The sequence below is a fragment of the Mytilus edulis genome, chromosome 3, assembly GCF_963676685.1.
Source record: "Mytilus edulis chromosome 3, xbMytEdul2.2, whole genome shotgun sequence".
NCBI classification, from domain to species: Eukaryota; Metazoa; Mollusca; class Bivalvia; order Mytilida; family Mytilidae; genus Mytilus; species Mytilus edulis.
In genome coordinates, this window is record NC_092346.1 from 100,538,714 (window position 1) to 100,610,802 (window position 72,089).

The following is a 72,089-nucleotide window of genomic DNA, read 5'->3' on the forward strand; positions in this document are numbered from 1 at the left end:
AGGGGGATGAATTAGTCCGGTATATAACGAAGTTGAAATAAACTGTTGCCCGCTGGCTAAACTAAGAAATTATCCACGCGGGCCATAATATGAGAGGTAGAGGAAGGGATTGCCTCTATAAAATGACCATGAGCACGTATGACCTAGACCCGTACGAGTTAGTCAGCAAAGTGTAAGGTTGGTACCCTAGTATATAATAAAGTCGAACTAAACTATTGCTGGATGGCTAAGAGATTCTCCGCGTGGGCCATGATACCAGAGGTAGAGGTTGTCATTGCCTCTAAAATGGCCTAAATCACTTATTCCCTAGAGAAGTACGCGGTATCATCAAAAGGTTTAAAAGGGAGTTGGAACCTCTGTTTACAAAGAAGTCGAAATAAATTATTGCCGGCTTGCTTAAGTACGAGATTCTCCAAGTTGGCCATTAATCCTAGGTTAAATGTGTGCATTGCCTTTTAAATGGCTGATAAAACTAACGCCCTAGACCTGTACGAGTTTGTCAGCAAAAGGTTAAAGGGGGGATGCGATGCCTCTTTTTACAACGAAAATATAAATTAAGCCGACTGGCCTAACTAAGAGATTCTATACGCGGGGTATTATATCAGAGGATGAGGTAGGCATTACCTCTAACATAGCCATAACACGTATGTCCCAGACCCGTGTAAGTTAATCAGCAAAGGGTAAGGGGGGTACCTAAGTATATCACAAAGTCGAAATAAACTATTGCTGGCTGGCTAAACGAAGAGATTCTCCACATGGGCCATGATACCAGAGGTAGAAGTGGCCATAGCCTCAAAAATGGCCACTTATGCCATAGACCAGTACCAGTGCTTCAGCAAAGTGTTAAAAGGGGGAGGTGGTATCTATGTTTACAACAAAGTCGAAATGAATTATTGCCGGCTGGCCAAACAAAGAAATTCTCAACATAGGCCATTATAACAAAGGTAGTGGTGGACATTGCATCTAAAATGGCCCATACTTCTTATTCTATTGATCTGTACGAGTTTGTCAGCAAAGGGTAAGGAGGGTACCCTGGTCAGTATATAACAAAGTCGAAATAAACTATTGCCGGATGGCCAAAAATAAAAGATGATCCACGTTTATCATGATACCAGAGGTAGAGGTGGGCCTTGCCTTTAAAATGGTTTATAGCACTTATGCCAGCAAAAGGAAAGGAGGGTATTCTAGTATATCGCAAAGTCGTTATGAAATATTGCCGACTGTTCAAACTACGAGATTCACCACATGGGCCATGCTACCAGAGGTATAGGTGGTCATTGCCTTTAAAATAGCCTATAGCACTTATATGGCATATACCCGTACGAGTTTGTCAGTAAAGAGCTAAAATGAGGAGGTGGTACCTCTGTTCACATTAAAGTCAAAATAACTGTAGCCGGTAGGCCAAACTCCGGGATTCTCTACGTGGATCATTATACCAGAGGTAGAGGTTTATTTCGACTTCGTTGTAAACAAAGGTAACACCTTTTATTTTTAACCCCTTGCAGGCAAAATCGTACAGGTCTTTGGAATTAGTGTTATATGCCATTTTAAAGGCAATTACCATATCTATCTCTGGTAAAATGGCCTACTTGGAGAACCTCTTAGTTTGGCAAGCCGGCAATACTTTATTTCGACTTTGTTGTAAACAGAGGTACCATCTCCCCCTTTTGATTCATTATTGTCAAACTCGTACGGGTCTAGGGCATAAGTGCTATAAAAAATTTGTATGACAATGCCCTCCTCTATCTCTGGTAAAATGGCCTACGTGGAGAATCTTTTAGTTTGGCCAGCCGGCAATTATTAAAGTGTTTTTCGACTTCGTTGCAAACAGAGGTACCACCTTACCCTTTTAATTCATTGTTGTCAAACTCGTACGGGTCTTGGGCCTAAGTGATCTGTGCCTTTTTTAAGGCAATGCCTACTTCTACCTCTGGCATCATACCCCACGTGGAGAATATCTTGGCCAGCCGGCAATTGTTTATTTCGACTTTATACCCAGGTACTTCCCTAACCCTTTGCTGACTTACTCGCTGGCTTATCCCTTATTGTAAGTAAGTAAGTTCAATAAATATAAGACTATATGCCAGGTCTTTCTGACAACCAATTACAAACAAATTGGGGTTTATCTAATGAGGCTTTTCCCAGGATGCAATTGCTCGTAGACTGTATACAGTTGACCAAATAATCCACAAATTCCGCAAAAGGATCTTTTAATTATAGGCCATGTCCATTTAGACATTAAGCAACAAAAGCCCAGCATGACCGATGCATTTGTCTTTAACATCTCCGATATTGATTCCGCGTGGCCTTCCAATTGACATGAGTGTCCATTGGTGTTCATTGTTAAACCTTTGGAGCTATATCAGTTTGTGTGGAAATTAAGAGCACGATGACCTTCCCTTGGTGATAACAACATGACCAACAACCATATCGTGTGTTACAAAAAGCCGTCAGCGATAGTCACACCGACAATTTGCTACCTTCGTGGACAAAAGCCTGGCTTTTCGCTGGATCCTAATTAACATCTAGTGTTGTCACTACCATTTGCTGTAGAGATTTAGTTGCACAACATAACAGAAACATTCTTTGTAAATACTCTATGTTGATAGTTTGACATTTGGATGGTTCATATACCAATTGTAGCCGAAAAATGATAATGAAACATTTCTGTTTAATATCGATCTATTGTTGGAATTGTAAATTTTCATATTCAATTTTTGTTTGTTTAAAGATGACCATTTTAAATAAAGATTTTAATTTTTAAAAAAACAAGTGTTAGACTTGTGCTTTTATTGCCACTCAGTTCATATAACCTGTCATTTTAGTCGAGCCTGTAACTTTTGTTGCAGAAAGCTCGACATATGAATAGTGATCCGGCGGCGGCGGCGGCGGCGGCGGCGGCGGCGGCGGCGGCGGCGGCGGCGGCGGCGGCGGCGGCGGCGGCGGCGTAAGTTAACTTCTGAAAAGCTTAATATTTTAGAAGGAGGAAGAATTGGATGCTTCATACTCTGTATATAGATGCCTCATGTTACGAAGTTTCTGTCAGTCACATGTCCAATGTCCTTGACCTCATTTTCATGGTTCAGTGATCACTTGAAAAAAAAGTTCAGAATTTTTGTAATGTTGAATTCTCTCTTATTATAAGTAATAGGATAACTATATTTGGTATGTGCGTACCTTGCAAGGTACTCATGCCCGTCAGACAGTTTTCACTTGACCTCGACTTCATTTCGTGGATCAGTGAACAAAGGTTAGAATAAGTTTTGGTGGTCAAGTCCGCATCTCAGATACTATAAGCAACAGGGCTAGTATATTCGGTGTATGGAAGGACTGTAAGGTGTACATGTCCAACTGGCAGATGTCATCTGACCTTGACCTCATTTTCACGGTTCAGTGGTTATAGTTAAATGTTTCTTTCTTGGTCTGTTTTTCTCATACTTTATGCAATGAGTCTACAATATTTGTTGTATGGAATGATTGTAAGGTGTACATGTCTAGCGGGAAGATATCATCTGACCTTGACCTCATTTTCATGGTTCAGTGGTCAAAGTTCAGTTTTTGAGTTTTGGTCTTTTTATCTAATATTATATGCCAAAGGTCACTATATTTGGTGCATGAAAATATCTTATGATCTATATATAAGTCTCCCAGGTTTTATTTGACCATGACCTCAATTTCACGGTTCATTGCACAGTGTTAAGTTTTTGTGTTTTGGTCTGTTTTTCTTAAACTATAAGTAATAGGTCAAGTATATTTGTTGTATCGAAGAATTGTTAGCTGTTTATGTCTGCCTGGTATGGTTCGTCTGACCTTTACCTCATTTTTTTCATAATTCATTTGGTCTTTGTTTAGCTATCTTGGTTAATGTTAAGTTTATGTGGCAGTTGTAATAAATCTTTATACTTAGGGCTATCAACATAATATTAATGATGAGTAAAGTAGGCGAGACATTTCAGTGTGTGCACTCTTGTTTAAATGTGCTTATTTATCCGAGTCCTGGACTGCATTCCAGTGGCTTTCATTCGTTTACTTTTGTGTAAATTTTATACAGATCAGTATTTTTTCAAATGTTTTACCAATATTTTAGCTGCATGTAACATCTTGAACACTCAGAACAGCAAAACAAAATTTAGATTTCAGAAATAAATAGCCTTTAGTCATCGACGAATAGCCGATGATTTCAAGAGTTGTTTCCGTCAAAGGATGATTCCTTTTTTTTGTGCAATACTTGCTCTTTCGGAGGCTCGAGGGTAATTTCAGCAAAAATTTTATCATTTTTGTTTTCATTACAAATTTTATTTATTACACTATTAGTTATAACTTTATGAATTGGCTCAAAAATCAACCCAAAAAATCGAATGATTTTGGCCTCAGATTTATTTTTCAAATGTTTATATCACTGTAAAAGCTCCAAATTGTCTCCCTTTAGTGCAATAATGACATTTTGTTTTGGCATTAGAATTAAAATGTCTTTTTCAACTCATCGGTGACCTATAGATATTTTTCAAATATGCTTTACGTAAACTAAACAGTTGTAAAATTAAATCGACTTCTGTTATTTAGTTCTTTTTTTATTTCGATATATATATCTCTCTATTTCTCCTATTAGTTCAACTTAAAAAAAAAAGTACCTTAACAAAAATGGTTGCTTCTTTCGAGGGCAGATTGTGAGCTTAAGTGAACGATAACCCCATATTTTTATTTGATTTTTCTATTTAGTATATGATAAAAGTTCATCTATAGAAAAACAAGCAAAATCCTACATGTATATTTAAAAAATAATGGATTAATACCCTCCAGTCCCCTTAACGACAAAAAAAATAAATAGAACATTACGTTTAAGTATCACCTACAGTATTTTACAACCTCCATTGGTGATACATTATATGTATTTCTGCTGTTGTTTTATATAAGTTATTGTCCTGAATAAACATCTTTATGCGTTTTTGCGTTTTTGCGTTTCAGTTTTTATTGTGAAATTTCTTCAATCAGCCAAGACAAACTTTAAATTTCGCCTTAACGATGTTTTCGCGAGAAATCCATGTATTATTATCGAATTACTACATTTAATCATTGTCTAGTGCCCTAAAATGATATTTTCCGAGACGCTGGGTTTGAAATGGGATACCCTATTTAATTTCAACAATATTTGCAATCTTTTCAAAAAGATGCAGATGGGAATTTTCGTTCCTTATGAAAGTGTTCGCAAGGAGTTAAATTATAAACTCCTTATAGGATCATCAAAAAGCAACTATTAAGGACCCCCTTGGAATAAAGATCTTCCAAGACAACATGTTCGAGAGTTTGAGTTTAATACATGACTTTTTAAAACTTAATGGACGGAGCAGGATTATCTTACTCTTCCAGTTAACCATACATCATCACATTTGCATTGGTTCTTGTTGCTCAGATTTTAAATTTCAATGATTTCGTCCGAGACCACAATTGTCGTCCCTTGATTTTCGTTATTAGTCCCTAGTGATAACAGTGGGTTACTTGCCAATAATTTTTATACCCCTTCCAAATTTATTTCTCCTTGTTTAATGCCTCACATTGTAAGTAGGAGGGGGGGGGGGGGGATGAAGTTACACTGTAAAAAAATTTGGGTCCAGAATTTTACAGGAAAGTAGTGATTTGGTCCAGCTGAAAAAGGTTAAAAATTAGCACTTCGGAAGCTGTCAAAAGATTTCAAGACACCCTAAACACAAAATTGTCCATATTTTGAGTTAGACGCGATGAAGTTTTCTATAATTTTGATAAAATTTGTCCCAAAATTAGTACAGCACACTGTAAAAGTTTCATTGAGAAAGCGCAGGTGGGATTTTTTAAATTTTCATTTATGTTCTAAAAGAAATGCACTACGAATTAATTGTGTTCTCGGACCATTTGTTTTGTGGACTGTTGTGTATCTTGTTGTTTTTCATTCAGCTGCGGCTTTGTTGGTTTGTTTCAACCCTTTTTAGTGTGATTATCCTTTGGTACACTTTGCCTCTCTCTTATATATGATATCGCAATAATTATATATATGTAAGCGTTCATATACATTTATATAAAATAGATATAATAATTAGATGAGTGAAAAAAAGAAAATGAAGTAAAAATTGTACGTGTGAGGAGTTGGCATTCTTATAAAAAGAAGATGTGGTATTATTGCAAATGAGACAACTATCCACAAAAGACCAAAATGACACAGACATTAACAGCATTAGGTCACCGTACGGCCTTCAACAATGAGGAAAGCCCATACAGCATAGTCACCTATAAAAGGCCCCGATAAGAAAATGTAAAACAATTCAAACGAGAAAACTAACGGCCTTATTTATGTCAAAAAAATAAATGAAAAAACAAATATGTAACACATAAACAAACGACAACCACTGAATATACAGGCTCCTGACTTGGTACAGGCACATACATAAATAATGTGGCGAGGTTAAAGTCTTTTACACTAGAAATATTTTAGATCTTTTTATATAGACTAATTCTTATTCATTCTGGTCGTAAGTTAGTCTGTCATCCTCAAACGTGTGAGCAATGGTGTACGTACACCAATTTGTAGAATACATGGGATATTCAAAGACTTAAACGAACTTTAAGTCTCAGAGGCATGACTTTTTATTAGTTGTTAGTGGCTTTGAAATAGCTGTCAGATAACTGCGAGTACTCTCAGATCTGTTCATTGTGACTTTTTGTGTCGGGATGTATAAGTACCCGGCCACGTCCACTTGTATTTGTGTCTATCTGATGAGTTAAGCCTTTTTCAACTGATTTTTATAGTTCGTTCTTATGTTGTACTGTTATACCACTGTCCCAGGTTAGGGGGAGGGTTGGGATCCTGCTAATATGTTTAACTCCGGCACATTATTTAAATCTGTGACTGTCCCAAGTCAGGAGCCTGTAATTCAGTGGTTGTCGTTTGTTTATGTGTTACATATTTGTTTTTCGTTCATTTTTTTACTTAAATAAGGCCGTTAGTTTTCTCGTTTGAATTGTTTTACATTGTCTTATCGGGGCCTTTATAGCTGACTATGCGGTATGGGCTTTGCTCATTGTTGAAGGTCGTACGGTGACCTATAGTTGTTAATGTTTGTGTCATTTTGGTCTTTTGTGGATAGTTGTCTCATTGGCAATCATACCACATCTTCTTTTTTATATGCTCGAAACTTTAGAATAATCCTTGAGTGATGGTTTCGTTATTGAAATTCTAAATTGATGTTTAACCGCGCTAAATATTATATATGATAATCATACGAATAAGTCAGGAACGGAGTTTCAATCTGTAATTCAATAGTTGTTGTTTGTTTCTGTATTTGTTTGTCGTATAGTGTTTTGTAAATCAATGGTTTTCTCGTTTGAATAGTTTTATCATTATGTTAAATGGTGTCGGCGTTTGCTACATGTGGAAGTGCACACATTTACGACATGTTATTGCTTAAACGCACAGTTTCTTTTTCCCGCTAATAATATATAGTCACCATTTGCACTTATATGCGAATGGCCGATTGACAGTCGCTCCAAAATATTTTGCAACATTTCAGTTAAAAAAAAACTTTTTTAAGTCTGGTAATATTTTCGTCATATTTCCAACAACTTTATTTTTCTTAAACATTACAAATATTACAAATATAACAAACAAACAAACTTCATTTTTGGAACACTATCACAAAGTTTACGTAATACATGTGTAGCTATTTATTTAGATAAACTGTATTAATCCATACATTTCGGAATTATTTAGCAACTATATCCAAATGACGAGGAAGTTCGAGGTTATTCAAGTAATAAGATTAAGGAAACTTTGGTTAACACAACAGCATTTTCAACAAAGTAGTTTATTTTTGTTTGACAAATTCGAAAAGAGGGGGAAAAGTAATAAAATGGTTACTTAAGCATTTACTTAATTTCTATCACGAAATAAATGCGTTTAATATTTTAGATACAGATACAATATAGTGCATTCGTAAATGTAAAACACTTTTTAATAGAAAATTTAAAAGAGATACATCAACAGTGTTTATTTTAGAATTGCTCAAGTCTGTAGGGCTTATTCCCGATTGTCCCACTTTTTTTTAAATTAAGAGCTCATATTGTCCCACATGAAAAGTTCTAACTGGTCCACATTATTTTATGAGGCGAAATGTTCTTATCCCTTGTTAGATTGTCTCTATGGTTTTGTTTCAGATATATAAGCCAAAATCTACATTTTATGCGATGCTCTTCTTTTAGACATTGCGGCTATCTTAATTATTGGGCGGGGGCATCGGATACTTTTTTGAAACTAAATACCCTAAGGATGATTTTGGCCATGTTTGCTTTAATTTTGCCAGTAGTTTCAGAAGAGAAGATTTTTGTAAAAATTAATGACGACGACGAATAATAAGAAAATGAGAAAAGCTCACTTAGTCCTATGGTCCAGGTGAGCTAAAAAGCAAAACGGACAAAAAGCAAAATTGTCGGACAAAAAGCAAAATTATCGGACAAAAAGCAAAACGGACAAAAAGCAACGGACAAAAAGCAAACGTATCGGACAAAAAGCAAAATTATCGGACAAAAAGCAAAACGGACAAAAAGCAACGGACAAAAAGCAAAAGTATCGGACAAAAAGCAATATAATCGGACAAAAAGCAAAAGCGGACAAAAAGCAAATCGAGGACAAAAAGCACCGTATCAATCGACAAATATTGCATTTTTTTCAACAAAGAAATCTACATAAAATACTTATTTCTATTCTGTACAGTTGAATATTTGGTTTAAAATCTCTTATTTAATACTGATAAAAACGACGTATCATAATAACCTTATAAGACGGCATTATAAACTTATTAGTGATGGAAGTACATATAAATCTTTCGTCGCCACAAACCACACCGGAATAAGTATAACAGTTTTCACCTCAAACCACAATGTCTTTCTGAGTCATAATCTTCAGGTAATCAGTGTGTTTTCTCTTTGTTTTCTACATAGAAAGCGGCTGTTACAGGTAGTTCAAACTAATGTAGAGCACCAAGACAAGATTACAGTACGTGTCACTCGGTGCAGTACAACTTGAATATGCGGCAGAAAGATATATGACATAATAGATTCATAGGAATATATTTTAGACACGTCTTTGAATTAATAGCACTTAGTAATGTACTTGAACCAGAAACATGTTTTCATCACAGACTTTTATTAACCTTCCCAGGAAAAAATCATATGCTTACACAGATTTCTCGAAATAAAGTTGCCTGTAAGTTTTTTTTTTAAAGTACAGCAACTATATAGTACTGAAAAAGAACCTGAATAATATTATTCTGACGTAAACTAAGTTGCTGTCACTAAGTACTTCTAGACTGATTTATGGTAAACAATAAAATTGAGAATGGAAATGGGGAATGTGTCAAAGAGACAACAACCCGACCAAATGAAAAACAACAGCAGAGGGTCACCAACAGGTCTTCAATGTAGCGAGAAATTCCCGCACCCGGAGGCGTCCTTCAGCTGGCCCCTAAACAAATATATACTAGTCCAGTGATAATTAACGCCATACTAATTTCCAAATTGTACACAAGAAACTAAAATTAAAATAATACAAGACTAACAAAGGCCAGAGGCTCCTGACTTGGGACAGGCGCAAAAATGCGGCGGGGTTAAACATGTTTGTGAGATCTCAACCCTGCATTCTGTGAGCATTGCCGGGCAATACATATAACATGTTAAAGGGGAACTAGCTACGAGATATATGAATAAACAGCTGCGCAATGAGCGCATGATACGCCCGACGTCTTATGTGGAAGTCTTATGCAATAATCATAAATAGTTTATGAGAAAGTTTTAAGCAATAACCATATATTGTTTTAGAGACACGGCAGGACATGTGAAACCCCCCACCCTGTTTTTTTTATACAAAAACTAAATATTACCAAAATAAAATTTTGAATCAAAACCAAAAAGTATACAGATCTTTAGATTAATATATCAAAGAAGTGTGTAAAGTTTTAAGCAATAATCATAACTTATTTTTGAGATACGGCGCGACATGTAAAAAACCCTCCCCTGTTTTACAAAATACTTAATAACTCAAAAATAAAATTTTAAATAATCACCAAAAAGTATACAGATCTTTAGATTAATAGAACAAAGAAGTGTGTAAAGTTTTAAGCAATAATCATAAATCGTTTTTGAGATACGGCACAACATGTAAAAAAAACCTTCCCCTTTTTTACAAAATACTAATAACTCAAACATGAAATTTTGAATCATCACCAAAAAGTATACAGATATTGAGATTAATATAACAAAGACATGTGTAAAGTTTTAAGCAATAATCATAAATAGTTTTTGAGATATGGCGCGACATGTAAAAAAACCTCCCTCTTTTTAACAAAATACTCAATAACTCAAAAATGAAATTTTGAATCATCACCAAAAAGTATACAGATATTAAGATTAATATAACTAAGAAGTGTTTAAAGTTTTAAGTCATAATCAAGAATCGTTTTTGAGATACAGTGCGACATGTGAAAAAAACAAACCCCTGTTTTAGTTATAAAGTGCCGTAACTCAAAAAGTTTAAATCTTATTTTCACCAAAAAGTATACAGATCATTTGACCATCATAAGAAACAACTATATTAAGTTTCATGAAATTTGGATAAGTCGTTCTCAAGTTACGGTGCGACATGTTTACGCCGGACAGACGGACAGACGGACAGACAGACGGACGGACAGACAGACAGACAGACAGACAGACGGACGGACGGACACCGGACATTTGTATACCATAATACGTCCCGTCAAAATTTTGACGGGCGTATAAAAACCTAATATATTTTTGTTTGGCTCAATCAGTAATGAAATACAAATAGTGAAATAAAAATTCCTTTTTAGTAGTCAATAAGGATAAATTTTGTCAAAATAAGCAAAAAAAACATTGATTAGGAATTATTCACTTGCAAGTGAATAATTCGACCTCATTGAATCCGTATTCATGTGAACTTTAATTTAACCCCTTAGCTTGAAATTTATAAAACTTGCAATGCATGTGTAAAGTAAATTAAAGGAAGAGAATGTCAACATTGAAAGTGAATCAAACGTAAATCATTTGTTTGACTGTATTGATCCACAAATAAACATTCTTATACAGGTAAAAACGATGATAATTTTTTTTTTTATCTGTAATATTAAATTAAATAGACCTAGAATTATTCAACAGCACGTGTTTGCTTAATCTATTTATATCTATATTTATGTTTACATCGCTTATATGGTCATCGGATGACTATAGAGGTCAACTCGAAGAATCAAAGTACTGAAGTACTGAACATCGGATGACCGCAGGTTCTTGTGGATGGTCAAAAGCGCATGTCACAGAAACAGATCACATCTCTATACCTGAAACTTGGGTTAATTTACAGAGATATTTTTTTCTGATAGAAGTTCATGCTTGGATGATGAATAAATGACAGGAAATTCAACCTCACCGTAATAACTATTATATTGTAGTGCAAGAAATCAGTATACCTTGGACTATTATACTTATATAATAATAGTCGTAGAGAATACACTGGTTTGTTGTTATATATATTATTAATATTACGATTGCATGCATATATAATTTTCATCTATTTGTATATGATAATTCTATTCTACTATTATTATAGTGCAGTGCAAGTGCATGGTGGACACTCTTCTGTAAAAAAATCAAAGCCTTAAAGGCTGTAAAAGCAATTGCTGCCATATTAATGTTTTGGGGACTTTTATTTTTCATCTACATGTATAAGAATTAAACCTGACAGGACATGGTTGTCTAGTGAACAGCAAGAAGGTTTTGACTTTATATCAATAAAAGACTTTTAAAAGCAGGAAATCATTTTTAATATGTTTTATATTTCACAAGGAGACAACAAGTTTACCAGGCTAAAGTTGGGGGTAATTATGGATTATCCCCTGGTAGTGTTTGTAACTGGGCAATAATTACTTTTATTTATTTAATTTTAACAATTTTTATAATTAATTTAAATTAACCATTCAGTTAAAACATTTCACCTATCGAGACGCTAATGTTGAAAAATGGGACAGAAATAAAATAACTTACAAGACATAAACATGTAAAAAATAAATATATATTTCAGCTTTCATAGTGTTACTTTGACATCATTTCTTAAAACTAAGTCCCACACATAATTGTTCATTTGATATGTGTCATCCTCATGCGATACGAGAAGTTTTCATGTCGCTAAATAGTCTTCTTGTCGCTTAATTTATTCTTCTTGTCCGTTCTTGACGCTTCTTGTCGCTAAAATTCTTCTTGTCGTTATTAGTGAGACCGCTATTTTTAGATTACAGGTGGTCATTTACACTACACGTATAACCTGTGTAGTGATTTTTATTTTACGATAAATTTATGAATGAACGATAATTTTATGAATGAACAAGAGCACCTGACCTCTTTCTGAAACACCAATTAAACATATAAAATCGTATTTATTAAGATATAATTCAGTCAAATTTTCACCACTAAATCAACAACTGAAATGATTCCATATTTTGTTGAAACATCGTACAACCGGAGAACAGAAATCGCAGGTATGAAAATGCACTTTTTTCACTGGTGTTGAAAACCCAAAACTAATTTGACTATAATTTATGAATGACGGAAATTTAAGCGATAACAATACATCGGAGTGACCTCAAGGTCATCCTCTGTAAAAATTAGATGGCGTCTAGACTCAAATACACACAAAACGAAGCTACGTATTGTCATGCCTGTGCCTTGTTTATTGTTTTATTTAGACTTTTAATAGTTTGAATAAATATTTTACATTGTTATAAATCAGATATGAGAATTTGATTAGAATCGGTGAAATAGAATTTGACAGCTCATGCCCCTTTGACAATTGCTAAAAATAAAAAATTCGAAGTTGATCTGTAACATGTCATGATAAAACAAGCAGCAAATATTAAACCAATAGATTCAATGTTTGACTGTCCCTCTGGTATCTTTCGTCTCTCTTTCCTGCACGGAGGGAAAAAAAAAAACATGTTGAAAACTGATGTAGATATAGGAAGATGTGGTGTGAGTGCCAATGAGACAACTCTCCGTCCAAATAACAATTTTAAAAAAGTAAACCATTATAGGTCAATGTACGGCCTTCAACACGGAGCCTTGGCTCACACCTATCAACAAGCTATAAAGGGCCCCAAAATTACTAGTGTAAAACCATTCAAACGGGAAAACCAACGGTCTAATCTATAAAAAAACGAGAAACTGATCCACATCGACTTCGTCGGTATACGATATGATATTTATGATATATATTCAACGCGTGCGCACCCCTCTTCATCCCTTGTTTATCCACCACTGTCCGTAGTGTAGTAAATAAATGTTTAGATATAGTGAGAACCTCGTGACATTCTAGGTTACGATTTTTACATTTTTTTGGTTAGACCCCCGAGGTTAGACTTGTCAACAGGCTTTAATTAAAAACAATCATTGGCTGTTAGTTTGGTGAATTTTAAAAGTACTATTGAAATTCAACCAAATACATACATGTATATCAAGGAAATAAAGTCAACATGAAAAGCATATGAAACATGAATTATAGAGTTAATAATTATGAAAACATATATTTACATGATATAAATGATGTATTAATCTCATGTGGTACTTGCAAACTTTGAAAATCAAATTCTCTTTCTGTGCTTTGATTGTTGGTTTCAATTTGACGATATTTTATTTTATGTTTATGTATATTTTATTTTATGTTTATGTATATTTTATTTTATCGTATCTTTTTAATAAAAACTGGAAATTACTTTACGTCTATACACACTATGATTGGATTCTTCAGAAATACAAACTTCTCAGTACGAGTACATTTAAATTAAACTTTTCCGGTGAGTCATTTAATATTTGTTTCGATATTACCTGTCCCAGTGGTCTGACTATTGGAAACAGATACAGGTTATGTTACTCCAGGTATTAATAGTTTGATCTCATTTAAAATACATGTATACAAGGAAGTATCTATTTATATACAGATTCAACGAAAATATCATTGATAGGGAAATTACCTTTTTGATATAAGAGAAGTGAATGAATCTACAGTTTATATATAAGATATATTATGTAATTATATGTGCATTACAAGAAGTCGTTGTACTGCATATAAATTTGTATAGAATTTATAGTTCCAGAAATACTTCAACTAAAACTTATGAAATGCCTTATTGGGCATAATTTGTGTATGATACGGCGAAAGATATACATTTATTCACTTAAATCTCGTTTTCTCAAAAATCCGTTCACAGATAACGATTAAGATTAATATTTTTTGCTGTTTACGTTACGTTTTTTAAAAAGATATGAAAATAAGAGTGGCTGATGTATTACTTTTTGAAATAAAAAGTAAAAATTAGAAAGGGTTCAGATGAAGTGTTGATAAAGAAAGGTCCAAGACGACAACATAATCGTTCTGAAAACGTAGCTGAAATTTTTTTCTTCATATTTTTATACATCACTTCAAATGATAAAGATACCGTTACATGAAAATGTTTATTGCGCAAAGAAATCAAATGTTCTCCACTTTTTACACACATTCTATCTAATTATATACCTATTCTACAAATATTTAATTGACTGTATTTCTGGACTGGAGGTATAAAAGCTACATAATATAATATTTTTCTATATTCAGATGCAGGAGATATGGTGTGTCAGCGGTAATGAGAGACACTCCTATTGGACACTACACAATCGACATCAGATCTTTAGAAATGAGCAAAAAACAAAGTTTTACTTATTTACAATAATTTTAATTTTGGATGTAACTAGTCGTCTGATTGGCTGACGTTATTTTGTTTATCAGCTCATAGACATATTACGAAACACTATATCACAAGTACAAAAGCAAAATATGGTAACTCTTTTATACCAAAACAACAAAAACATTTAATACAAGGCTTGATCAACAAAACTGTATAAAAATGCCAGCAGTTCTTGATTCTAACTCAAAATACTTTCTTTGCCTTCTGATATATAAAAATACAGTCCTAGACTTGATAACTGCGGCTGCATAGCAACCAAAAACTAAATTCACCTACCAATAAAACCGAGATGTACAAAGTGTTATCCCATCACATAAATTCAGGATACACGATACTATCATGCTGTTTTGATTAAAAAGAATGCTTTACATCCATAATACACCGACTTTCATAATCATTTACTTTGTGTCATCCGCCTGCAAATGCTTTACGTATCAATGTCATACTTTTTATTTGTAATAATAGTAATAATCTTATTTCAAACGATGGCGTCAAACATTCAACGATTCGAAAAATGGATTTCTGTGAAAGTCAGCGATTAGAATGACATTTTGGTCATAAATATTTATCAAAATGGTCGTTAATTGGACCTACTCCGTTCAGGCAGTGAAACCTTTGCTCAAATTAGGCATTAATTTGACTGTGAGGAATGTATAAATACGCAGCAGCGTCCGTTTGGAATGGAAACATAAGTCATATGTCTCGTTTTAGAGCATGACATGCTTTCTCGACGTTAGATAACACTTTTCCAAATGCAATTGTCCGTCCCTGAGATACATACCCTCATTATTTCAGTAACAGCGCGTATTGCTCGGCCTCCGTCCCGGTCGAGATACACTATTCACATCCAACATATTGTATCCATCGTTTATTTGTTCTTGTCCTGAACACGCTTGAGCTCAAACCAACACCTATCAACCCATCTGATCACGGTATTATTACCGATCATCATGTCTTCAAGAAATATCCCTTATGGGAAAGCTATAATTGACTTAATTGTCAATTTCGATGTCACACAAAAATTGGTAATGTTACAACAACATTGTCATTTTTAAAATACTTTTTGTCAACATTTGATAAGCTAATGCCTTACCCCAAAAATTATATTGTGTTCCCGTATACCATTATGAACATTACGTTTTTGGGGTAAGACTTTGGCTAATATTTAAATGTTATTGGTAAAAAATCTCTATGTGGGACATACACTTAGATATTATAGCCTATAATAGTTTTCTCGAATTTAATGGGTTATATAAGAGCTGTTTCTAACCTTCTCCCTGCTTTCAAAGTTTAAACATTCCAAACGCACCTGAATTAACCGAGGGTTGCATTATAATGTCTTTTGGAAAGTCTAGAGCTACTTTAATCTTAGTGCCTTGCTCTAGGTACTGTATCTTCTCAATGTAACTGATATGGCTCATTGTATTTTTTATGACACCACATTTAACCATGCTTGTTTCTATGTCAGAGAAATGATGTCCTGTGTTACTAGATCGGATTGAATGGGTGATTGTTTCCATATCATTCAGATGACTGTTAACTTTGGCGTTAATGACAACACGACTGTACAAGAAATATGGCCCACTGATAGGTATTTCTATAATTTCGTCTTTCACTGAGATTTTAGTTGTGTTCATTGATAGTTTCCAATTCTTCAAGCAATGTAATGTTTCTGTAAAACGTAAAAAGTAAAAAATCCATACATAAACTTATACTGAGATGTCGTTCACGGAATTTTACAAATACAGACTGAAATGTTCTTCTTCAAGCTTTTGAAGATATCAATATAGACACGAATGTATGGCTGCTTTAATGAATTACATTCATACTTATTTAGACCTATAATTGTATCATTTGTTCCTTGGTTGTTACTTTTTTAAAACTATAATTGTATCATTTGGTTCTTGCTTGTTACTTATTTAGACCTATAATTGCATCATTTGTTCCTTGGTTGTTACTTATTTAGACCTATAATTGCATCATTTGGTCCTTGGTTGTTACTTATTTAGAACTATAATTACATCATTTGGTCCTTGTTTGTTACTTATTTAGACCTATAATTGTATCATTTGGTCCTTGTTTGTTACTTATTTAGACCTATAATTGCATCATTTGGTCCTTGTTTGTTACTTATTTAGACCTATAATTGCATCATTTGTTCCTTATTTGTTACTTATTTAGACCAATAATTGCATCATTTGGTCCTTGTTTGTTACTTATTTAGACCTATAATTGCATCATGTTGTTCCTTGGTTGTTACTTATTTAGACCTATAATTGCATCATTTGTTCCTTGGTTGTTACTTATTTAGACCTATAATTGCATCATTTGGTCCTTGGTTGTTACTTATTTAGACCTATAATTGCATCATTTGGTCCTTGGTTGTTACTTATTTAGACCTATAACTGCATCATTTGTTCCTTTGTTTGTTACTTATTTAGACCTATAATTGCATCCTTTGGTCCTATAATTGTATCATTTTGTCCTTGTTTGTTACTTTTTAGACCTATAATTGCATCATTTGGTCCTTGTTTGTTATTTGTTTAGAACTATAATTGCATCATTTGGTCCTTGTTTGTTACTTGTTTAGACCTATAACTGCATCCTTTGGTCCTATAATTGTATCAGTTTGTCCTTGTTTGTTACTTTTTAGACCTATAATTGCATCATTTGGTCCTTGTTTGTTATTTGTTTAGAACTATAATTGCATCATTTGGTCCTTGTTTGTTACTTATTTAGACCTATAACTGCATCCTTTGGTCCTATAATTGTATCATTTTGTCCTTGTTTGTTACTTTTTAGACCAATAATTGCATCATTTTGTCCTTATTTGTTACTTATTTAGACCTATAATTGCATCATTTGTTCCTTGGTTGTTACGTATTTAGACCTATAATTGCATCATTTGGTCCTTGTTTGTTACTTATTTAGACCTATAATTGCATCATTTGTTCCTTGGTTGTTACGTATTTAGACCTATAATTGCATCATTTGGTCCTTGTTTGTTACTTATTTAGACCTATAATTGCATCATTTGGTCCTTGTTTGTTACTTATTTAGACCTATAACTGCATCCTTTGGTCCTTGTTTGTTATTTGTTTAGAACTATAATTGCATCATTTGGTCCTTGTTTGTTACTTATTTAGACCTATAACTGCATCCTTTGGTCCTATAATTGTATCATTTTGTCCTTGTTTGTTACTTTTTAGACCTATAATTGCATCATTTGGTCCTTGGTTGTTACTTATTTAGACCTATAATTGCATCATTTGGTCCTTGGTTGTTACTTATTTAGACCTATAATTGCATCATGTTGTCCTTGGTTGTTACTTATTTAGACCTATAATTGCATCATTTGGTCCTTGGTTGTTACTTGTTTAGACCTATAATTGCATCATTTGGTCCTTGTTTGTTATTTGTTTAGACCTATAATTGCATCATTTGGTCCTTGGTTGTTACTTGTTTAGACCTATAATTGCATCATTTGGTTCTTGGTTGATCGTTGTCTCATTGGCAATCAAACTACATCTTCTTATTGTTATATGATTGTATACTATACTACCAGCAACTGTATGGTGTATGGCCTTGTCGTTCTTAAAGAAGCCGTACGAACTTGACATAAATATATGATGTCTATTATCATGTAAACAAAAAAAAAATAAACAACTTACTGCTGTCTTGGCATCTTTCCGTATAGGTGTTATTTGTCACTAAATGAAATGCAGCAGAATCTGTAACAGATAAAAACACAATTTGTTAATTGAAATTTAGAGAAAATATTGTTTTGAATTTATAACTGTATTAATTGCAGTTTCGTCTACTTCATTTGATTTTAGAGTTTTTTTTTTATTTGAACTCTCTATTTTTAATGTAGAGTAAAGAGTAGGTAAAAAAGTTTGTGCAGCCAATAAAATGGTCCTCTTACTAGTATTTCATGGATCAATAATTCAATTGATCCCTAGTCTTTTGTACATTATCAGTATTTCTGTGCTGATTTGTTTTAAGATAATCTAGTACGTACATACAATGCATGTATTGTACCCTTCAACATAATCACCTCTTTTGCGTGTATTGTGTATAGTGTTGTAGTAGTTCTTTCGTGGTAAAACCATGCAATGCAACACACTGTTTCATTAACGATGATTCACATAGCTGACAGCAGACAGTTCTTTAAAAAGAAGTACAAACTTCACATAATATCAAACATAGTCATTGTGCGGCTACGTCAGTGTGTTGAACTTACCGAGTGATTTATTCTTTTGCATTACATCTTCGACATGCTACAATAGAAATAAAATTATAGCTAGACTTATAGTAGCTTTTTGTATACGATTATCTCTACGCATGAAGTAAAGGTTAGGAGGTACCAGGCCAAAGAGCAATCAAAAAAGATGTAGGACAACAACATGGCTGAACGAATAGACAGAAAGACAAAAAACAGCCCAAAATGCACCACAAGGAAATTAAATACGAGAAATACTACCCTAACAACTGCAATGGCGATCTCCTAATGATGTATCAACAGTTTCCTTGTTTTATATAAAATAGAAAATCGAAACCTTATGTATAAGTAATAAAGAAAACTATAATCAAATTTTACTTTTATCTTTATTTTAACCAATTACTGAACCGTAAACTTGTATACAAGAGTATAATAGATCCTCTATGTTTAAAAAAAGTGAAAGATGTGATATGAATGACAATAAGACAGTGACCAAATGATGGAGATGATAATTTTTGAACATTTGCTATAAAGTAGTCTAGTTGAAATTACATGTACATAGGACATTTATACAATAAATAACTTACAAACTTGAATGTTGAAGATCTGTCATAGAACATTTAAACAAATCATGATTTCGTACGTTTCTTCCATTAAGCATATTTACAATCACTGACACACTTACATGGACGAATGAGTCCATGAGATCTTCCATAGAACATTTACAACCACTGACATACTTACTTTGATGAAGGAGTCCATGAGATCTTCAATAGATCATTTATCTCCACCGACAAACTTACTTGGATGACGGAGTCCATGAGATCTTCCATAGAACATTTACAACCACTGACATACTTACTTTGATGAAGGAGTTCATGAGATCTTCAATAGATCATTTATCTCCACCGACAAACTTACTTGGATGACGGAGTCCATGAGATCTTCCATATAACATATATCGCCACTGACAACCTTACTTGGATGAGGGAGTCCATGACATCTTCCATAGAACATTTACAACCACTGACAAACTTACTCGGATGAAGGAGTCCATGAGATCTTCCATAGAACATTTACAATTACTGACATACTTACTTGGATGACGGAGTCCATGAGATCTTCCATAGAACATTTATCGCCACTGACATACCTACTTGGATGAAGGAGTCCATGAGATTTTCCATAAAACATTTACATTGGCCACGAGCATCACTGAAGAGACATGTATTGTCGAAATGCGCATCTAGTGCAAGAAAATTGGTACCGTTAATTTTATTACAACCACTGACATACTTGCTTGGATGAAAGAGTCCATGAGATCTTCCATAGAACATTTACAACCACTGACAAACTTACTTGGATGAAGGAGTCCATGAGATTTTCCATAGAACATTTACAACCACTGACAAACTTACTTGGATGAAGGAGTCCATGAGATTTTCCATAGAACATTTACAACCACTGACAAACTTACTTGGATGAAGGAGTCCATGAGATTTTCCATAGAACATTTACAACCACGGACATACTTACTTGGATGACGGAGTCCATGAGATTTTCCATAGAACATTTACAACCACTGACATACTTACTTGGATGAAGGAGTCCATGAGATTTTCCATAGAACATTTACAACCACTGACAAACTTACTTGGATGAAGGAGTCCATGAGATCTTCCATAGAACATTTACAACCACTGACAAACTTACTTGGATGAAGGAGTCCATGAGATCTTCCATAGAACATTTACAACCACTGACAAACTTACTTGGATGAAGGAGTCCATGAGATCTTCCATAGAACATTTACAACCACTGACAAACTTACTTGGATGAAGGAGTCCATGAGATCTTCCATAGAACATTTATCGCCACTGACATACTTACTTGGATGAAGGAGTCCGTGAGATCTTCCATAGAACATTTACAACCACTGACAAACTTACTTGGATGAAGGAGTCCATGAGATTTTCCATAGAACATTTACAACCACTGACATATTTACTTGGATGAAGGAGTCCATGAGATCTTCCATAGAACATTTATCGCCACTGACATACTTACTTGGATGAAGGAGTCCGTGAGATCTTCCATAGAACATTTACAACCACTGACAAACTTACTTGGATGAAGGAGTCAATGAGATTTTCAATAGAACATTTATCGCCACTGACATACTTACTTGGATGAAGGAGTCCATGAGATCTTCCATAGAACATTTACAACCACTGACACACTTACTTGGATGAAAGAGTCCATGAGATTTTCCATAGAACATTTACAACCACTGACATACTTACTTGGATGAAGGAGTCCATGAGATCTTCCATAGAACATTTACAACCACTGACATACTTACTTGGATGAAAGAGTCCATGAGATTTTCCATAGAACATTTACAACCACTGACATACTTACTTGGATGAAGGAGTCCATGAGATCTTCCATAGAACATTTACAACCACTGACAAACTTACTTGGATGAAGGAGTCCATGAGATTTTCCATAGAACATTTACAACCACTGACATACTTACTTGGATGAAGGAGTCCATGAGATCTTCCATAGAACATTTACAACCACTGACAAACTTACTTGGATGAAGGAGTCCATGAGATTTTCCATAGAACATTTACAACCACTGACATATTTACTTGGATGAAGGAGTCCATGAGATCTTCCATAGAACATTTACAACCACTGACAAACTTACTTGGATGACGGAGTCCATGAGATCTTCCATAGAACATTTACAACCACTGACAAACTTACTTGGATGAAGGAGTCCATGAGATCTTCCATAGAACATTTACAACCACTGACAAACTTACTTGGATGAAGGAGTCCATGAGATTTTCCATAGAACATTTACAACCACTGACAAACTTACTTGGATGAAGGAGTCCATGAGATTTTCCATAGAACATTTACAACCACTGACAAACTTACTTGGATGAAGGAGTCCATGAGATTTTCCATAGAACATTTACAACCACTGACAAACTTACTTGGATGAAGGAGTCCATGAGATCTTCAATAGATCATTTATCGCCACTGACATACTTACTTGGATGAAGGAGTCCATGAGATCTTCCATAGAACATTTATCGCCATCTTTCACATTCTCTACCATTTGACCGTTTCTGTAGAGTCTGTTAAGTTTATTCTTGATTGATAAACATGCCACGTGGTCCGGTAATGTATCTGAACTTTGTGGCGGTGTTTTATCGTCCATTGTTGAGATGTTTGGTACAATCATCAGCATACAGATTACCACAACCACTAACAGTAAGGCATTCAGGATCAACATACACATGAAACTTATCTTCAGTTTGTGATAGGATAGAATGGTGTTATGGTGATCTTTGGTTGAGAACGGTAATGGTAAAAGTTTGTCTTCAGCATATCCTTTTGTATCCATATTTGGGTTACAATTTACCACTGTGCAATAAGCAGAACCGTTATTCCCTGAATATTGATGAGAGCAATTTTCTTCACTTGATGACATATTGAATCTACAGGACTTTATAAACAAGGAAAAATTTCATCAAATAATTCAAAAACGAATAGAATAGAACAGAAGACCGACCTTTTCCTTTTCCTTCTTCCTGTGAGAATAGAAATAGAGGTATAACATTATGTTTAGATATGGGAACAGCACATCTAGGAAATATTTTACAGAGGAGTATATTGACTAACAACAGGAAAATCTTTGGTTTTTTAATTCTATACTTTTTATTTATATTGCCTTGCATGCAAAAAAAAATGTTAAACAATTTGCATTTAAATTGAAAGGTTATAAATAGAAACACACAATCGTGCAACTATTTCCGTTCTGCATGATAAAGTGCTAAGTATTAATTTTAATTCTTTACTTAAAATAAAAATAAATGCTTTGTTATATAGACACTGCATTGTGAACAGAAAAATAACTGCTTTGTTTAAATTTATAAAAACTTTATTGTGGTAGAAATAAAATCATTCACAACCGGATAACTAAGTAATTTTTCTATATACTAATTTTCTGTTGATAAGAGAATGAGAAATAACGCTATATATGATTTTATACGTGTATAATGTTGGTCCCTCTAAAACAAAATAATAAGTTAATTATCGTATTGTAGTAAAAAAATAATCTCAAAAATACTGAACTCCGAGAAGAATTCTAAACGGAAATTCCCTAATCAAACGGCAAAATCAAAAGCTCCAAAACTTCAAACGAATGGACAACAACAGTCATATTGCTAACTTGGGGCAGGCATTTTCTTATGTAGAAAATGGGGGATTAAACCTAGGTTTTATTGCTAGCTAAACCTCTCCCTTGTATGACAGTAGTAACGGTTGGTAATTTTTAACAAACATTAAGAAGAGAACCGTCACATTAAAAAAGTTTACCTTGGTTTCCTAGATAAAAATGAGTATTCCACTATATCAAAAGAATCGACAGAAAACATGTCGTAAGATAGTCTGAACTGGTTTTTTTTATAGTTATCCTAAAATTAATATTATCACTTTGGACAACAAATCGGTGGATATTTGAACAAAAATTGAAAGATTGTGAAACCATGACCAACTGAAAATCCTTAAACAAAGAAATATTCAATAACCTATACAGAGAGTAATTACTTTTACGTAGTAATTTTTATTTATTGTTATAATAATGTGTATTATTATTATTATTGTTTTTATAATATTTATTAACGTATTACTATTATAATAATATGATTAAATAGTTTACTTACGGATCCTTTTCTTTCTCACAGTATTACATTTGTCCTATTACCGGATGAATGTTATATGACATACATCTAAAAATAGCTATCAATATGGATATTCCAACGATGTAAAGTCGTACATTTAAAGCGAAAACATTTTATAAAAATTTGTAATACAGGTAGATAGAAGAAATCCTTTCTTTTACCATTTATATTAAACTTGCTAAATATTCAACTAAACAAACATTAATACGTGGTACATGGAAGTAGGCATTAGAATGTTAGTTACTGAGTTATTATTCGTTTCCATGTGTGCACATGTTTCGAAAATGGACATAATCAGCATTTGAAGGGAATATTCTTCAAACGAATGATGAATCGAATGTATCACTAGGTAATTCGGATTCTCTAACCCCGTACATCAAATTAACGAAAGGAGTAACGCAACGCTTATTCATGAATTCTCAAGAAAATATTCCCGTGTTTCAAATTTTTTATTGTAAATATACAAACTGCAGTTTATCATACACAATAAAACATATACACTTATGTAAAGCTTAAGTATAATCCTGTGATATGAAGAGGTAAAGATATACGTTGACAACCTGAGTTTAGTAGACAAAAGGGAAGCCTTCTGCTTGAAAAATAAAATGATACTATTTTCTTTATAAGATTAGTCCCAACACTAGGACACTAGTCATAACTAACTTTCGTTAAGAAGAAAAACAATATATATATATATATATATCGCATACAAATAACAGCAACAACAAGTGCGAGTTGAAAGGGCCTTGTAAGAATATATTTGAACCAGATTGCAGACGACTACAAAACATATGAGTGTCGCCATGCATGCAATGACACAAAACGACTTTTCAGTATACAGTATTAAATTTTGAAAAGAACTATTTATAGTCAAGTAGTTTAAAGTTAAAACCATACTTAACATACATCTATTTTTAATTCTTTTGGTATGACATATGGATGTATTTATAAATTTCGGAACAACCAAACTACTTATGATTTACATATTGTTTCCAAAAAATAGAAAAAGATATGAAAAAGGATTATTTTTAAGCTTTAAATTAGTACTTGACAACACTGTTTTAATTCTCTGCTTTGTCATTGTCACTTTACTTTCGGTAAATAAGGTTTCATTTCGGAGGTCTCTTTTGTTTTGGTTAGTTTTAACTTAATTTTATACATGGGTTATATGATCCTCAGACCTACTACTGATAGAATATTCTATTGTGAAACTGCCTATTCTAGAGGGGGCGTGAATCAGATGTGGATACTTAAAAATTCCAAAGATCTTTTAGAGTACATACAATATAACTCTCTTTCATCTTGTAACAGTATTAAAACATTTGACTTTTCTACTCTGTACACTAGTATTCCACATTCCAAACTAAAAGACAAATTGAAAGAGTTGGTATTGCTTTGCTTCGTAAAAAAGAATGGCCAACGTAGATACAAGTATCTTGTCTTAGGGAGGGATAAATCCTACTTTGTAAAGGATCACTCTGATTCGAACAAAAAATTCTCTGAAACTGATATTATCAAGATGCTTGATTTCTTGATTGACAACATATTTGTTACGTTCGGAAGACGTGTTTTTCAACAGACTGTCGGAATTCCAATGGGAACAAACTGTGCCCCTCTACTTGCCGACTTGTTTCTTTATTATTATGAGGCTGACTTCATGTAGGAACTTCTTAGGAAGAACGATAAGAAGTTAGCAATATCCTTTAACTCTACTTTTCGCTATATAGATGATGTTCTTTCATTAAATAGTTCAAAATTTGGTGACTATGTGGAACGCATCTATCCAATCGAGCTAGAGATAAAGGATACTACAGATACAGTTAAGTCGGCCTCATATCTTGACCTTCATCTAGAAATTGACAATGAGGGTCGGTTGAAAACAAAACTTTACGACAAAAAAGATGATTTCAGCTTTCCAATTGTGAACTTTCCATTCTAAGTAGCAACATTCCAGCAGCACCTGCATACAGGGTATATATCTCCCAATTGATAAGATATTCCCGTGCTTGCATTTCCTATCATGATTTTATTGATAGAGGGTTGCTGCTCATAAGGAAGCTATTGAACCAAGAGTTCTAAATGGTGAAGTTGAAATCATCCCTTCGTAAATTTTACGGACGCCATCACGAGTTGGTTGACCGTTATGGAATAGCCGTTTCACAAATGATATCGGATATGTTCCTTACGTCGTAACTACAATCCTCTTCCCTTTCATGAATGTGACCTACCGAATTAGACTTTTTACCGGATTTGTTATCACATAAGCAACACGACGGGTGCCGCATGTGGAGCAGGATCTGCTTACCCTTCCGGAGCACCTGAGATCACCCCTAGTTTTTTGGTGGGGTTCGTGTTGTTTATTCTTTAGTTTTCTATGTTGTGTCATGTGTGCTGTTGTTTGTTTGTCTTTTTCATTTTTAGCCATGGCTTGTCAGTTTGTTTTAGATTTATGAGTTTGACTGTCCCTTTGGTATCTTCCGTCCCTCTTTTTTTTTTTTTTTTTTAACTCCGAATGAACTGTAGATCTAACCAATCATTGATTGACCAATAAGGTTAAAATTATAAAGAGGTTATATTTTACGTTATTAATATTTTCTTCTCTAGTACTAATAAATCAACATTCTTTTGGTAACATGTTTCCTTCTGTCTGTTGTAGACGTCTTTACACTATTGATTATTTAAAAGTTATTTTTGGCTTCGAAATACGAAGTCTCATTTCGTCGTGTCGACGTCGAGAAAAGCAGGACAGGAATTTAAAACTGTTTCTACAACTGGAACATATCTTTGCGAATCTGTAACACAGATATTCCATGGCCGTCAACCCATTCACGATAACACCCTCCAAATTTATTAATTTAAATTTTCAACTAGTAATCATGGTTTTAAAAGCTATCCCATAAGCAGCAATACTTTATAATAAACCATGATAAGAAACGCAAGAACGAGAATGTCGTATCGGCAGAAATAAAAAAAAAATGTAACATAGAAATAAAAAGTTTATTATTGGAAGGCAGCAATCTTTTCTTTTGTCTTTCATTGTCGATTTCTAGATGTAAGTCAAGATATAAGGCAGACTTCTGTATATGTAGTATCCTTTTCGAAAGCCTGGTTTCTATTTAAGTGTAGTTATAACACGTCGTTTTATATAAATATTTTTTAATATCATTCTGCTTAATTGTTTACTTTTTTGACATATCATTGATACGCTCAAAGTTTATAAAATGTTGAATTATTCGAAATATCTAGATTTATCTTTCCTAATGCATATATAACCGTATTCAGATGTGGAACACCTTTCGTAAAGTTTTGGTTTCAATTCGCTTCAATCTCGATTTTTTATTCAAAAGTAAAACCACAAAAATACCAAACTCCGAGGAAATATCAAAACGGAAAGTTTCTAATCAAATGGCAAAATCAAAAGCTTAAACACATGAAACGAATGGATAACAACGTAATATATCTGACATCAATTTTGACTAAAATTTTAATAACGCCATGCATAGTCAAACCAAAAGCTGAAATTAATTTTCAGTATAAATTGAACAGCTATCTACAATGTATTATTAATTTGTCACATATTATAGTTGCTAAAGAATGGTAAAATGAATATCCTGACATGTCAGTTTGAGAGTAATGTCTCGTAAATTTATCTTTTGCCTTCGACTATAGGGTCTGTGGACTGTCTGTAACTTCCTGTCGTGTTTTCCTGGTAAAACATTTTCAACAAACAAAAATCCCAAAAATACCGATCTCCGGGGAAAATTCAAAACGGAAGTCCCTAATAAAATGGCAAAATCAAAAGCTGTCATATAACTTGCGTAAGTGTACGTTACATGTTCAAAATGTAATTTCAATAAACCAATGCAACAATGTGCTTATTGGAAATTGTAAAAGTTATTTTTAATATTAAAAAAAAATATCATACGATGAAACATTTTAATTTTTGACTTGTTTTGTAACAATGTAATCAGCATCATGTGTTATAAACAAATCAAAGTCCAAAACTGTTTATTTATTTACAAATATTGCATGATCGAAATGTGTCACAAATTATATAGTCCAAAAGTGTATATTTATTTACAAACATTTATCTAAGTGGGTCACAAATACAAATGTGCTGATAACATAATTCAACCTCAAGTCTATTTTCATTTTTATCTAAAAGGTTTTTTTTTTTAATCACTACAATCAGAAAAACACGAGAATATAATGACGAACAATACCCAACAACCAATCAAACACATTGAAATAAAGACTATACCTTTACTTAAAGGATGTAAGGATTTGTTCTTCACAGTAAATTATTATGAGACATAATCTACTGACCCCTTCCGGACCACCTGAGTTCGCTTCCAGATTTTTTTCTTTCGTATTGCTAAATCTTTAATTGTCGTTGTAGATTGTTGTTTTGGCTTTTTTTGTTTATCGTTTTTCTAATGGTCATTACATTTATACGCCGTTTTATTGTCCACCCAGTAACTTCTTCCTCCTTTTTATGTCGTTGGTAACTGTAATTTGTTTTTTTGTTTTGTTAATTGTAAAAGCATAACTCATGCAATTGGTTATCTTATTTACATTGTTATATATTTATTTCATACCAAGACCTCATACAACTTTAAGGATGTACTAAGTTGAGGTTTTGAAATTTTTGTCAAATGATCGGACTCCTTGGTTTTTTTCCATGGGAAATAATGTAGAATTTTTTGCCCCATAACACCCATTTATCTATTCATATAAGACTTCATAGGTTATAAAAAGTCATTTACCAAAACTAAAGCAGATTCTTGGTTTATTTTCTTTTGATTTGAGACCCAAATTATACCAATGCAAAAATAATGTAAAAGTCCGAGTCAGCCTTTTCCCGCTATATCTAAAAAAAATCAGATATCTCGAAAAGGAGCTCAATGACCTATCAATATATCTAGCTTATTTTGTTACTTAACTAATGCTCTTCTGATTTAAAGTATCAATTTCAAATTCTTGTTTTTTATAAATTCAAATACATCATTAAGTGTTTTGTTCATTTTTAAATTACTTATACTGTTATATTTTGTTGTTCAAATTTTGTCCGATGACCTTTAATGGATAGTTGTCTCGTTTGCATTCATATATTTTAGATTAGTTGAACCTTTTGCATGAGAAAAACATTTCATAATCGGTTCTTGATTGAGTTCTTATACAAGATAATTTCTTATTTATAAACTAATTAGAATATATAACATATTTAAACCACTTGGAAGGCTTTGTCATGAGACAATGATGTAATGTAACAGATGGTCCAATTGTATCCAGTCTTAAAACCGGGTTCCTACTGAACAGAGTAAAGGCAGTATAATCGATTCTTAAATATTATATTAAATAATTTTTTTTTAAATTTAATAGTTACATGCATTCTTGTCTAGGCACAGCACTGAACTGTTAAGTTGCTTCATATTCATCCTTCAAGAAAAATGTGTATCGCCACGCTCAACATATGTTAAAATCATATAAGTCTTGTTAAAAAACATCTGTAAAAAATAGAACCATTGCACATTTTTATCTGATTTTCTTATGAATTTTATTTTCAGTTTGATAAAAATGTGTATATTTTTAATTTATGTAATACAAATGAATCAAACTTTTTCATAACTTATAACAGAAAAAAATAGGCAAAAGTTATATTTTCTGACTAAAACTAAACAAATGGCGCTCTGATAGCAACTCGTTTAGTGTCGGGACGTCATTTGTTATTCTGACATATTTGTTAGAGGAAATTAATCTGACCAAAAGTCTGGTGGACTATATCCTTGGAAAACAATTTATGAGACATTATTTTTACCAGAATTCTTGTTGACTATATCGTTGTGAAAAAAATCTATGATAAGTCATTTATCAAATTCATGATTTATCAAACCATTTAAATTGGTATTTTTGTCTTTTAATATCTTATTTTGATTTTATTATTTTATTTCCGATATATAATCTTCATTTTTTATATCGTTAATACACCATTTCTATCAGTAGTCAATATGCACCATTTCTATCAGTAGTCAATATGCACCATTTCTATCAGTAGTCAATATACACCATTTCTATCAGTAGTCAATATACACCATTTCTATCAGTAGTCAATATACACCATTTCTATCGGTAGTCAATATACACCATTTCTATCAGTAGTCAATATGCACCATTTCTATCAGTAGTCAATATACACCATTTCTATCAGTAGTCAATATGCACCATTTCTATCAGTAGTCAATATACACCATTTCTATCGGTAGTCAATATACACCATTTCTATCGGTAGTCAATATACACCATTTCTATCAGTAGTCAATATGCACCATTTCTATCAGTAGTCAATATGCACCATTTCTATCAGTAGTCAATATGCACCATTTCTATCAGTAGTCAATATGCACCATTTCTATCAGTAGTCAATATGCACCATTTCTATCAGTAGTCAATATGCACCATTTCTATCAGTAGTCAATATGCACCATTTCTATCAGTAGTCAATATACACCATTTCTATCAGTAGTCAATATGCACCATTTTACTGACAGTGATAGAGAGTAAGCCCTAGTTGTTGTTTTTATTTTATTATTAATATCTGACAAAGAGTCTGTCCTATATATATATATATGCTTTTGGTATTATTGGATTAAAATTCATGTCAAGGCAATGTGACATATATGTTTACAAATATCTAGTTACATTTTAATTTACGCAGGGTAACAACGACGAATGTCGTTACTAATACAAATCAGAAACTGGTCTACTTTATTGACTTCTTTTTATATTTAAAACAAACTTTGGACTTTCATGGAGTTTTATGTTTCTTTCTTGGTTGGTATCCGATAAACGATCCATACCATGATTCTTCTGATATTACATAATCTTTGCCAATTCTATTACAGTATACGTACATAAACTGTAGTGAATTATAAATGTAAAAAAAAGACTTATTTCAGTATTTAAATAAAGGTTTCGTCAGTCTATATATATTTTTCAGTTGAAGGAAGTTTAAAAATTTTGATAAAAATCTATTTTCTTATAGAACCAAAAATAGATAGATAGAACAGTAACATGAGAGTTTTCAACATACCTGCAGTAAATGTATAAAACATGTGTGCGTTAACATATACATAAAGGAAGAAAGTCTTTTTGAAATGAAAAATGAGGTGATAAGTGTCCTACAAATGTGGCCTGCTGACTATTGCATTAGCTTAAACTAACAGAGGAAATATAAACAAAAATGACAATTTAATGAAAAAATTATGAAAAAATCACAATCTCAGTAAATGTTATTACACTAAATTATGTCCATTTAAAGTATTGACCATCTGAGGGCATAATGCCTAATTAAATTTTCATTTCATTTGGAAAAAGTTTTTTTTTTTATCACAACGACATTTATGGCTAAAAATTGAATATCGAGTGAAACCAATATGTGCCCGGATGACGTTCTCAAGCCTGAGTCTTATTCTTCCAGTCTGTCGTTTGCTTAAGTTTTGAAGAGGAGTATCAACTGCATGTAGACGACGGGTTAAACTCTCACACACATGCTCCATCGGATTCAAATTCAGGATCAAGGCTGGCCATGAAAGAGAAGTCACGGTTTAACCTTGAAGGTTGGGGGGTTTCGGACTTTGGAAGATGCGGCCTGTCTTGTTACCGTTAAGCACAGTTCTTACAACTGGCTAATGATTATCAAATTTGGAGAACAAATTAGCTCAAGAACATCTTTGGTGTATTGATGGCTAAGTCCATCTTGCATTCACGGGAGATTCACCTCAGCATTATTAAAAAACATCCACCGTTAGGGCAGTTGATTGGATAATCCTTGAATATTTGCCGTTTTTTTTCTGTTTCTTACTCCCATTCGTCCATCGGTTACATGGTTTGAACTTTTAGGTACTGACGTTGTTTATCATCTTAACTACGTGTTATATTGTTCTTTATCTGTATTTGTAAATTATTACTTTTAATGTTCAGTCTTTTGTTTTGTAATATCCATTTGACGTCGTTCGGTACTTATACATCCGGTCATTGTATTATTGTGCTTTGGTAAATTTGTATATGTTTGTCTTTCGTTCCTCTTATTTCCTTTTCTTCTTTATGCCATTTTTGTTTTTTCTTTATTTGTTTGTGGTTATAGTGGTGAAGATTATAATACTATGTTGACTGCTGTACCCTTAACTTTGACGCTAATACCTACTATTTCAATTTGGTTTTATCTGAAACTGTCATACAAGTTTGGGGTTTAGCTAGCCATAAAATCTGGGCTAATCCACCATTTCATACATAAAAAAAATGCGTGCATCAAGTCAGAAATATAAAAGTTTTTTTTCTGTTAACCGGAACTCGACCAATGGATCCCGAACCAGGCCCTCTAGATCCAGCTACATCACGCTAAACACCACGTCAAACATTTGATGTCAAGCAGATAACATGGGACGTCTAATTGCTCTCCTGCTGATTACGATCGGTTTTAACACTGTTCATGTGTAACCCAAATTTGTTTTTTTTTCTCAATCAATTTATGAATTTCAAACAGCGGTATACTACTGTTGCCTTCATTTATTCATTTGAATATACGTCTATTAGGCTACGGGTGGTCTACCTAATCTGCAAGTCTTTCACGATGTAGGTTTGGGTGAATTTTGTCACAAGCTAGCTGACATCAGTATAGTGATAGTCAATCTAACATCCAATATCTTTAATCTCCTCTACGGAAGATTCGAAGTCATACCTTATCCGAAACTTCCACTGAGGAGGTTGTTTGGTCAGTATTGATTTATCATACAATAGATGTTTAACCAATTTGTAAAGCAGGGCATAATACGTAGCTAAAGTCATTTTCAACTTCATATTCTGCTATAAAGGTGATATACTCTCACTTACTTATTCTATAAAGTGACAATTATAGATATATCAAAACCGAAATTAAGGATACCACAGAAACAGATTACTCTGATATCTGGAGTTTTTGTTTGATGTTTTTGACCGTTTGATTTAACCATTTGACAAGGGACTTTACGTTTTCAATTTTCCTCGCAAAAGGGGTCGTTTGAGAGAAAAAAATTTGCCCAAAGAAAATCGTTTAAGCTTTTCTACTGTGAAATATTTTTGTGTATGTAGGTTGTGAGTTTTTTAAAAGCCTTGTGTAGTATTGTAATAATGTGGTAGTGATCAATGTCTACGCATCAGTTCTCGCTCCTTTTAAAGTATTAAAGTCAATTGCTTTTCATACTACATGTATTAGGTTTGGTAGCGCAATGATAACTTAATTGTGTCTAAAACAACATATCGTGGTTTGTAATGTGTTCATGGTTTATGCCTAATTGTCGAATACAGGTTTTCTCTCTTAAACTATTATCTTAGAGTAACACAAGTATCTCTTTGACAAATTAATATCTCGACCGTTTGCGCTGTTACATGGTAATCACTACAACTGATTAATAAGTTGATAGAAAAAGAGAGGCTTTAGTTAATGATAGTAAGGCGATCTATGATTACCAATAATAAAGAAACGATAAGGAATCAACGTAAGATATTCATGTCAGGTTTACCAAAATCTACTCATTCAAGACGAACAACGGAGACAAAAAAAAAACACAACAAAAACATAAATCTTTTGTTTATTGGTTATCAATTTTTTTTACAAATAAAGACAACGGTACTTTAACCACGTTTAATAAACAACAAACAGTAGAAAACAATGAAAATATATATAGCTTATTTATTACCATATTTAAAGCGATATATGTCGTACAACAATACAGAACATTATTATGTTATTGTACTTTTTTTATGGATACATCAAAGCAACCCCGAAAAACGACGCTTGTCTATCTCTTGACATCAATCTGATTTGGGATACTTTTACGAAAATCTGATCACCCACATTGAGCCTAAAGACACCAGCAGTATAACTAGTGTGATCACTATAGATTTTATTTTTTGCCCAACATTGTGTGCGAACACTTTTTAAGAGCAGCTCTTGGCCATCGTTTGGATAAATATAGTTGAACCGATAAACATAATGGTAGAAAGTGTGTAATCTGTTTGATTGTGTTTGACCTTTATAAAGATCACTGAAAAATATCTGGCTGTATAAAAAATAAAGACCCGATGTGTTGATGAAAATTCGGCTGTCGTCGACATGTATGTCATTTGTGTGAGATGTAGGTCCCTGCGAAACCCAGTTACCAACTGTAAATGGAGGTTCATCTGTAAATAAATAAAACATTACATTTATTAATTGTCAAAGTCCATGTAATGTCAAATAAGTTGTGCTGTGACATACTTCATCTGAAGAGAATGACATTTAAAAATTCAATGACAATTCATACAGCCATGTTCTAAACATGAGACTCTTAAATTGAGAAATTCTAAATTCTGTTTTATACATAACAAGAACACACTGGCGACATCGCGGGTCCGTGATATCAAGGTATGTGTCTTAATTTCAGTACATATGCTTTATTTTTAGCCTGGATTTTTAGTTTTCGTATTGTCATCTGATACGGTCATGCTAATTGCAAGGTGCACAGCTGTCTCTGCTTACAACTCTTCAAAGTCTGTTTGCTTAAGGACTTTATGTTTTGAATTTTACTCGGAGTTCTGTATTTTTGTGATTTTACTTTTTTAAACCCGTACTAGTTTTCTGACCACAAAAAACTCGTTATCATATAATTTGTTTTCAACTTATTAATCGACTTCCTAATTATTGTACTATAGTGTAACATAGATATAAAACAACTGCTAAAAGAATCCCCCATTCCCCTAATTGCGGAGGATTTACAGACGGTAACAGATAACAACAACCGGAAATTATATATGAGATATAATATTGGTATCGATATAGGATTCCACCCGGAACTTATTAATTATTTATGATATTATTTATTGGGAAACAAAAAGGGTCTGGAATGGTTTAACTGTTGTCCTGTATTAGCTACAATGTATATGATTTATAATTTTCTGTGTTTTCACGTCACTTTTAGGCTATTTCGTGGTGATAAGTTTTTATTGGTGGAGGAAACTGGAGTGCCATGAGAAAACCACCGACCTTCGATAGAAAAACTGACAATCCTAGTCAATTAAGGTTGGAGTCCAGTGCAACACCACGAGCTGGGTTAAGTCACAACCAAAGTTTTGACTTGCCAGGGATGACAGTAGTTACTAATTAGACCATTAGCCCACCAAGGCCCCTATGAATTATATGTGAAGTTGCATTCTTTGATTCGTCGATTTTTTTTAATATCAGCTCATTGGACCTCGTTATTATTTTAGTAGTAAAGATACCTATCGATATACCTTCTGTTTATCTGTTTGTTTTATTTTGTACTACTGATATAACGAGGTGAGTATTGACAGTTTGATATTATTGATTTTTTATAAACAAAAAATGCATGTTTTAATGAAATACTTGTTGTTCACAAAAATGTTACAGATTAAACAGGCAAAATTTACGCTAGACGGGTTTTCAACAAATTTTGATGTCTTCTGCATGTAAATCATCTTGTGTATTCATGCATATAATAATACATTTGATAATTAACCTCGATGAGTATGACAGAAACACGATTCGAAAAAAAGATATTCGAAAAAAAAAAAAATTATATAAATTTATTCTAAGATTTAATGTTACTAAATAGAAACATAGCTACAACGTTGAAATTCCACCATAATTAAAAAATAGCTGTGTTGACCTGTTTTAGAATGACTTATACTTACGACCATCTGTAATTGGCTGTACGCCTGCAGTCAGATGAACATAAGGCCACATTGGTCTTGTAATGTTACGTGCACCACTTGAACTGTTGCATTTACATACAGATTCGGAAAGAATTCTATCTACAAAGAAGAAGTGAGAAACCATAGAACAAAAACAAGCAAATGTTTCGACATAACTACGTTCTTAAATTTGATATTTACATCAGATTAAATAAGATATAGGAATAAAAAATTACCTTGACTTTTCTTCAATCGTTCTTGTCTTTCAAACATCTACAATACGAAAAATACAGCGTTGTTAATTTCCTCGAAAACGAAATGGTATGTTTTATAATTGTCCCATTGGTATTGATACAAACTTGTGAAACAAATCCTTAATGTCCCCCTTACCAATGGATGTATCACTCACGAAGGCAATGAATGCCTATAATCAAGCATAAATGATTAACAGAAAGGCCAACGAGTTTTGTTGGGCATGTTTTGGGCACGTTTTGAACCTTCTGATTTCGCCTCTTTCCCGAATATTACAGTGTTTATTTGCAATGCGGTTTAAACTGCTGGGTTTTATAAATGTTTTTCCTACAGTCGCTTCTTTGACATTTCAACACATGTCTGCCATGGCGTTCCACGACTTGATTATAAGTTGATATTGCGACCGTAAACATGTCTCACAAATGATGTTGTCACTACAAATTTATTTGGTCAGTGGTGTTCAACAACACATCTCGATTGCCTGTATCGTTGTTTTAGAGATAAAAGCTAGTCATAATAGTTGAAAGGCCCAATTATTGACAGAACTTATTTCTCTTTTTATGTAATGTTTAAAACAAGCATCATCATTTCGTAAATATATTGTTATGCTAGATGCATACCAAATGATTAATCGTGTAGCTTGGATGATTGTTTACTGTTATAGAGTATCTTTGCGTAAATTTAAACGTTGATTTGTTCCACCTCTTGTTGTCGTATTCACTTTGTCGTTTACTCATTTATAAAATTAATTACCTGATGCGAACTGTATCATGTTTGTCTCTGTTATGAGTATCATGACGGATATCAATAATGGAACATGAATACCTTCACTTTGATTTGAACTACTGTCTGATCAAAATATAAAGAAATGAACTTACTAAGCTAATGAGAATTGATGTTTGATTCCATCCTTTAGCACAGCAGAATTCTGTGCCATTTTCAATGTTTCTTTTTAATAAGTGAAGTTTTGCATTGTCTTCATTCAATGGTCCCAATATCAAATCATAGCATGCCACGCAAATAGTATTTTCTCTGTTTCCCCGTTCTAACTTTTCATTGTAAAGATCTTGTCTTAGATTATCTAGAGAGGTAAACATTGCTACCGTTAATGAAACAAAAAGTATTATTATTCCAATTAGAATGATCCAGATAAGAACGTGACACCGTTCCACAGATAATTTTGTTTTATTTTGTCTTTGTATTACTGTCTTGTCAGAGCTCCCTATTGGACACATACAGTAAAAACCGTGTTTGTAGGCATCCATATTCATATGGTGTTTTTCGTAATAGGTTTCAGGTCTTGTGACTCAGTTTGACTACAAATTATCTCAAAAGTTGACCATCAGTAGTATTGTCACAGACACTGTCTGAAAATTAAATTCGTGATTGACACCTAAATAAAAAACAAAATAAATAAATATCATAAATAGACCACAACATTTTTAATGTACGCATATTACTACAATGTGTATTATATATAAAGGCCTAAACAGTGTCATAGTAAATAAACTCATCATAGACACAGTAACTTTCACCCTTAAAACCATCTGTACACTTTCAAGTCATCTCTGAAAAGATGAACTTAGATCCATGTTATACATCTTTCGACAACCATGCGACTTGCATGTCAGGACATAAGTTCTAAATAAAGGCAACAGTAGTATACCGCTGTTCGAAATTCATAAATCGATTGAGAAAAAAACAAATCTGGATTTCAAACTAAAACTGAGGGAAACACATCAAATATAAGAGGTGAACTACGACACAACAGACACACAACATTAAAATGTAACACACACAGAAACGAACTATAATATAACAATAGCCATTTTCTTGACTTGGTTGTACCTGGTTGTCTGGCATGCCAAACCTCCCGCTTTTATAGCAATGTTAAATATAACATTAAAATGACAACATAACATGATAGGACTACAATACAAATAAATGGGTGAACATATAGGACAGAAAAACACACGAATAATAGCTGACAAAAGGTGCCAGGTTAAAGATTTAATACGCAAGACGCGCGTTTTGTCCACAAAAGACCACGACGCCCGCTCATATATATATGACGTTTAAGATCTATTCTTATATTGTAAAACTATTACTCATATCTCTTATTGCGTCAACGAGTTCAAGAGTACGAAGATGGTGCATCCGAAATATATTTCTCCCTTTTTTTATGTTGACCTTTTGTGTTGTTTTTTTTAATTATAAACAATAATTACAAAGGAGACATTGTGTTTTTTTAATTCGATAGATGCTTTTTGTTAATGTTTGTTTGTTCTATATTACCGATTATAAAATTGAGAATGGAAATGGGTAATGTGTCAAAGATAAAACAACCCGACCATAGAGAAGACAATAGCAGAAGGCCACCAACAGGTCTTCAATGCAGCGAGAAATTCCCGCACCCGGAGGCGTCCTTCAGCTGGCCCCTAAAATATATATATATTAGTTCAGCGATAATGAACGCAATAGACAACTCCAAATTGTACACAAGAAACTAAAATTAAAAATAATATAAGACTTACAAAGGCCAGATGCTCCTGACTAAGGACAGGTGCACAAATGCGGCGGGGTTAAACATGTTTATGAGATCTCAACCCTCCCCCTATACCTCTAGCCAATGCAGAAAAGTAAACGCATAACAATACGCACATTAAAATTCAGTTCAAGAGAAGTCCGAGTCTGATGTCAGAAGATGTAACCAAAGAAAATAAACAAAATGACAATAATAAATAAATAACATAGCAGTTAACTGACATGCCAGCTCAAGACTTCAATTAAACTGATTGAAAGATGATGTTTCATCATATGAATATCAGGCACAATCCTTCCCGTGAGGGATTTAGTATCATACCATCATAACATATATGAGAAGAACATAACCCGTGTCATGCCAAAAACTGGTTTTTAAATAAATGTGTTTAGTTCCGATGCAAAGACCCTATAAGTGAATCAAAATTAACGCCAAAACATGCAATCTTTAATGACCTGACAACAGTATCGTAACTATACCCCTTCTTAATAAGTCTATTTAAAGGTTTTGTTAGCTTCTGAGGTGAATACGGACATTTTTGTGCTTTATAAAGAATATTTCCATAAAATATTGGATGTGAAATACCTGAACGTATAAGAAGTCTGCATGTTGAGCTATATTTACGAATGATGTCCTTATACCGATGATAACATTTAGTAAATGTCTTGTTTGTTCACGCGTTGTTGTAAATATAACGGAATTCGATGTGACTGTCATACAAGTGAGAGGTTTAGCGCTTTAAAACCAGGTTCAATCCACCATTTGAAAATGCCTGTACCAAGTCAGCAATATGACAGTTGTTTTCCATTCGTTTGATGTGTTTTATCATTCGATTTTGCCATTTGATTGGGGACTTTCCGTTTTGAATTTTCCTCGGAGTTCAGTAATTTTGTGGTTTTACTTTTTTCAAAAGAATGGCTTATTTTTAAGAGGTGCCTCCTGATATTGTTTTTGTAAACAATGACTTATAATAAGGTAGTTTGATTTTACTTCCTGTTTTAGTTTTGCCAACATTTTGCAGCCTATAAGTACAAGAGGTAAGTTCGCATCAGCTTTCCGTATAACACTTGGATGTTGCTTCATATTGTTTCTATTTTACTGTGCTGAGGAAAACAATTCAGTATTTGCAGCTTTACGGAACCTGTAATTGCTTCACCCGTTTGTTTTTCCCCGGATTTTACAGGTCTCTTGCTATTTTGTTATTTTTTGTTTTGAATTTTTATCTAACTGTCTCTCTGTATGACTGCGTAAGGCCATGATAGGAGGTGATGAAAAAAACTGTTTTAAAAACGGAAACTTTTCAATTAGACAACATCATTTGTTGAATATTTGTCAGACCGATATAAAAGGTAACATCAGACGGAATTTTATATATATGTCTTATCTTCAAATTCGATGAAGATCTTTCTTCCCTTACCTGTGCTTTACCGAACATTTCTGTTAATTTTTCATTCTTTTTGGCTCAAGTTATATTTTTCAGTAGTGCAAACTAATATATTGCGCACCCTACCACATCCCTTCTGTGTTTTGTTAGATGTATTTTTATTTGAATGTAATGAGTTAAGCCTTTTCAACTGATTTTTGATAGTTTGTTCTTATGTTGTACTGTTACACCACTGTCACAGGTTAGGGGAGGGTGTGTGCCTTTAAACTAGTTTAACGCCTCTACATTCTATATGTACCTGTTCAATGTCAGGAGCCTGTAATTAAGTAGTTGTTGTTTGTTGCTCTTTTTTCGTTTTTCATTTATTGTTTTGTACCATGCTGTTAGAAAAGGGATTTCTTGAATTCATTTTATTTAAATTATCCTTTGTATCTAATGTGGAATTGCGTTTGTATTACACGTGGTCTTCGTTGGTAACTAATTTATTTTAGGGAGGCTGACTTTAGATACTATAAGTGTCCCTTGATGGAGTTTTAAAAGTTAAAAAAAAAACCGACTCAATCAACTTTTATGAGAGCATAACGTAGTTATTCTTTTTGCAATGGTACAGAACTGTCGGTATACAATCCACAGTTAACGCGTTAACGATACATTCTTACATATTATGTATTTTTTTATTTGGTAACCGCATCAGTCTTTTTCTTAAACTAATAGGTTGCATGTTTAAACCTTATATATGGTTACAAACGCGCAATCAGTTATAATGCATTGTGACAAGTTCTTGAAGAATAAACAAACTTGGAAAAAAGGGAGCAGTTTCTGAGACTATAGATGTCAGCATTTCGTTACAGCAATAAAAAAAATATGATTACACGGCAAAAGTTGGAAAAGATAATTTTGAATGAATGGTGTTTTAGTTAATAAAAAATCTTCTACACATTGTAAATTAGGAAATTAATCCTTTTTCATTTTTTTCAAACCAAAATTGAGAACCTTTCAAATAAAATAAGTGCAAATCTGCATTATCCAATCAGCGGCCTCAAAGACTTTTTTTATAATGAGTAACATCTAAAATAACTTGCCGGTTGAACGCAAAAGCATAGTTGCGCTTTTGTAACCATATATAATTATTACTGATCTATTCATCAATCTCTTTTATTGAAAACGATTCTTGCATCTCTACAAAAAAATCCACATACCATATTGTTTTTCTGCTAAAAAATATCCACAAACCAAACAATGATGCATTCAGCCAGAAAAACATGTGAACGATTCTTGTTTCAGGTTTCCATTGTTAGATAAAGAACTGAAACATAAATTGGTTAATATGTATAATAGTTTCACACAAACAGATAAATATTTGATATTCCGTTGAAAATTTCTTGATAGATTAAATTAGAACAGTGTAAATGAACTCATTGAAAATTTGCTATAGACCAGGTAGACTTCCTGTTTTGTACTATAATTTCGGTTTCTTATGTATCCTTATAACTTCTAAGTATTTAAACCAAACAATATATATAGGTATAATCAATTGGCACTATACTATAATACAGATTTATATCATTATATATTAATAATTTTACCAATATGTACTCTTACAAATATAGATGCGGTTTGTTTTCTTTTCCATCGTAGCCATTACAACAAAGGAAGTTCTTATTAAAGTTAAACACTTTTTATAGAATATAAAGGTAATAATATACACATTTTTACATTCCTGGAAAAATATTCCTATTGGCAAATCAGCTTCTTTCATAAAAGAAAGGCTAGTAGCATATTTAATTCAAGTAGTAATAACGTGAACAGATTCATATGACATTCAATTTAGTTTCACTTGTTATAAAAGGTCACATTTTGCATGTGCGTCATGAAACAAATTGTACAACACTCAGGTGAATTTTCGTTTTCTTTCTTCTATATATGGCATTTTATATGTTTTTCCACGATGTGACAATTGTTACACAGAGAACATCCTCCAGCAAGTATCAAACCGTTCTAAGGAAGATCTGAGCACATACCAGCTCGAGCGTTGCCTTTTAACATGGTCACATTATATTCTGATGTAGAAGGTGTTTCAGACAGTCGCACCATAATCCTAATGACAACTGAAATAATCTCTGCACAAGACATGTACAATTCATCTACAAGACATGAAGTTCACCGGTAGTTGTAATAATTTGTATTGTAAATCAACTATTATTTACTATGGATTAGAGTGTAAACTTTTTGTTGTTGTTGTGTTTTTTTTTTTGACGAAACGAAAGGCAGGCTCAACAAACGAATGTGCCATAGATCAGACTATTACATCAATGCAGATTCCATTGTTTATCGACATTATAATAAGTGTGATCGATGTTCCTTTTGAATTCCCACCAAAGACGAAGACAATGATCCTCACCTCCCCCAACTGTATTGGATATCCAAATTGAACTCATCTGTCGAATCGAACATAAAATAAAAGATGTCACGGACTCGATTTTCATCTTGAAATTGACAATAAGGGTTTGTTGAGATCTAAGCCTTACGAAAAAAGAAATGATTTCAACTTTCATGTTTTGAAATTTCCATTTCTATGTACCAGTATTTCAATAACAGCTACTTATAAAGTATTCAGATATTATTTGATATGAAATTTCAGTTTGTGTTTTCAATCAGAATTTCCACAAAAGAGGGTTGATGCTTACAAGGAAGTTATAAAATCAAGAGTTGCAATCATTGTTTGTCTTTTTTGCATCTATTTTATTCTTGGTACTGTCATTTTTCTTCCACTTGTGTTATTATATTGTCCCTTCGACTTATGGTATTACATTGTCTCTTCGACTTATGATATTACATTGACCCTTCGACTTATGATATCATATTGTTCCTGCAACTTATGGTATTATATTGTCCCTTCAACTTATGGTATTATATTGTCCCTTCGACTTATGGTATTACATTGTCTCTTCGACTTATGGTATTACATTGACACTTCGACTAATGATATCATATTGTTCCTGCAACTTATGGTATTATAGTGTCCCTTCAACTTATGGTATTATATTGTCCCTTCAACTTATGGTATTATATTGTCCCTTAAACTTATGGTATTATATTGTCCCTTCAACTTATGGTATTATATTGTCCCTTCAACTTATAGTATTACATTGACTCTTCGACTTATGATATCATATTGTTCCTGCAACTTATGGTATTATATTGTCCCTTCAACTTATGGTATTATATTGACCCTTCAACTAATGGTATTATATTGTCCCTTCAACTTATGGTATTATATTGTCCCTGTAACTTATGGTAAATATATTGTCCCTTCAACTTATGGTATTATAATTATTATCCCTTCGACTTTCGACGAAAATTAGTTGGTTTACAGTATGTTATTAAATTGGTACTTTAGGACTTGCATATAGTTACCTCTTTTGCAATACAATATTTCAATGAGAGGTGTGATGGTCTGTTTCACTGTCGGATAAATTAATTGTGCGTAATGATATGTAATGGGTTTTTCCCTGTATGTAATATACCTTGGAAAAAAATCGAAAGATTTACCAGAGCTTGTGTTTTTCATCATAGTTTCCATGACATTGTAAATGACATATATTTTTCTATAGCACAAAGTAACTGGAACTTTACCAAAAGGCTTCTATGGTTCCTATAGATTCATTGTAATGAATGATTGGGTTTTTTTTTCGTGTTTAATGCCGGTTTTAGCTATGACCTGTATTGTAGGTGTTTATTGTAGTGACGGAGAAGGCCAGATTGTTGTAGATAAAAGTAGACCTTCAACAGCTGTCACGTGAGCACGGTGTTGGCCGGCTAGTGATACAGTAGATACCGTAGATACCTCTAGACAACACAGGTCTCAGCTTCCTTGTGAACAGCAACAAATTATCATTTGTATTAGTTTTGGATTATCAAGTAATATAGCCCTGGGCATCACTGAAGAGATATTGATAGTCGAAATGCGTATCTTGTACCGTTAGTGGTATTAAAATTATTCAACAGCTTAAAGATTCATTACCCCTTTCGAAACTTCATTCTCTGTTCAATTTATGTTTGGAATCCACTGTTACAAACCCTCATTCAAACCAATACAAACTTGAAGCTATAATTTCGGATATTGCAAGTCACAGACTTTTCAAGCCAGTTCGCATTGGAAAAGATGAAAAAGAGAAAAGATCTTTTCTTAATCTTTCCTTCGCCAACAAAGGTCTCGATGGCGTCAACCTAGGCAATATCCTTCATCATAAATTAGTGCAATCGAAAATACCTCCTTATTTCAAAGACCAGTCTGTACCAATAATTTCTTATACCTATACCAAACCTATTGCAACTAAAATTTTCAATTACAAACGCGTTTTGCAGGATCTCGATATTGACGACTTCAAGTCTAAACCTCCTGATTGCACTTGTGCTAGTTCCAAATTCACATATAATCCTGCTGGCCACGTTATTACCGGTGACCTTAACATTGTTAATAACACTTCTCTACGAAATGTGTTATCGAAAGGTCCCAAATATCGTGAGCCTAAATCCATCAATTGGAAATACAACTTTAAAATTTTGATGGATTCAGTCGAGGATTATGCCAGGCAATGGGCTAAGCGCGAGAAGGAAGACGTAGACACTCTTTCCGAATGGATTAAGGCAGTGAGGTCGTTGATACAAATCAGAATTAAGAAACTGAATGGGTCCATCAATGCCCATGCTACGTCAATCTTTAAAGACCAAAATGTTGCAAAACACCTATCCGACCTCCATGACAAATATGTTGTTGTCCCTGCAGATAAAGCCCCAAATAACATCGTTTTTGTGTGTAAAAGTCACTACATCAACTGCTTGATAAACGAATTAGGTATTGACAATTCACTTGGTAACTCAACATATACCCTCACGACACTTACCAAAGAGGAAATCCTGGATAATCATAGGTCTGTTCTATGTTCCTTTGGAATTTCAACCAAAGATGAAGAACTGGATCTTCCATCACTGTATTGGATACCTAAACTACATAAGTGTCCTTACAAACAACGGTATATTGCTGGGTCTTCCAAGTGCTCCACGAAACCTCTTTCTAAATTATTAACATCTATTTTATCAGCAATCAAAGACGGGCTTCAAAGTTATTGTTAAACTGCCTATTCTAGAGGTGGCGTGAATCAGATGTGGATACTTAAAAATTCAAAAGATCTTTTAGAGTACATACAATCTAACTCTCTTTCATCTTGTAACAGTATTAAAACATTTGACTTTTCTACCCTGTACACAAGTATTCCACATTCCAAACTAAAAGACAAATTGAAAGAGTTGATATTACTTTGCTTCATAAAAAAGAATGGCCAACGTAGATACAAGTATCTTGTCTTAGGGAGGGATAAATCCTACTTTGTAAAGAATCACTCTGATTCAAACAAAAAATTCTCTGAAACTGATATTATCAAGATGCTTGATTTCTTGATTGACAACATATTTGTTACGTTCGGAGGACGTGTTTTTCAACAGACTGTCGGCATTCCAATGGGAACAAACTGTGCCCCTCTACTCGCCGACTTGTTTCTTTATTATTATGAGGCTGACTTCATGCAGGAACTTCTTAGGAAGAAAGATAAGAAGTTAGCAATATCCTTTAACTCTACTTTCCGCTATATAGATGATGTTCTTTCACTAAACAATTCAAAATTTGGTGACTATGTGGAACGCATCTATCCAATCGAACTAGAGATAAAGGATACTACAGATACAGTTAAGTCGGCTTCATATCTTGACTTACATCTAGAAATTGACAATGAGGGTCGGTTGAAAACAAAACTTTACGACAAAAGAGATGATTTCAGCTTTCCGATTGTGAACTTTCCATTTCTAAGTAGCAACATTCCAGCAGCACCTGCATACGGGGTATATATCTCCCAATTGATACGATATTCCCGTGCTTGCATTTCCTATCATGATTTTCTTGATAGAGGTTTGCTGCTCACAAGGAAGCTATTAAACCAAGAGTTCCAAATGGTGAAGTTGAAATCATCCCTTCGTAAATTTTACGGACGCCATCACGAGTTGGTTGACCGTTATGGAATAACCGTTTCACAAATGATATCGGATATGTTCCTTACGTCGTAACTACAATCCCCTTCCCTTTCATGAATATGACCTACCGAATAAGACTATTTACCGGATTTGTAATCACTTAAGCAACACGACGGGTGCCACATGTGGAGCAGGATCTGCTTACCCTTCCGGAGCACCTGAGATCACCCCTAGTTTTTGGTGGGGTTCGTGTTGTTTATTCTATAGTTTTCTATGTTGTGTCGTGTGTACTATTGTTTTTCTGTTTGTTCTTTTTTTATTTTTAGCCATGGCGTTGTCAGTTTGTTTTAGATTTATGAGTTTGACTGTCCCTTTGGTATCTTTCGTCCCTCTTTTAAACATCTCCAGTGTCTGAAAGTTAAGGAATCAGACGTGCGTCAAAGAACGTCCTTTTTCTAAAACAAAAGTTACTAAATCTACTAAAACCTTGTTGATAAATATTCCGTAGAATTATTGGCTTTCGATTTTGGTACTTAATACTCTGTCAGTATGCCTTTTTTGTTTCTTTGTTGACATATTTGTTTGGTTTTATATTGATTAAGATTATACACAATATTGACTGATGTACTCCTATTTTGACATTTTTACCTATTATGTCTTTTTGTTTTGTTCACACACCGTTGTCAAAAGAATAGAATTGTATGCAGTTGTCAAACAAGTGAGAGGTTAAGCTACCTTTAGGCCGAGGTTTGAACCAGCATTTTTAAACATAAGAAAATGCCTGTACTAAGTCAGGATTATGGCAGTTGCTATCCGTTCGTTTGATGTGTATGAGGTCTAAATTTTGATTTTCCCAATTGCTGATTGGCTTTCAGTTTATTAGTATCCCCTGAGTTCAGTATTTTTGTTATTATACTTTATTCATAACAAGTGCGAGCTGGATAACTTGGCGATATTTTGTTATACTATTCAAATTCGATAACGTGAGTTGATATCAAGCAAACTCCGATTCTTACATGTTTTTAAACCGATTTCTCTTTTGGTAAACATTAATTTGTCTTTGTTATGAATGATCGGAAAATCGATGATCTGGTCTTTCGCACATACCAGTATGGCTTTATATGTATACTGTTCCGTCGTCAATCTTAACCATACGAGATTTCAAAACTTTTACGTTTCAGAATGTAATGAAATTAAACACTAAATGGAAATTTCTGGTGAAAAGTGTAAGTGTTATATATGTTGAATGAAATCATACATTAGCCATGAAGAAAATGTAGATCGTTTTGACTTTTACAAACCATCAATGACCTAACGAATAGTCAATGGAATTGGCAATATCGTTTCAGGGTGGAGGATAGAACAGTCAAATTATCGCATGTTTCGTATCACAATCCGTATAATGTAATACGTTAAAAAGCTCTTCATATGATAGATAGAAGAGAGGCGAAAGGTACCAAATGGGCACGCAAACTCATAAGTCAAAACAAACTGACAACGTGTCTAAAAATAAAAAAAGACCAATAGTTTAACAACAGTTAAAAAAACACAACTTAGAAAACGTAAGACAGAGACACACGAATGTTGTCTCATAGAAATAGAAAGTTTACAATTTGGAAGTTAAATTATTTCTTTTTTTGAAAAGTTTTGTTCTCAACCTATTGGCATTATCAATTGCAAAATAAACTGCCACACCAAAAAGAGAATGGTAAACTATATTTTGTATCTCAAGAAAATATGTGTTATATTATATATGTTTTCGTGGAAGATTTCTACTTTGTTTTATAAAGTTTTTTATAGTTTATAATTTTTTGTTTGTTTAGGAGTTGGAAAAAGGCATTTGAATGAGTTCTTTTCATTTTTTCCAGCCATACACAGCTGCTTATTGGAATCGTGCTTTGACATGGCCAGTTGCAAATTACTGTGAATGAAAAATCAGCAAATCAGAAATTAAGAACTATAGTTCACTTCAACAGTTCGCAAAGTCCATTCAGTTGCAGGACTTCAAATATTTCAATCCTTTTCAATCCTTTATAGGTTGATTTAGAATAAATTTCTTTAAATTTTTCGAAAAACTAAAGATTTTCTTATCCCAGGAATAGATTACCTTAGCCATATTTGGCACAACCTTTTTGGAATTGGGGGTCATCAATGCTCTTCAACTTTGTACTTGTTTGGCTTTATAACTATTTTGATCTGAGCGTCACTGATGAGTCTTATGTAAACGAAACGCGCGTCTGGCGTATAAAATTGTAATCTGGTACCTTTGATAACTATATATAAGTAAGCAATGAATATGGTTGTTAAATTTGCTAGATGCTTGTTTGTTTTTGTTCTAATTTAGATTGTGACACGGTGATTACTGCTGTACCCCTTTTTGACAATTTTACCTATTATGTCGGGTTCTTTTCCTGCACGCAAGTTGTAAATATAATGGAATGTGATGCGACTGTCATACAAGTGAGAGGTTAAGCGCTATAACAACAGGTTCAATTCACCATTTTCTACATTTAAAAATGTCTGTACCAAGTCACGAATATGACAGTTGTCCATTCGTTTGATGAGTTTTATCATTTGATTTTGCTATTTAAATAGGGCCTTTCATTTTGAAGTTTCCTCAGAGTTCAGTATTTTTGTGATTTTACTTTTCACTTCAACAGTGAGCAAGTCACACCACAAAGTCGGCTAATTTATGTACAAAATAATGAACGAAAACGCATGTTACTCAACAAAGACAACCGTTAAATCACAGCCTCCTCATACAAGTTTCACACAATACCAAGATTAACGATATGCTAGATTTTGTTAATAGGGGTTTGAAAAATATAGACAGATTCTTTTCTCTTTATTCACTTCTATGAAATCTAATAATAATGCCAAATATTGTTTTAATTATTAGTCTCATCATAAACCTGTACACTGTATGACACAAAGTGACAAATATTATATTATTATAGATTATAATTATCAAAATACTGTATATATTGTAAAATAGAATTACAAAATGATTATAACAAATAATTAAAAATCAACAGATACATATATTTTGGCACAATAGAGAATATTAATAGCACGCTTTTTTCTATATTTAATTCCTGTCAGTACCTGTTTTAACCAGTGTTGACCTTCCCGGACAGTAATTCAAAGTGTCTTTACTTTTTTTCATCTAAGACATATTGTTAGTTGAAGTACTTTGTAAACTTGAAAATCCGATAATATAAACTACTTGTCGTTTTCTAGCTCTAGTGAAATATAATTTTACATGATATATCTAAAAGAAGCTTATTTTAAAGGATGGAATCACAGCTTCGCAATGCCAAAAAAAGACGCTTTGGGATCTCTTGAAATTAAATCAAGTTTTGATGCCTTCACATACAGGTTATCGCCAGCACTCAGCTTAAACACACCACTGGTATAACTAGTGTAATCACCATACACTCTGTTTTCTGCCCAGCACTGTGTCCGGACACTCTTTAGCAACAACTCGTTTCCATCGTTTGGATAAAAAACGTTCCATCGATAGACGTAGTGGTACAAGGCTTGTGAAGTGTTTGATGTTGTTTGCCCTTTGTAGAGGTTACTGAAGAATATCTGGCTATATACAAAATATAAACCGGAAGTGTTCACAATTATACGACTGTTTTCCACATGGACCCCACTTGAATATGCAGTTGGTCCAGAGTCATCCCAGTTATGTATTATATACGGAGGTGCTCCTGTAAGAATACAAGTAATTAAGATAAAAACAAAAGACTTTGAATTTTAAAACATATCAAGAGATTTCAGTATCATCAGAGTAAAATTATCTTTGAATCTTTTTTTGATAAATACCAACCATTTGTCATCGGTTGTACTCCTGCCAATAGATGAGCAGCTATTCTACCATGATCTTGTCCATGGTTACTACCCGTGTCACCGGTACAGTTATTCTTACTATTTGTTTCTGAGTCAATGATATCTAAAACAAATATCAAAACATGCACTTAGATATATTAACGATTGAAAAACGATTTAAACTGGCAAATTAAAACTCATTTTACAATGAAAAGGGGAGAAATATAAAAAAGGATATGAGACCACTTAAAGGGATAATTCGCGATTTTTCACTTTTCATCTTATTATGTTCATAATACCATAAAAAACATATTCACCAAGTTTTATTTTGATATGAAATCTAATAAAGAAGAAAATTGGGAATTATTAATTTTATTTTTTGAAACTTCCTGACTTATGTGACGTAGTTTAAGTCTTTGATGCATGCCGGGAGTGAAAATATCTCATTTAAGTCTTGTTCGTTAACCATCTAATAACGCGATTTAAAGCGCATCGACGACTTTTGGTGTAGCTATTAACCAACGAAAAATAAGTGATAGCCATGCAACTTTTAAAATAAGATCGTGTGGATTTTTTAAAACGAATTTTAATAATAAAAGTAAATCATACAATAGAACATTTTTATGATTTTTTTTCTAAAAAATACTTTAAACAAACATACGAAACTGACATGATCGATAGTGTATTGAAAATACATGTTTGTATTCTGACCTTTTTGCTTCATTCCAGCAATCATTTTCACTTGCTTGTACGGTGGAAACAATAAAATGTGTATTGTTTTGTGACACCTAAAGAATGTGGAATGCGTAGTTTAACTCAAGGTAATTAAAAGATTAGCATTATGTAATTCTAATCTTTTGATCCTCATTCAGTGAAATCTAGGCGTCACGGTTCACTGGCATTTCAGGTGTGAACAACATTTCGTATCAATTGTAAACGGGAGTCAGACAAAGTTTCAGACACATGAATGTAAAAAAAAAAAAAATTAAAATTAATTAACGGGAATAATAAGATCGCACAATAACTGGATATCTGTTGTATATTTTTATATTTTGCATAAGATCACTTTTAATGAATTATGACTTTTGATTACTTTAGTAACGATAAAATACTGAATTATTTTAATTGAAGAATTTATAAATAAAAATAGCCTTCTAAACACGAGTTTATGAACTAAAAATTGTACTATTTCAAATTAGGAACGGCAGCCTTAAATATTTCAAACAGATCATTAACAATTGCAATTATATAATTTAGTCCATCCAAAGTGATCTTTAATTACCTATTTAGGAATTAAACTGCTCATCAAAATATTTTAAATCTCACAACACATGAATACTTCAGATATTTGAAAAAAGATGTTTTAAAAAATTGACAGGAAATTAAAGGATCTAATTGGAACGGAATCAACAAATTACGAACAGATATGCTTTTCAAGTGTGAAAAACATCAACAAAATGTATACATAATCGGGAATGACCTTCTTAAAATACTCTTTGTCTCACACCGTAACTATATATAATACTTTAGCTATTTGACCAACGATGTATTAAAAAAAAATTGAACGAATTAAATGTCATCTTTCCCTATTTTTTAATGTAATTTTCTGTTTCAACTGGCAAGAATACCACTAAAACGGACAAGCAGTTTATTCTTTAAATTGCTGTCATTGGATATCAAGAGAGAAAATAAATCCCGAAATTGATTTGAAACTTTGATACTCTATAGTTTTCCTGGAAAATATTCACATCCCTCGGTATTAGTGTACTTCCAGTTGCGTATATATTACATGCATGTCGGAACAATTGTGATGATGGCGAATTTCTTCCTTTTTTCGAGAACAATCTAATTGATATATAAATGTCCATAACTTCGATGAGCCAAATAAAGTTATATATCGACCTGTATTTAAATCTCTTCTTCTTCTTTTGATATACTATAGTCTATCGTCATTTGATGATTACATACTGTTGGCATACGTGGACTAGTCATTTTACAAAACTTTTACCCCAATTTACGCAAAATGTATGTTTCTTTCTTATGTTCTATGTATACATGTATATGTTTTAATTTGCTCTATAGGTCCGTAACTTATAATCCAGGCGTATATACGAATGGTCGACAAGTGCGTACATTTTTTTAAATCAATATTTCTGGCCTTCACCATTGACAACGAGTATATATTACATTTTACCAAATTTACCCTTGGAAAAAATACGTATACAGATTTTTATTTCATCAAATCTGTTTGGTTTTTTTTTTTTGGTATTATTTATATTTTTATAAATAATTTTCTTTTCACCAGAAATGTTATTCATAAACAAGCGTATGAGTTTAGTAATATCACTTTCGGACACGCAAGATAGAGATGTATATTATACACCTAATAGTTCGAAATGGAAAGTTGTTCATCATGTTAAGTATTAAAATATAATCAACCATCGGAAAGAAACATTAATTAAAATATAAATCAATTGCTTTTAAAAAGCAATTATAAACGGTCTTTCCTCCCTTTGAAACATGACTGTTAAACTTTGTTGTTGTGTGTGTGTGTTTGTTTGATTGTTTGTTTTTGTAAGTGGTCTATATTATTGTGTTACTTTATTCCTTTTTAGGTGTGAACGTTGAACAGACAACATGTATAGAGAGACGGAATGCACACAATGTAATTACTTTTGTCATTGTAGGAAATTGACATTTTGATCACAGTTAACCAGCAGTGCATTTTTTTGGATTTAATTGATCCGGTGTAACATTAAAACACGTCGAATGATTATTTTCTTATAATGTACATTTTTCAGCACCAGTTTGAAACACAGAAAAGTCTTTCAATCTAGGAGCGGACATTTTATTGTAGGATTTCACTGAGATTTACGGACCTAGCAAGCGATTTTTACGGCATTGTCATTTCTTTTCTCTTGGAAAATTCTTGAGAGATATCTGCACCACGTTGTTTTATGAACTTTTAGTACATGTATGCCCTGCTGATTGCAAAGTTTGGGGTCGATTGGACTTGTAGTTTCAGAGTATAACTGATAACAAACATGTGGATTATTTTTCAGAAGAGATGGAAGAACATTATTGAAAACCAATTCTTCAGAGAACAATTGAAGGTCTTTCCACCTCGATAATAAGAATGAAATTTAAAAAAACGATGTTAGAAAATGTCACTCCTTGTTGATGTAATTTGGTACCTCAAATTGATATAAAAAAATACGATTAATATGTATATGCAGAAAACTTAATTGTTTTATAATGAACCAGAAAGAATTTTTAGCAAGGGTCAAAATCAAGAACGTCAAATTGACCTTTGACCTTGACCTCAATTTCAAGGTCATAGGTAAGTGATCTCAAATCAAAAGCCCCCAGGTCAATCACTTGTATGGTTGTAGAGGAATACCGATTTCAAATACAAAAGGGGAGAAAACTCCTATAAGGGTTGACCAAACCACTTCGACTCAAATGGGTTGAAGTTGCGCCTTATCGTAAACAACTATTTGGAAAACACATCATATCATTAACTGTTACAGTTTCTTTTGAATATAGATTACATTCAAAATTTATAATATGTCCTTGACCTTCAACCTTAACCTCAATTTCAAGGTCATAGATCAGTGAACTCAAACCGAAAGACCCGAGGTCAATCACTTGTGGGGTTGGGGAGAAATACTGATTTTAAATACATAAGGCGAGACAACTCCTATAAGGGTTAACAAAAACACTCCGACTTAAATATGTTGAAGTTGCGCCTTATTGTAAACAGTTATTTGGCAAACACTTCATATCATTAACTGTTACAGTTACTTTTGAATGACGATAACAAGCAAAATTCAAAATTTAGAACATGACCTTGACCTTTGACCTTGACCTCAAATGCCTTCAAATGGACCAAGGACTTCATATCTAAAGACTGTAGGCCTCTACGAATTATAACGTATGAATTTATCCAACATATCACCTATCTTAAATTTTCAAATGGAAGTAACTCCCATAAGATGTGTTCCGATCACTCCAGTTAAAATAAACCAAATCATTCTTAAGAGTAGACGAACAATTTGGTGAAAACAGTTTGTTAAAATCTTTTACGGTTTTAGAGATATAGCGATAACAAGAAAAAGGTAACGCGGGGAGATAACTCATATAAGAATAAGTGTTTGGTCACACAGGGTGAGTTTTGAAACCCCCATTACTGTACAATATCATTAGCCAAACATCCATTCGATATGTCGTAAAACAGCATTTCAGCCGGCAGAAGAAAAAAAAATAATAATCAGAAGAAGAAGAAAAACAAAAGGTCTTTCCACGAAAAGTGGAAAGACCTAATCAAAAACCAATTCCTCAGAGAACAATTGAAGGCCTTTCCACCTCGATAATAAGAATGAAATTTAAAAAACGATGTTAGAAAATGTCACTCCTTGTTGATGAATTTGGTACCTCAAATTGATATAAAAATAATAAGATTAATAGGTACATGTAGAAGACTTAATTGTTTTGTAATGAACAAGAAAGTATTTTTAGCAAAGGTCAAAATCTAGAACGTCAAATTGACCTTTGACCTTGACCTCAATTTCAAGGTCATAGGTCAGTGATCTCAAATCAAAAGACCCCAGGTCAATCACTTGTATGGTTGAGGAGAAATACCGATTTCAAATACAAAAGGGGAGAAAACTCCTATAAGGATTGACCAAACCACTTCGACTTAAATGGGTTGAAGTTGCGCCTTATCGTAAACAACTATTTGGAAAACACATCATATCATTAACTGTTACAGTTTCTTTTGAATATAGATTACATTCAAAATTTATAATATGACCTTGACCTTCAACCTTAACCTCAATTTCAAGGTCATAGGTAAGTGATCTCAAATCAAAAGACCCCAGGTCAATCACTTGTGTGGTTGTGGAGAAATACTGATTTTACATACATAAGGGGAGAAAACTCCTATAAGGGTTAACAAAAACACTCCGACTTAAATATGTTGAAGTTGCGCCTTATTGTAAACAGTTATTTGGCAAACACTTCATATCATTAGCTGTTACAGTTTCTTTTGAATAACGATAACAAGCAAAATTCTAAATTTAGAACATGACCTTGACCTTGACCTTGACCTTGACCTTGACCTTGACCTCAATTTCCTTCAAATGGCCCAAGGACTTCATATCAAAAAGACTGTAGGCCTCTACGACTTATAACGTATGAATTTATCCAACATATCACCTATCTTAAATTTTCAAAGGGAAATAACTCCCATAAGATGTGTTCCGATCATTCCAGTTAAAATAAACCAAATCATTCTTAAGAGTAGACGAACAATTTGGTGAAAACAGCTTGTTAAAATCTTTTACGGTTTTAGAGATATAGCGATAACAAGAAAAAGGTGACGCGGGGAGATAACTCATATAAGAATAAGTGTTCGGTCACACAGGGTGAGTTTTGAAACCCCCATTACTGTACAACATCATTGGCCAAACATCCATTCGATATGTTGTAAAACAAAAAAGCATCTCAGACGGCAGAAGAAAAAAAAATAATCAGAAGAAGAAAAACAAAAGGTCTTTCCACGAAAATAAAAACTAAAGAAACTAATGTGTAGCCGACCGTGCAAGGGCTGTATAGCCAGTCAAGGTCGTTAAAAACTTCCATTTGTTTGAATGTGTAGCCAACATGTATACTGATCTGACATTAAGTAGTTACCTTGTGTGTGGTGTAATTTTTCTCTTCTTTTAAATAACTACAATAGACGAAAGGTAAAATATAAAAGTAATAAATATAATGCTATAATTACAAGATATACTAAATGTTTGTGCCGTTATCAATGATTTATATAATTAGATCTCACTATATAAATCGTTGGTCATTATCCATTACAAAATGTAAGTAAGGCAACAACAGTTTCCCGATGTTTTCATTCTCATAAATCGAGTTAAAAGAAAATCCTAGGTAACAAATAAAATATGAGGTAACCGAATAAAGAAAAGAAGGAGAATTTGATAGCAAGCTTGATGTGAATGTCAATGTGAGTGAAATGTTTTGACAATTTTAACTTTATATTTACAACTTTTATAAGAATAATAATAAAAATACATAGTTACCAAATCCATTAGAATAGACGTTTGATTAGATCCTTTAGCACAACAGACTTGAATTCCATCCTCCTCTTTACTGTCCAGCAGTTTTATATTTTCATTATCATGTTCTAATGGACCAAGAATTAAATCATTGCAAGGTAAACATAACGTGTTTGATTTGTCTTTTCTTTCTGTTTTCTCAGCCTCCAACTCATCCTGTAATTTGGTTAGCATCACAAATTGAACAATTATCAGAGAAAACGCAATTACAACAATTGTAGCATTCACGCATATTATCGCAATAATGCAACGTTTGTTTTGGCATGTCTCCTGTGTTGATCTCGACAGTAAACTGCTACTGCTTGTTGTACTACCATTTCTATGCATGTCAATGTTTGCACTTTTTGCACATTGTCCAATTTCATGATATTTATTACATTCTGTGTTATCATCAATAGAGTTAGGTTGGTGTGTTATTGATACTGCATAAGCACTGCATGCATCGTCCGGCTTAGGGCGACTGAATTCTTGGTTTCCGTTGACCATTTTGTTACAAACGTCAAGTGATGCATTTTGAATCGCATTGGAGTATGATGTTGGTCTGTTTCCGATTTCATCCTGGTAAGAGAAAAAATAAAAAGTATGATAAATGCATTGATGAGAAATAAAATATAAATCATTATTATCCGAACGGGTCATTTATTGATTAAAACTTTTTAGAAATGTACCATTGAATCTGAAACACAGTCCGAAGAATAAGTCTGCGGTTGCGATCTCTTGTTCAGTTTAATAATAAGTAACCAAGAACATGTAATACTACCACTTTACTATACGACAGTTTTTCTTCTGGCATGATTAGGTTACAAAACTTCCTGGTTTGGTAGACCGTTTTGTATACCTGGGTATTTTTCAATAAAGTACTTAGTTCTTTAAAAAAAATTAAACGCGATACCATTATAAATTAAATGTTATCTGTCATTATTTATAAAGTTACAGAATGATATAAACATACCTTTTAAATATAAAATAGGTTATGATAACTTGTTCGAAGAACATTAGTAAGTGCACTATCAATACAAGTTTAAAAACTATCACTTCTATTTAAAAAGAAGCTAAGCGCAAAAGAAGGTCACTTTGTATTATGATTTAAAATATATTCCGTTATTTTAATAAAATGTTTGCTTTGCTTCTATTAAACCAGTTGATTTTATTACATATTTCACCTGCTAAATTTATTATGATGCTTTAGATATTTACGTTTGTAATGGTTTCATGAATATATGATAAATCATGATGTTGGTGCATATGAATAATTAAAGTTAACTTAAAGGTATAATTATGTATGTATAAACTATCTTTAATTAAATCGAGGAAGTTAAAGTTCAATTCCACGAAATGGGAATGTATTTTATGAATTACCTGCTTGGCAGCACTATGCTCTTCCTGATTGGAAACAAAAAATTGCAATTGATCTGTACTTATCCGTTATGCCCGCGTCACACTGTCCCGATTTTTATATACGATGGACACCCGAAGGCGAAAATTGTAAGTTCGTACGAAGTTGGTCCCGATCTCGTTAAAATACCAAAAAAGTGACAGAAGCAAGTACGATGAATAACGAAGTCTATACGATGGTGCCGAAATTATATACGATAGCAAAAGATGGACATACGAAGGTTAACCGAAGACGGGTATTTAAGCTTCATATCTCAGACGAAGTCTACACGATGGATTACGAAGGCTACACGATGGATTACGATGATGGCGCGATGGCCATACAATGTCTAAAAGACGTCGTGTACAGCTTACGATGCATTTAAATTATATGCCGAAGGCATCACGCGTTTTAAATGGTTTGATCAATATTGAATATATATTATATTGTACATTTAAGACCGTGGGCTTGAAGGGTGAAACTTGACTCTGAGTCTCTGCATATAATGCCACCAAAATCAGGGAGAGGGAGAGGAAGAGGGAGGGGTACGAGTCTAATATATATTCTGCTGGTTCTAAAGACAATATTAAAGGTATTTCCAGTTACTGAATGTTTTGGTTGATTTCTAAAAAAAATCTTTTATGTATTAAATATGCATATTCAATTTACCATTTTCTGCATGTGTCATATACAAATATAGTCTCCATATTTGTCCCCAATATGTTAGGGGATGCCATGCTCGGCATTGCCTTGTTTGAACTGTAAAATGTGTGCGCTAGTCTGAATAATCACCCATAAGTATGGATTGCCCATGTTTACTGATCTATCTTAAAGGTAAGATAATGGGTTCGTTGATCCCTTTTATTCAAAAAGAGCTCTTTCTAGGAGAATATCATAATAATATAGACAAAAGGAAGGATGTGGGGAAAGCAACATGATATGTTGAACTATGGAAGTTATACTATTATACTAGCAAACAACGTTATGTCATTACTATATCATAGTCCTAAACATACATGAAATACTTGTCACTGGATGTTAAGCAACAAACAACCAATAATTCATCACTGTATCATATCAAATCTTACAAGGTAGCATGGAAACTGACTAAAACAAATATGATTGTCAATTAACTATGGAAGTTATACTATTATACTAGCAAACAACCTTATGTCATTACAATTACTATATCATAGTCCTAAACATACATGAAATATTTGCCACTGGATGTTAATCAGCCAAAAATTAATAATTAATCGCTGTATCATGTCAAACCATAGAAGGTAGCATGGAAACTGACTAAAACAAATATGATTGTCAATTAACTATGGAAGTTATACTATTATACTAGCAAACAATCTTATGTCATTACAATAACTATATCATAGTCCTAAACATACATGAAATATTTGCCACTGGATGTTAATCAGCCAAAAATTAATAATTAATCGCTGTATCATGTCAAACCTTACAAGGTAGCATGGAAACTGACTAAAACAAATATGATTGTCAATTAACTATGGAAGTTATACTATTATACTAGCAAACAACCTTATGGCACTACTACATCATAGTCCTAAACATACATGAAATATATGCCACTGGATGTTAAGCAGCCAACAACCAATAATTCATCGCTGTATCATGTCAAACCTTACAAGGTAGCATGAAAACGGACTAAAACAAATATGATTGTCAATGAACTATGGAAGTTATACTATTATACTAGCAAACAACCTTATGTCATTACTATATCATAGTCCTAAACATACATGAAATATATGCCACTGGATGTTAAGCAACCAACAATCAATAATTCATCACTGTATCATGTCAAACCTTACAAGGTAGCATAGAAACTGACTAAAACAAATATGATTGTCAATGAACTATGGAAGTTATACTATTATACTAGCAAACAACCTTATGTCATTATACTATATCTTATATAGTCCTAAACATACATGAAATATTTGCCACTGGATGTTAAGCAGCCAACAATTGATAATTAATCGCTGTATCATGTCAAACCATAGAAGGTAGCATGGAAACTGACTAAAACAAATATGATTGTCAATGAACTATGGAAGTTATACTATTATACTAGCAAACAACCTTATGTCATTACAATTACTATATCATAGTCCTAAACATACATGAAATATTTGCGCCACTGGATGTTAATCAGCCAAAAATTAATAATTAATCGCTGTATCATGTCAAACCATAGAAGGTAGCATGGAAACTGACTAAAATAAATATGATTGTCAATGAACTATGGAAGTTATACTATTATACTAGCAAACAACCTTATGGCACTACTATATCATAGTCCTAAACATACATGAAATATATGCCACTGGATGTTAAGCAACCAACAATCAATAATTCATCGCTGAATCATGTCAAACCTTACAAGGTAGCATAGAAACTGACTAAAACAAATATGACTGTCAATGAACTATGGAAGTTATACTATTATACTAGCAAACAACCTTACGTCATTATACTATATCTTATATAGTCCTAAACATACATGAAATATTTGCCACTGGATGTTAATCAGCCAAAAATTAATTATTCATCACTGTATCATGTCAAACCATAGAAGGTAGCATGAAAACTGACTAAAACAAATATGATTGTCAAGGAACTATGGAAGTTATACTATTATACTAGCAAACAACATTATGTCATTACTATATCATAGTCTTAAACATACATGAAATATTTGCCACTGGATGTTAAGCAACCAACAATCAATAATTCATCGCTGTATCATGTCAAACCTTACAAGGTAGCATGGAAACTGACTAAAACATATATGATTGTCAATGAACTATGGAAGTTATACTATTATACTAGCAAACAACCTTATGTCATTACTATATCATAGTCCTAAACATACATGAAATATTTGCCACTGGATGTTAAGCAGCCAACAATTGATAATTAATCGCTGTATCATGTCAAACCATAGAAGGTAGCATGGAAACTGACTAAAACAAATATGATTGTCAATGAACTATGAAAGTTATACTATTATACTAGCAAACAACGTTATGGCATTACTGTGTCATAGTCCTAAACATACATGAAATATTTGCCACTGGATGTTTAGCAACCAACAATCAATAATTCATCGCTGTATCATGTCAAACCTTACAAGGTAATATGGAAACTGACTAAAACAAATATGATTGTCAATGAACTATGGAAATTATACTATTATACTAGCAAACAACCTTATGTCATTACTATATCATAGTCCAAAACATATATGAAATACTTGCCACTGGATGTTTAGCAACAAACAACCAATAATTCATCGCTGTATCATATCAAATCTTACAAGGTAGCATGGAAACTGACTGAAACAAATATGATTGTCAATTGACATACTATTATACTAGCAAACAACGTTATGTCATTACTATATCATAGTCCTAAACATACATGAAATACTTGTCACTGGATGTTAAGCAACAAACAACCAATAATTCATCGCTGTATCATATCAAATCTTACAAGGTAGCATGGAAACTGACTAAAACAAATATGATTGTCAATTAACTATGGAAGTTATACTATTATACTAGCAAACAACCTTATGTCATTACAATTACTATATCATAGTCCTAAACATACATGAAATATTTGCCACTGGATGTTAATCAGCCAAAAATTAATAAATAATCGCTGTATCATGTCAAACCATAGAAGGTAGCATGGAAACTGACTAAAACAAATATGATTGTCAATTAACTATGGAAGTTATACTATTATACTAGCAAACAATCTTATGTCATTACAATAACTATATCATAGTCCTAAACATACATGAAATATATGCCACTGGATGTTAAGCAGCCAACAACCAATAATTCATCGCTGTATCATGTCAAACCTTACAAGGTAGCATGAAAACGGACTAAAACAAATATGATTGTCAATGAACTATGGAAGTTATACTATTATACTAGCAAACAACCTTATGTCATTACTATATCATAGTCCTAAACATACATGAAATATATGCCACTGGATGTTAAGCAACCAACAATCAATAATTCATCACTGTATCATGTCAAACCTTACAAGGTAGCATAGAAACTGACTAAAACAAATATGATTGTCAATGAACTATGGAAGTTATACTATTATACTAGCAAACAACCTTATGTCATTATACTATATCTTATATAGTCCTAAACATACATGCAATATTTGCCACTGGATGGTAATCAGCCAAAAATTAATTATTCATCACTGTATCATGTCAAACCATAGAAGGTAGCATGAAAACTGACTAAAACATATATGATTGTCAATGAACTATGGAAGTTATACTATTATACTAGCAAACAACCTTATGGCACTACTATATCATAGTCCTAAACATACATGAAATATTTGCCACTGGATGTTAATCAGCCAAAATTAATAATTAATCGCTGTATCATGTCAAACCATAGAAGGTAGCATGGAAACTGACTAAAACAAATATGATTGTCAATTACCTATGGAAGTTATACTATTATACTAGCAAACAACCTTATGGCACTACTATATCATAGTCCTAAACATACATGAAATATATGCCACTGGATGTTAAGCAACCAACAATCAATAATTCATCGCTGTATCATGTCAAACCTTACAAGGTAGCATAGAAACTGACTAAAACAAATATGATTGTCAATGAACTATGGAAGTTATACTATTATACTAGCAAACAACCTTATGGCACTACTATATCATAGTCCTAAACATACATGAAATATTTGCCACTGGATGTTAATCAGCCAAAAATTAATAATTAATCGCTGTATCATGTCAAATCATAGAAGGTAGCATGGAAACTGACTAAAACAAATATGATTGTCAATTACCTATGGAAGTTATACTATTATACTAGCAAACAACCTTATGTCACTACTATATCATAGTCCTAAACATACATGAAATACTTGTCACTGGATGTTAAGCAACAAACAACCAATAATTTATCGCTGTATCATATCAAACCTTACAAGGTAGCATGGAAACTGACTAAAACAATTATGATTGTCAATGAACTATGGAAGTTATACTAGTATACTAGCAAACAAACTTATGTCATTATACTATATCTTATATAGTCCTAAACATACATGCAATATTTGCCACTGGATGTTAAGCAGCCAACAATCAATAATTAATCGCTGTATCATGTCAAACCATAGAAGGTAGCATGGAAACTGACTAAAACAAATATGATTGTCAATGAACTATGGAAGTTATACTATTATACTAGCAAACAACCTTATGTCATTACTATATCATATATAGTTCTTAACATACATGAAATATTTGCCACTGGATGTTAAGCAACAAATAATCAATAATTCATTGCTGTATCATATCAAACCTAACAAGGGAGCATGGAAACTGACTAAAACAATTATGATTGTCAATGAACTATGGAAGTTATACTATTATACTAGCAAACAACCTTATGGCATTACTATAGCATAGTCATAAACATACATGAAATACTTGCCACTGGATGTTAAGCAGCCAACAATTGATAATTCATCACTGTATCATTTCAAACCTTACAAGGTAGCATGGAAACTGACTAAAACAAATATGATTGTCAATGAACTATGGAAGTTATACTATTATACTAGCAAACAACCTTATGGCATTACTATATCATAGTTCAAAACATACATGAAATACTTGCCACTGGATGTTAAGCAACAAACAACCAATAATTCATCGCTGTACCATGTCAAACCTAACAAGGTAGCATGGAAACTGACTAAAACAATTATGATTGTCAATTAACTATGGAAGTTATACTATTATACTAGCAAACAACCTTATGTCATTACTATATCATAGTCCTCAACATACATGAAATATTTGCCACTGGATGTTTAGCAACCAACAATCAATAATTCATCGCTGTATCATGTCAAACCTTACAAGGTTATATGGAAATTGACTAAAACAAATATGATTGTCAATGAACTATGGAAGTTATACTATTTTACTAGCGAACAACTTTATGTCATTACTATATCATAGTCCAAAACATACATGAAATACTTGTCACTGGATGTTAAGCAGGCAACAATTGATAATTAATCGCTGTATCATGTCAAACCATAGAAGGTAGCATGGAAACTGACTAAAACAAATATGATTGTCAATGAACTATGGAAGTTATACTATTATACTAGCAAACAACCTTATGTCATTACTATATCATAGTCCTAAACATACATGAAATACTTGTCACTGGATGTTAAGCAACAAACAACCAATAATTCATCGCTGTATCATATCAAATCTTACAAGGTAGCATGGAAACTGACTAAAACAAATATGATTGTCAATTAACTATGGAAGTTATACTATTATACTAGCAAACAACCTTATGTCATTACAATTACTATATCATAGTCCTAAACATACATGAAATATTTGCCACTGGATGTTAATCAGCCAAAAATTAATAATTAATCGCTGTATCATGTCAAACCATAGAAGGTAGCATGGAAACTGACTAAAACAAATATGATTGTCAATTAACTATGGAAGTTATACTATTATACTAGCAAACAATCTTATGTCATTACAATAACTATATCATAGTCCTAAACATACATGAAATATTTGCCACTGGATGTTAATCAGCCAAAAATTAATAATTAATCGCTGTATCATGTCAAACCTTACAAGGTAGCATGGAAACTGACTAAAACAAATATGATTGTCAATTAACTATGGAAGTTATACTATTATACTAGCAAACAACCTTATGGCACTACTATATCATAGTCCTAAACATACATGAAATATATGCCACTGGATGTTAAGCAGCCAACAACCAATAATTCATCGCTGTATCATGTCAAACCTTACAAGGTAGCATGAAAACGGACTAAAACAAATATGATTGTCAATGAACTATGGAAGTTATACTATTATACTAGCAAACAACCTTATGTCATTACTATATCATAGTCCTAAACATACATGAAATATATGCCACTGGATGTTAAGCAACCAACAATCAATAATTCATCACTGTATCATGTCAAACCTTACAAGGTAGCATAGAAACTGACTAAAACAAATATGATTGTCAATGAACTATGGAAGTTATACTATTATACTAGCAAACAACCTTATGTCATTATACTATATCTTATATAGTCCTAAACATACATGAAATATTTGCCACTGGATGTTAAGCAGCCAACAATTGATAATTAATCGCTGTATCATGTCAAACCATAGAAGGTAGCATGGAAACTGACTAAAACAAATATGATTGTCAATGAACTATGGAAGTTATACTATTATACTAGCAAACAACCTTATGTCATTACTATATCATAGTCCTAAACATACATGAAATACTTGTCACTGGATGTTAAGCAACAAACAACCAATAATTCATCGCTGTATCATATCAAATCTTACAAGGTAGCATGGAAACTTACTAAAACAAATATGATTGTCAATTAACTATGGAAGTTATACTATTATACTAGCAAACAACCTTATGTCATTACAATTACTATATCATAGTCCTAAACATACATGAAATATTTGCTTTAGTCCGTTTTCATGCTACCTTGTAAGGTTTGACATGATACAGCGATGAATTATTGATTGTTGGTTGCTTAACATCCAGTGGCATATATTTCATGTATGTTTAGGACTATGATATAGTAGTGCCATAAGGTTGTTTGCTAGTATAATAGTATAACTTCCATAGTTCATTGACAATCATATTTGTTTTAGTCAGTTTCCATGCTACCTTCTATGGTTTGACATGATACAGCGATTAATTATTAATTTTTGACTGATTAACATCCAGTGGCAAATATTTCATGTATGTTTAGGACTATGATGTAGTAATAGTAATGACATAAGGTTGTTTGATAGTATAATAGTATAACTTCCATAGTTCATTGACAATCATATTTGTTTTAGTCAGTTTCCATGCTACCTCTAATGGTTTGACATGATACAGCGATTAATTATTAATTGTTGGCTGCTTAACATCCAGTGGCAAATATTTCATGTATGTTTAGGACTATGATATAGTAATGACATAAGGTTGTTTGCTAGTATAATAGTATAACTTCCATAGTTCATTGACAATCATATTTGTTTTAGTAAGTTTCCATGCTACCTTGTAAGATTTGATATGATACAGCGATGAATTATTGGTTGTTTGTTGCTAAACATCCAGTGGCAAATTTTTCATGCATGTTTAGGACTATGATATAGTAATGACATAAGGTTGTTTGCTAGTATAATAGTAAAACTTCCATAGTTCATTGACAATCATATTTGTTTTAGTCCGTTTTCATGCTACCTTGTTAGGTTTGACAAGATACAGCGATGAATTATTGGTTGTTTGTTGCTTAACATCCAGTGGTAAGTATTTCATGTATGTTTTGAACTATGATATAGTAATGCCATAAGGTTGTTTGCTAGTATAATAGTATAACTTCCATAGTTCATTGACAATCATATTTGTTTTAGTCAGTTTCCATGCTACCTTGTAAGGTTTGACATGAAACAGCGATGAATTATTGATTATTTGTTGCTTAACATCCAATGGCAAATATTTCATGTATGTTTAGGACTATATATGATATAGTTATGACATAAGGTTGTTTGCTAGTATAATAGTATAACTTCCATAGTTCATTGACAATCATAATTGTTTTAGTCAGTTTCCATGCTACCTTGTAAGGTTTGATATGATACAGCGATAAATTATTGGTTGTTTGTTGCTTAACAACCCGTGGCAAGTATTTCATGTATATTTTGGACTATGATATAGTAATGACATAAGGTTGTTTGCTAGTATAATAGTATAACTTCCATAGTTCATTCTTCCATAGTTCATTGACAATCATATTTGTTTTAGTCAGTTTCCATGCTACCTTGTAAGGTTTGACATGATACAGCGATGAATTATTGATTATTTGTTGCTTAACATCCAATGGCAAATATTTCATGTATGTTTAGGACTATATATGATATAGTTATGACATAAGGTTGTTTGCTAGTATAATAGTATAACTTCCATAGTTCATTGACAATCATAATTGTTTTAGTCAGTTTCCATGCTCCCTTGTAAGGTTTGACATGATACAGCGATGAATTATTGGTTGTTTGTTGCTTAACATCCAGTGGCAAGTATTTCATGTATGTTTTGGACTATGATATAGCAATGACATAAGGTTGTTTGCTAGTATAATAGTATAACTTCCATAGTTCATTGACAATCATATTTGTTTTAGTCAGTTTCCATGCTACCTTGTAAGGTTTGACATGATACAGCGATGAATTATCTTAATTAGTGGTGACAGGATCATAAATTAAATATCACACTATCCATTGGTGCATTATATTGTCATATATTGTGCGACAATATTATTTTATTTTAATTGTCACCTCCCATTTCGATGAAACGGGATAATTATCATTTAAATAATTATTGAATAATAAATATGATTTAACATTGTTGATATGTTTTATATATACTTTTTATTTTTGTATTATATAATTTTATTTTATTTTTGTATTATATTATTTTTATTTTTATTCCAGTTCATTCTGTATACATCGATATAAGTTATTCACTTTACTTATATATTAGATTTCTATTATTTGTATCTCATGGTATATGTAGATTGTATACGATGTACAATTATATTATAAACATATACAAAGATGCATACTATTGCATTGTGCATATAGTATAGTGTCGTATGTAGTTTCTCGATCAGAAATACGTCGTACCATAGCATAAATAAGGATAAACAAGAATGTGTCCTCAGTACACGAATGCCCCACTCGCACTATCATTTTCTATGTGAAATTGGAGTAATATCTCTAATTTGGCAGTAAAATTAGAAAGATCATATCATAGGGAACATGTGTACCAAATTTGAAGTCGATTGGACTTCAACTTCATCAAAAACTACCTTGACCAAAAACTTTAACCTGAAGCGGGACAGACGGACGGACGGACGGACGAACGGACGCACAGACCAGAAAACATAATGCCCCTCTACTATCGTAGGTGGGGCATAAAAAATAGAACCTGATCCAACGGGTGAGAGCACAACAAGTGAAAAATTCACTGTATCAAATAGTTTTATAAATTGACCATAAACCCACTTATTCATGGTATGGTATCAATATTTCTAATCTGACACTACGTACTTTTTACTGCTTAATTCTTTAGAATTTAATATGCAATGTTTCGGGTTCTTTCGGGAATAATTATAGATTATCATATACTTAGACCAAATAACATATGATTTTTACCGTATGATAATAGCATTAAATTAAAGTATTTTCCATATTTTTCGAATTGGTGTTTAACGGGCTGATATGAAAAGTTTATCACATGCTTCGATTGTTATCACATGCCTTTCCGTGACGTTATCACATGGCATTCCGGTGATACTCGGCAAATTCCGGAAAATACACCTCAATGCTACGTTTTCAGTGAAAAACATTACAAAGTAGTGCACAAAACAATTATTTGAATAGTGGAAAGTATATTGTGTAAAATGATTACATTAAATTAAAAAAAAACATATATTAAATAAATGCAGTTTTTAAGTTTTCTGAAACATAATTTAGAAAGTTACTTTAAAAAGTTGACTTTTCCAAACAATGTTTATTATCTATATTGTTGAATTATTTTTAGTCGATTCGTCAATATTAAAATGTGTTTTTTTTCTTTGTTGAGGCACATGATAGAAAGATTTCATATTGAATGTATCAAATTGGGGTCCGACGTCCGTGAACTTTTTACTCTTTCAACTTTTTTTCGGGAACCACGTAGAAGGATCAATATATGAATCTGTTATTTTCCTCTACTGTTGAAGCATATGATAAAAAGATCATAACATGTCATTTTTCATATCGCATGTATTATCAGCCCTCGGTCAATATCAGCCCTCGAGCCATGCGGCTCTTGGGCTGATATTGAACCTAGGGCTGATAATACATGCGATATGAAAAATGCCATGTAATAATCTGATATTATTACATGGCATTTTTCATATTGCCCTGGTATCAGCCCTAGACTCCCATATCAAGCCAGAGGGCTTTAGGGCTTGATATGGGTCGTGGGCTGATACCAGGGACCATATGAAAAATGACATGTAATAATCTATTTATCACATATTTTTAAGCAAGAGAAAACAAATAGCTTACACCAAGTTATGTTTGATATTTCATCAAAAATCAAAAAGATATTTAACGAGAATAAAATAAAAAATGTATCACTGTGAGTTTAAAAAAGTTCGTATCACAGTAGGTAAACAACGTTTTGTGAAAAGTTTCAGAAATGATTAACAATAAATATATTAATTCTATGAATTGCAAATATTAAACGACTTTAAAATGTTACATTACAAATGTTAAAAATGCTTAAGAAGAATCCTATATCGCTACTCATTCCAGTGTGGCGTCATATATTTTATAAATTCTTTATGACGTAAAAATTTTACGGGAACTTTTGTGATTTTCACTGTTGATTTCTACTTTTTTCTTCTACAGCAGATTCGTAACTTTCTAAATTTCTTTTCATTGTGTTCAACTTGTTTACAAATAGTCTTTGATTGACAGTTTATCGGAAGTTAAACTCGGGGGCTTGATATGGATTTCGAGGGCTGATATCGATATCGGCCCCGAGGCCGGGCTGATAACCAACCTTGACTTCCGGCTATTATTGGCCATGCAAAAACGTACATATCAGTACAAAATATGTGATAATCTCAGGTAAACCCTCATCAGAGGTCGACCTTTATATATTTATTTCGTATCTAGTATCATAGATAGATGTGTGTCTGTTTCATAACAGTTTTTTTCAAATAGTTTTATAAATAGTAAGTTTTATAAATTGACCATAAACCCACTTATTCATGGTATGGTATCAATATTTCTGACCTGACACTACGTACTTTTTATTGCTTAATTCTTTAGAATTTAATATGCAATGTTTCGGGTTCTATGAAAACTTATAATACTATTTAAAACAAAATTTTGGTATATAATTCGGAAAGATCCGATTGCCAAAAAAATAAATAAAAAAACTATCTAAATCCAAACCAGATAGTGGTTTAAAAAACAATAAGAATATTGGCAACATGATAATTAATCATTAAGCCGAAGATTCACAATACCCCACCACGGGAGGCTTTAGTATACAATCATTATACTGTGAAACAGATGTAAAAAGACAAATTCAATTCAATTCAAAGTTTTATTTAGAGTCGATATTCAATAAACTACATAACACAAGCTCTAGTGAGCTTTTCAAATCGACTTAATAACAAAATACAATACACACACACACAATACAATACAATACACACATACAAAAGTCATGAAAACAACACAATTTTAAACATATAATGCAATCTGAATTGAAAACAACGTTCAAACATATATATAGTATGACTGTGTATATATATCGTTTATGCGATTTAATTGCAAAACCGGTTGCGAAAATGATTTTGTATGATAAGACGAAATGACTGAAAGAGTGAATTTACTTCAACTTCTTGAAATAATGAGTATATATATATAGTTTCACAGTAACTCCGAAGCACGGTTTTGATTGCTGATAAAATAGAAGCATTGGCAAACTATGAAATGTAATGTGTTTGAAACATGCATGTATTACACTTACAATTTAGCCGTCTTTAAAGACCCTGAAGTTGTAAAACAATGCAAGATCATGTTTTACTTTCGTACCAAAAGGGGTGCTTTCTCCATGTACAAAACCCGTACAATATCATTTTTGCTTATGAAAAAGGCTGACGATACCCAAGGCACATTCAAAACGATTATGCAGAGGGGAACTGAGAACGACGCCATGTCATATAAACAATAGACGAAAATAGCTCAAATAGTATAGAAATAATAAGATACCAAGTGACGTAGAATAAGCAACTTAAATTCACCGCAAGACCCCTAACAACCAACAAAGAGCACATCACGCAACAAATGTCACCGAAAAAATAGAAAAAAATAGATGTTGCCCATTCATACAAAAAAAAAAGCCAGATTTGTGTACAAATCGATACAAAACAATAAACGAAAACACTGAATCGGGACAGTCACATACAGAATCTGGCGGGGTTAAACATGTTTGCGGGCGCCCAACTGATTAAGTCCGCTTAATACAACTTAAGACCGAGAAACATAAACCAAAATAAAAACTGGGGAGTGGTATCTCATGTGCTCCAGGATCGATAAGCAGAGCCTGCTCCACTAGTTACACCTGTCATGTTGTTCATACTAGGTACAATTCCGGGGGTTGTCACATGATTTGAAGAAAAGGGGACGGGATTGTGTTATAGACAATGTGAACATTTTTTAGTCATCCGTAAAACAGATATTCCGTATTAGTCAACAAAATCATGATATTTGGTCTAATTTCGTAGGTTTTTAATTTTATTTAGAAAGGTTATGTCTAGTTAAAACCTTAACGTACAAATACGACTTTGCGTATGTGTTTTTTTTAGTAAGATCTGAGTTATTTTTTATATTGCCCCTGGTGATTAAATTCAAGGAAATTTGCCATACTTTTTAAAGCGGTGCGTTTTTCTCAACTTTCAAGTTGTTTACCAATAAATAATTTTTCCCATACTTATTCTTACAGTTTTTGACATCATTTTCCATGCAACATACTTGCATATAAATTCATTTTTTTTTAAATATCATTTTTATGATAACAGTTGCCGCTGTTAATGTTTATAAGATTAATGTCTATGTTTCTATGAATTTGTAAGTCAGTTGAATCGAATGTTTGTGATGTACGTTTACACAGTTTTGGCTGCTGGATCCAAATTATTGTCACATTAACCTATTTGTTCTGTTTCCTGTGGTCTGTTTGGGTTACTCACCTCATTGTGTGAATAATAAGGAATTACAAACAGCTGAGATAAAGGTGGAAGGTTTTGCTGGGTATAAAACCAGGTTAAACCCTCCATTTGTTCGGAAAATGCTGGTACAAAGTCAGATATGACAGTGGTTTTTCACTTGTTCTGATGATTGATAGCGTTTGATTTTTTCAGTATTAACAGACTTCCTCTTTTTGAATTTGCCTGGTAGTTCCGTATTTTTGCTATATTTTTTGTGTGTATTACTATGGTACCAACCAAAATTATGATGTGTTTCAAATTTATCATTATAACTTCTTTATAAATGTTTTCACAATATCATTAAAATTTATCTTTCTAAAAGCCTATATATGTTTGATAATACAATTTTTTCGATATTTTTTAACTGCTCTAACATCAATTAGATATTTTTGTCCTTAATCTAAAAGAGGGACAAAAGATACCAGAGGGACAGTCAAACTCATAAATCGAAAATAAACTGACAACACCATGGCTAAAAATGAAAAAGACAAACAGACAAACAATAGTACACATGACACAACATAGAAAACAAAAGAATAAACAACACGAACCCCACCAAAAACTAGGGGTGATCTCAGGTGCTCCGGAAGGGTAAGCAGCTCCTGCTCCACATGTGGCATCCGTCGTGTTGCTTATTTGATAACAAATCCGGTAAATTGTCTAATTCGGTAGGTCACATTCATGAAAGGGAAGGGGATTGTAGTTACGACGTAAGGAACATATCCGATACCATTTGTGAAACGGTTATTCCATAACGGTCAACCAACTCGTGATGGCGTCCGTAAAATTTACGAAGGGATGATTTCAACTTCACCATTTGGAACTCTTGATTTAATAGCTTCCTTGTGAGCAATAACCCTCTATCAAAAAAAAACATTATAGGAAATACAGGCACGGGAATATCGTATCAATTGGGAGATATTATTAGTTACATAGTGTGCTAGTGACCTAATACGGTATATATGGGGTCAGTAAATTCCATATGGGGTGAGAGCGAAGCTCGAATCCCCATATGGAATTTACTGACCCCATATATACCGTATTACGTCACTAGCACA

At 32.8% G+C, this 72,089-nt stretch overlaps 3 protein-coding genes across 5 annotated transcripts; all 3 read right to left on the reverse strand.

The window, feature by feature from the left end:
* Positions 1-14,773: 14,773 nt before the first annotated feature.
* Positions 14,774-23,896, reverse strand: LOC139517965 (uncharacterized). Of its 2 annotated transcripts, none has more exons than XM_071309528.1 (5): positions 23,771-23,896; positions 22,100-22,636; positions 19,051-19,087; positions 18,479-18,538; positions 14,774-16,479 (listed from the first exon to the last, which is right to left on the reverse strand). In XM_071309528.1, exons 2-5 carry the CDS (start codon positions 22,538-22,540, stop codon positions 16,091-16,093), a joined length of 927 nt encoding a protein of 308 aa, XP_071165629.1. In that variant the 5' UTR covers positions 22,541-22,636; positions 23,771-23,896; the 3' UTR covers positions 14,774-16,090. The 2 variants fall into 2 exon arrangements, with proteins under 2 accessions (XP_071165629.1, XP_071165630.1); XM_071309529.1 differs by having other exon boundaries at positions 22,100-22,640; positions 23,775-23,890.
* A 9,510-nt stretch (positions 23,897-33,406) lies between these two features.
* On the reverse strand, positions 33,407-41,116 carry LOC139517966 (uncharacterized). The gene is made up of 5 exons (XM_071309530.1): positions 40,897-41,116; positions 36,650-37,164; positions 35,756-35,792; positions 35,520-35,639; positions 33,407-34,010 (listed from the first exon to the last, which is right to left on the reverse strand). The coding sequence occupies exons 2-5, from the start codon at positions 37,040-37,042 to the stop codon at positions 33,589-33,591; spliced, it is 972 nt and encodes a 323-aa protein (XP_071165631.1). The 5' UTR covers positions 37,043-37,164; positions 40,897-41,116; the 3' UTR covers positions 33,407-33,588.
* A 7,430-nt stretch (positions 41,117-48,546) lies between these two features.
* LOC139517967 (uncharacterized) lies at positions 48,547-56,548 on the reverse strand. Of its 2 annotated transcripts, none has more exons than XM_071309533.1 (5): positions 56,355-56,492; positions 55,651-56,244; positions 55,253-55,289; positions 49,560-49,682; positions 48,547-49,440 (listed from the first exon to the last, which is right to left on the reverse strand). In XM_071309533.1, the coding sequence occupies exons 1-5, from the start codon at positions 56,355-56,357 to the stop codon at positions 49,025-49,027; spliced, it is 1,173 nt and encodes a 390-aa protein (XP_071165634.1). In that variant the 5' UTR covers positions 56,358-56,492; the 3' UTR covers positions 48,547-49,024. The 2 variants fall into 2 exon arrangements, with proteins under 2 accessions (XP_071165634.1, XP_071165633.1); XM_071309532.1 differs by having other exon boundaries at positions 48,909-49,440; positions 56,447-56,548.
* Between the last annotated feature and the right edge of the window lie 15,541 nt (positions 56,549-72,089).

Coding starts and splice junctions, on each gene's coding strand:
- LOC139517965 (XM_071309528.1), bottom strand. CDS start 22,540: ATGTCATCAAGTGAAGAAAATTGCTCTCATCAATATTCAGGGAATAAC. Junction 19,088..22,099: donor TCATGGACTCCTTCATCCAA/GTAAGTATGTCA, acceptor TTTCTATTGTAG/CATGTCGAAGATGTAATGCA. Junction 18,539..19,050: donor GCAAAAGAATAAATCACTCG/GTAAGTTCAACA, acceptor TATCTGTTACAG/ATTCTGCTGCATTTCATTTA.
- LOC139517966 (XM_071309530.1), bottom strand. CDS start 37,042: ATGAATATGGATGCCTACAAACACGGTTTTTACTGTATGTGTCCAATA. Junction 35,793..36,649: donor CATCAATTCTCATTAGCTTA/GTAAGTTCATTT, acceptor TTCGTATTGTAG/ATGTTTGAAAGACAAGAACG. Junction 34,011..35,519: donor ACAGCCAATTACAGATGGTC/GTAAGTATAAGT, acceptor ATTTATTTACAG/ATGAACCTCCATTTACAGTT.
- LOC139517967 (XM_071309532.1), bottom strand. CDS start 56,479: ATGCCAGAAGAAAAACTGTCGTATAGTAAAGTG. Junction 56,245..56,446: donor AACTGTCGTATAGTAAAGTG/GTAGTATTACAT, acceptor TTCTCTTACCAG/GATGAAATCGGAAACAGACC. Junction 55,290..55,650: donor CGTCTATTCTAATGGATTTG/GTAACTATGTAT, acceptor CGTCTATTGTAG/TTATTTAAAAGAAGAGAAAA.